We start from the raw sequence: 72,089 nt of genomic DNA, 5'->3' as shown, positions 1-72,089 counted from the left end.
TGCAATGTTGCATATGAAGAACAAAACTAATGTTCCTGACTATAATGTTAGTGGGTTTTTTGTCCAGGGTGAAAGGAGCCTAACATTGGTCCGGGAACTCAGACATGTACAAAATGTATCTTTCCACCATTGTTAAAATGATCACAGTTGTAAGCTCTGTCATCAGTCAGTGCCAGAATCCCACTGGAAGCACACTGTGGAGGTCAGCGGATTGGGGTCAGTGTTCAATTTAGTTGAATGTTGGCCACAAAACCTGGTAGGAAATCAATGCATTGAGTGCTGGTATGGACTTTCTACACTGGGAGCATTCGCCTATTGTCAAACTTTCTTGTGTCTTGTTTTTGGTGTGAAACCCTGTCAATTTGACTGTAGAGCAACACTTAGATTCTCCACAAAAAAGATGAAAATGCAGAGTAACTAAGCCCACATGTTGAATAGAATCACAGACACTGACATGACCTTTCTTGGGGAATGATATTGGCCCAGTACACTGTATTTGGCATATCTATATATCATGTTAATCTTAGTTTCAGCACATAAAAAAGAGATATTTTTAGAATTCATTTTAGATCCTCATTGAGATATTCATCTTATCGGTTTCTCAAACATGAGATCTTGCGATATTGGTGTTTCAAATGAAATTATAATCAAAATACTCTTAACTTATTTCCTGTTGAATGAAAAGTGTTTCTGCAATAAAATCTTTACTGCAAGATAGAGTTGTTTAGCACAGCCATAATTCAAGCTTTGCAAAGGCATTTTTGTGGATATCAATACTTCAAACATATAACAGCATTTAAATACTCTTAAATAAACAAACCAGGGAACATTTTTGCAGGAAAAAAAAAAAAATCAATATTTGACTTCTACTATCAATGAGCTGACTCACATCCATCAATTCTGTTATTAGATTAAAGATGTTTTACCCCAGGGCTTTTGTTTCTTTAGTGGGTCTACATTTGGATTAAAAACTGAGGCTTTAAGTACAGTTTGATCTTTACAACATACAGTACATATCACTCTTGAGATTAGAGTGAGCAGACATAGTGTAAACTCAGAATAATTGTCCACAGTTTGATTCTTGTTTCTGCCTCTTAGTTTGATGTATAATGACTTTCCGCATTGAGAAACTAAAGAAATTAAGATAAATGAGCATGGACACACAGAGTGCCTCTCTACTCTGAGAAAGATACTGCTTAATGCCACACAATGGCATCTTTTTTGGCAAGGCCTTTCGACGTGACACAGCGCCAGCGTCTCATCTCAGTGGCATGTGCAGCTCGGCAGCAGTGCAAAGCCATTATCACCTTCAGGCAGGGGGAATAGTAGCAGAGGATTACCCCTGCAACAGTCAAATATTGCTTGACTCTGAGCCATTATCCCAAAGCCCCCTTATTCACTTCTTAGCCTTGCATTCATCACCTCCAGATCCTCGAGCAGCTCTGCTGCCTCTAACTCCACACACACAGCATGCGTAGACACTGCTAGCTGGCAACCACTTCTCCCTGTGGTGTACATGCAAAGTTTGTACATCGCCCCGCTAAGGAAAGAATATCAGCAACAATGAGGACCATTGAATGTCTACTGAGGGAAGGGAATTAGACCCTTTTGTATTCTAATTTAATTTGTAATTTAATCCATTTTCTGGATGTTGTTAGAATTCTGGGAAAAGACTCAGTCCAGAAAATGTTGTGATACTGATACACTGGAACATTCAGCTCCAAAATGCATCAGTCTGGAGCACTCTCACATGAACACAGAAAAGTAAAGCAGCATATTAAACTCCTCAGCCTGAAGTCTATTCAGGCCTGCAGGGATTATAGTTTTATTGTGATGTGTTAGTGTCTGTCTGCTCACTTCTCCCCATCTGAATTTATCTGTCTCATCTTATTTCTCTTAGAAAAATAAGATACAGAGAGATACACTGTTGAGGGAAAGAAACATAACATTCCAAAGGCTATACAATAAATACAACGTTCTCCTCACTCCTAAATTCAAATACATATTTCTGCATATGTCAATGAGTGACATGACTCAGGTGAAAAAAAAATGCACTTCTTCACTGAGTCTTAACTCTGAACAGACAGGCACAATATACATTATCTTTGAAATCTTGAGGAAAAGACACTCCATATAACTGAACTTGAGAATCATTATGTTTTCAATTTAGAGTAATCCAGTGGAAGGTGTCTTTACATTTGTGGGTACACTACAAACAGGGACTTCAAATATTTTTAAGTGCCAATTTGCTAAAACTTGAAATGAAGTCAGGTTAAAAACACATGGCTCCAGTTGTAGCCCACAGCATTACTCATTAAGTCCATGGCGTCATTATATTAATAGTGTGTTCCATTCAAAATTTCATTTCTGACATCACCAATCCAAACCTCAAAATCCAAGATGGCTGCTCTACATATAAACAGAAGGGAAAGCTGTAGTAATTTAATGTTTATTAGCAGTTGTGTCTCATTAAAACAGTCAATTATAATAAACACTTTTCTTTGAAACAAACATCTCACATTAAAATTCTTTGGACATGGAAAGGTTCATATTTTTTTTAAAATCAAATTGTTGTTGCAGTCCCCAAAAAAGAGCAGTATGGGGGAATGAATCGGACAAGTCTTCACTGTCCAACTGACTAACTAGCTGGCAGACGGGAGACTCAAGAGACATTTTGTTCACAGTGATCCAACATTACATTGACTCAGGCAAAGATACTGGGCACTGCTCATAAAACGCCTTTGAAAACCCATTTTGCATTTGGAAACAATGACAAGATTAGTGTGTCAGTCTGAGCTCCACTGTCCGTCTGGATGGTCACCAGCACACGGCTCACTCATTTCCCATCTTTTGTTTGAGGACATTTGGTCATTATTATTATAGAGAACCAAGAATATATGCACTCATGCATGAGTACACAGAGACACATAAATTTGATTCCAAATATTTTCCAAATATTTGATCAAATTCAACAGGTTGGGCTCAAATACATCTTTACATTATACTGGTATGAAAGGTCAGCATCTTCTGACCTTCTGTTTTTCATTTTATTCATTTCTCCAACAAGAAGTAGCCACTTTCTGTGTTGCTATTATTGAAACATCCATTTGATGTTCATTTAAATAATAATTCAACTAACCCAAAAAAGGAATAATGTCTGGATCTCTTGGTCGTCCTGGCGATTATTTACATGTTTATTCACTTGTGTCGGAGAAGGACACCTTTATTAGTTCTAACTGTAATGGAAAATGGTCTGCGCAGTAATGAATACACATTATTAAATGCTCAAGAGAGATGCTGGCTGCTGTGTGTATACACAGCTCCCAAACGTTTTTAATGGGTCCTTGTCAAGAGGCTGAGTGCAGGAGAACGCTGCCGCATGTACTGTACATTTGTAAATTGTCTGAGTAAACAAGGGAAGATGCAGAGTTTGAGGGGTAGCCAATTGTAGTTAAAGTACACACATGCATATGGTACTCACTACACAAGCTGACACAATAATACCCTCTCCCACTTGTCCTGCTATTATTCATTCCTCATTCATTCATTCATGCTCTTTTCTATCTTTTCTTTGGAAATCTCTAGAGGGCCCCTCCCAGGACAATGCCTCTGCTTCAGTATGGGTGGAGAGAGGTTCTACAGTATTATGCTGTAATGGTTCAGGTTGGCAAGGGAGGCGGATGACTGGGTCACCACAAAACTTCATCTTTAGTGTGTCAAAACTCAAATAACCTCGTCAAATCATAATGGACAGGCAGCCTCTGGATAGTCTGGAGGAGGTGCTGGAAATGTATTAAGGTCAGGTCTGTGACCCAAGAGAGTGACCTGAGGCAGCTTAGTACTATAATAAAAATCAAGCTGAACAAAAGAGATAAATATCTGGTTGTCTCAACCTGGCTGACCCTGGCTGTTAGGTGGTGACCCACTGGTGGCAGGCTATTAATTAAATACTTTGGTGAAAATATAATAAATTGTACACTGTTCTTGTTAGGACATTTATATTATTATTATTATACTCTTTGTTTATGTTCAATAAAAGTATTTTGTTGACAATACAGGGGTACTCACACTTGGTCTGGTTACCTTGTACTATGCCTAAGCATGATGGACCCTGCTCTCCACTCCAGGCCCAGTTCAGTTATGTTTCATATTATTATTTGTTAGATTTCATAAATAAATAAATAAATAAAAGTATAGATAAATGAAGCTACTTTCATTGGTGTCTCTGTGAGGAATCCTCTCTGGGCAAAAAGGATTATATCCTGTAGCCTTGATGGTGAACCAGTGGGATAGGAGATTAGCTCAGCAGACACCATCACTACCACTAGAGATGGGTAGAGAGTGCCACCCAATTATCCTGGATATCTACTTTAAGTAGCTTTATAAACAGAATCTCTTAATAAAAGTAAGAAAATCTACTCGTACTCCATTAAGCTATCATCTTGCTAGAAATTAAGTGCATTTTTGCAGTTTTTCCTGCGGTTTTTCTAATGTTACTGTCCACTTGCCGTTGGGAGATAATGATTAAATCATTTTTAAAGTTTTTATTTTTTCTTCTTCTTTTTTTGGCTAGAGCCCTGTCCTAGTAACAAAGCTATAATAGTATTTATCCTACATTAAAACTGTGCTGCTCTGGTACAGCATGCTGCTTGTATGGAGCTGTATTTTGACATTGGCATTCTGTGAATACTGCATCTTTTCTTTGCATTAGTGTGAGATTAATGGTCACATGTAGGCTGAACATGTGTTTAACACCCACCACCATTCCCTGGGTTTACATGTCGGGACTGAAAAAAGGTGATTTATTTAATGTTACCAATAAACATGAGGTCACGGACATGAACTTGTTGCTTTCAGCTGCACTGTTTCCCACAGGCTGGCAGTGTATTTGTGGCAGCAGACTCTTTGCCTTGTCCTTCACAAATCAAATATCCTGAGAAAACAGACAAACATCACGTTCCCTTGTACAGATAAAAACACACAACTGTAGTTCTGTCTTTCAGAATTAGCTGCGTGTCTGTTTGTCTTTTGGTGGGAACAAAAGCATAAAGGTCATTACAGGAATCTATTTGAGTGGGCCACCTGAATAACTCCTATGCACAGATTTGCTGCAGCCACGGTTTACATGTGTTGGTGACAAGTGCAATAGCAACAGTAATAGCACGGTAACAGCAAGGGAGTCAAACATAAGTGAGCGTTCCCTTTTATTTGAAATGCGACACAGACTATCAATGGTACCATAGGTGAAGAAATTGCCTTCCCTGCCTCTTCCTCTGTGCATTTCTCTCTGCTGAATGTCAATGCGAGATGGTGAATGTAGAGAGAAGCCCAGCCTAACATTTAGAAATTGACTTTTTTCTCCCCCCATATCTACGTTTCTGTTCCATAGCTTTCATTATGATTACAAGTCTCCTACTTCAAAAAACAGAATGAAGAATAGACAGGGCAACAGTGGGAGAGAAAGAGAGATCAAGCTTGACAGAGATGGATAGAAAGTGAGGTAGTAAGAGAGGTTGATGAAGTGAGAGGAGAGGAGGAGCACGGCGAGGAGAGTGAATGCTATCAGTCAGTGAAATATACCCCGTGCCATCGGCACCAAAGGAAAACATCACTGTTCTGGGGTGTCAAGTTGAGATGGACGACCAGGACACTTGCTCTGTGTGAGATCCTCTCTGTCTGTGTGTGCGTGTGTCCAAGTGTGTGTGTGTGTGTGTGTATGTGTGTGGGGGCATCTGAGTATGTGTGAGGGTGTGCGCGAAAAAAGAGAGAATGAATTCCTGTTTGATACATCACAGGCACAAAAGTAATGGCTCACTGTGAGATCATTGCAAGCTGCCCACTGTGTGCACACATACACACACACACACATACACACACAGATGCACACAGAAAGTCAAGCAATCAACACCATCATGATGGTGCTGTGCTGTGGCAGGTAAAAAAAAATGAAAGCATTGCCCTGAGAGCATAGCTGCAAGAGCAGAGCTGTTATTTGCTTGCTTGGCATATAGACCTTGCAGTTGAAACAGTGCAAATAAAGCAGTGTATCATGGGTATTTCTAGCAATGATTATATATGGAATGTTTCCAGTTTTGTTAGCTTTTTCTCGTTCTGTCATGGAAGTGCATATATGTTTAGATATGTCAAGCTGGCTCAGTAAATGAGGAATATACTTGGAAACTTTCGAAACAATATGTCGGAACAAGTTTGGAGCTGTTGAGAAGACGAGAATAGAGCTTTTTCTTACAGCGTAGGTCATATGTGCGTCATTTCACAAAAGTGGTACACATGCAGTGTAAGTAGGGGAAAATACCCATCCTGATACATTTATATTGCCCTATTTCCACTATGTATTGGTGGTGAACCAGAAGTTTCAGCTAGAACAAGATCATTTTTGCAGGCCCTTCTCAACTCACGATGTGTGAAATAATAAACTCAGGATTTCACTATATTATTCCTTATATTCTAAAATTAGCTAAACATAAAGGTAAATAAACTACTGTAATTATGTTGGTCCATTTTTAGAATGGTATGTGCCTGTGGTGTATTACATTGCTGAGGCTTTAGGACCAAGTGTCAAGGTTAAAAGGTTGATGTAGTGAACTCACTTATTAAGATAGAGACTAACCAAACCAACATTAACTTGTGGCAGACGTAAACAACATCATTCGAAGTATTGGAGTAATATAATAATATTAAGAGACAGTTTCTCCAGAGCACTGGGGGACCAAATAGACTGTTGACAAAACACAAACAGCACAATATTTCTATAACTTCTTCAAAACTACAGCATTGTGACATTTTCCTCAACCTCAGCTCTACTTTATTTACTTTTTTGTGCTAATTAGAATATCATGCTAAATTAAGATGTAGAAAATGGTTGACATTATTCCTGCTTAACATCTCACATCAGCATTTGTCACTCTGAGCATGTTAGCATTCTTAGAGTAGAATTTAGCTAAAAGTACCGCTGTGTCTGAGTGCCGTTTCTCAGAGCCTTTAGCATAGGTGTAAACTCTTTACATAATTTTTGACATGTATTTCTATACAAACAGGTGATCAGCACCACATAGTTAAACTTTTAGATCCATCACTGTATAGACCTTTATACATATACACACATCTCAGCAAGAGAACACATACAAAACAAATGTTAGAAAATACTTTCCTTTTGATCAAAATGCTGCAACTTATGGATGGAAACTAACTATTTAAATATGTATAACACAATATGAAAATTGTAGTGCATTCCTATTTGGTGTGAAAAACCTTGTTCTGTAACTTCCTAAGTATAAACTTTACTGTGCTTGGTGAGAGCCTTAATTTTTTCAAAGATACTCAATTATACATTTGTTACTTTTTAGATGTATTAGAGTATTATCATTATTAAAATGGGAGGAATTTTTCATTTTCCCCCAATACTTCAACTGCATGAGACCACAAATACATATTTTAAATATGATTTGTCAAACATGACCCAGATTTCCCAAGATTTGTGTGGTTTTGCATAATTATATTTTATGACACAGTGCAGAGAAAAATGTCAGAGACGGTTTGAGGCTGGCGTCAATCCCAAGACACTGTGTTTACATGATGTTTGACTGACACACACTCTCTGAGAAACGGAATGTACAGATGCCACCGGATGGCTGCTTAGCAACAGGGATGGAGACAAAACTAAAATAAATTCAAAAATAAGAGTCCTGCCATCACAGTAATTACATGCTTTTAAAAGAGGAAAGGAAGGAGGTGCTTCCCATGTCTCTCATAAATTGTAATCTGTGATCTATACCTAAAGACACTGTCCAATTTCATGATATTGGAAGGGAAGTTGCTCTGAAGGGATAGGGACAACTCTGTAAGGAAGGAACTCACTGCTCAAGTATCACTGATCATGTGGCTACTGAGAGGTGGCGCCTCGGCCACTGGGATACCCGACAGTTGGACAAGACAGCAGTGATGGCTGGGTGATGACAGACCACAGAATGATGCAGCACTAATTAGATTAACACCTCAATGGGCAGCCTGTCCAATGAGAAGTGGTGACCGGGTGGAAGTGGTACGACAGCGTAAAAGTTGGAAGACGTGTGAATATAATATAGTAAGAGGATGAGAGGACACCTGGGCTCGGTTTAATAAATCTCATCATGTGAGAGTTTAAGCACGTGGAGGTGCATTTCTACTTCTACACTTAGCCTTAAATAGACATACCTAATATCCACTGTTAGTGTATGAATACCTCTGACAGTGACAATACCTCTGCTCCACCAGTCTTTATACCTGTTAATTAAAACACCTAAAACAAGCTGAGTTTCATCAACTCTCACCTGTCACCTTGTGTGACATGTGATCACATAGCTATAGCTAGTTATAGCACCAGGCATGTCGCTAAGTAATCTCACATGATCGCTCAATCATCATTATCATCGAATATCAGGAAGGTTCTCATTGACTGGGTTTGCAGCTCTCACTTTGAAACAAAGTTTACAGAGAATATCAATTACTCATAAGAAGAAAGAACTTATAAACATAAGAATAAATTGACAATGACTTCAATGTAAATAAAATGAAAAACAAAATTGAGCACAGGAAAGTAATGAATCAAAGTGCATAATAATGCATCTTTTTATAGATCACTGTGTAAGTATCCAGATACTTTACTAATCTAAAAGAACCAATACAACAATATACATATACTGCATTAAAAGTAAAAGTTGTGCATTAAGATTTTACTTGTGAAAAAGTACAACAAAATGTTCTTAAAATAGGCCAGTGAAACTTAAAAATGCGACTGATATCTTGATGTTAATACTAATGCATCAATGTGGATGTATTTTATTACATTACATCACGTTCATTCACTGCCAATGTTATTTTCAATGTCACTGAAAGTAACACTAACACTTTTATGTCTTTAAATGAAATCACATGAGAAGTTTAGAAGGGGAATCTGAAGCATGACAAAGGGCCTGAACTAGACACTACTTTTTAGTATTGGGCAAAAAAAGTTGGGGGCCTCTAGTTTAATCTCCAATATTTAATGACCTCATCATATTTTTGTTTTTTTGTAAAATCCTTATCTGAGAAATAAGTAGTGATTACAGGTATTAGATAAATGTAGTGGGGAAATGGTGTGTTTATCTGGCCCTGGAGAGTAAAGAAATGTCTGTATTTGTGCAGGGATGGTGGGTTGTGGAGAGACAACAGAGATCAACGTGTGGGAATTGAGAAGAGACAGAGGGAGTGGAAAGGGCATGGAGGGTATAAAAGGGGGAGGCAAAGGGTTAGGGCGAGCAGGAGGAGGAAATGAGGAGGAGGAGTGGCAAAGTGGAGGGAAGGGCAAGCCAAGTAAGCACTTTCCTGTCCATTTTTCATCAGGCAGGCTAAATTAGGCCAGGCTCGTCTCTCTCTCTCTCTCTTCTTCCTCCTACATGTGCGAGCATCTGCTCCCGCATTCCCGACACGTCTCTCCTCTCTCGGCAAACCCAGAGCACGGGGTGGCGTCGCACCAAATACCCTTCTCAGCATCCTGCCTTTTCACCGCCTCTGATTTATTAGTCGGTGGGCGCCGTCCATCACACCGTGACGCAGGGAAGCATCGTGTTTTCTCTGTGTGTATGCACTTCACCACACTACCACCCCCACCCCACTTTACCCCCCCCCTCTCCTCTCTCTCTCCTTTCTCTCCTTGTTCTCTTGTTGTGAGGGCATCTCTGTCATCTCGTTTGCTGTTTCATTCGGTGACCTGCCGACTCTTGGTTGACTTCTCCCCTCTGAAGCCTGTCATTTGTAGTCCCATAGAGTCTGCCATTTGTACTCCCTTACATGAACTGACTAGAGGCTGACATTTGGATTAAGGAGAATGCTTTGGTTTAGGTGCAACCTGTGGAGGCCAGAAAAGGTCCATTATATTTTTTAAGGCTCAAAAAAACCTGCTGAATTCTTTGATCATTGCTGGGTTTGAACACTTTTGCTGATCAAATCAGAGACTTTGTAGATGCTTTTGAACACAGTCCTTGGGAAACCTTTCACACATGCTCTCATTTTCAGATTTTTGGGATGTAACTGCTTAAAACTGTTTATCTCTATATTTTTCTGTTTGAATGAATGTTGAACCATTCACTTTCCTATCCAACATCTCACTAATTCCCCCCATCACTACTGACTACCAAGGTTCATAGTTTCCATGCCTACTAGAGGGATTTGTCAATTGAACCTTAAAGTGAGTACCATGGAGTACTACAGAGAGAGAAAGAGTGAACCTAGTGAAAGACTTTAGATCATTTGTAGAATTTCAAATAAAATGAAGAAGACACTGGTAATCCTACAGAGAGAATAAGATGGTCAGGAGGAAAATGACAGTTGAGAGAGGTTTTGAATATATAAAACCTTTTTGTCTTTTTCAACCATTATTAACCATTTTCAAGATGTGCATTGAAAGGTCAAGACCTATCACAGGGTTTAGCATCTTTGCTCCAGGAATAAAAAAACAATGGTTTAGGCCAGTGCAAAGTGATCCTTAATGCTGATCATGGATCATGTGTTGGGTTCTCCGTCCAAAGTATTTCCTCTACCCAAAACTGACCTTGCTATCCAAACTCCTGAAACATTCACAAAGCCAAGACTGCAGCACCATTTCTGCCATTATTTCTTTCTATTCTTCTTCATCTCAGCTCACTAATATCACCTGACTTTGCAAAAACACATCTGACTCACTTGACTTTCAACATGTTCAACTTGAGCCTTGATAAAAAAGAAAGTGTCTGTCACAAGCTAATCACTGAGTCACCCTCCCAAAACCTACAAGTGTCATGTGAGTAATTTTGACAAAAACAACTGTCTCTGGTTGGTTTAAATGTCACATTAAACACTTCAGACAATGAGCTTAATCATTTTTGTTTTCATGGATAAACATTTTGATTGATGATGAAGTAAAACATTACAAGGAAGAAAACAGAAACAAGTGATTTCTGTAAATGAAAGGCAAAGAGGACCTGACAACATGACAGTTTTACTTGTTTTTTTTTTCTAATTAATCCCTCAATATGACAACTTATTTAATTTGTAATCATGCTTCTCTTTTATCAGAGCCACATGTTCTGAATAGAGCTCTGATTATAGTCCTGTCATGTTCACTTCTACACAGGGACTGCCACCCCCCATCCAGTGAGAACAATACAATTAACCAAATGAATGAGAAACACCTCAACTGGCAGGTTACTCCCCTCAATTACCAACATGCTTTCCAGCTGACACCTGGGTAATAAGATAAGCAGGTAAAATGTGCTTAGACTAAGTGCTAACAACAAGGCACTCTTGGTGATGACTAAATGCTACTGCAGGCTTTGGGAAAAGGGAGGGATTGGCAGTGACTTCTGCCAATGTCGCCTGCTCGCAGCCAGCATAGGTTCTTAGTTTGAAACAAATGCAAATGGGTGGAAAAAGTAATCATACTCCCCCCACTGATATGAGGGAGATTGCCTTTTAGCAGGGGCACAATCAATCAGGAAAGCAATACAAAATTATTTTTAATAATACATGTGAGAGACCTAAGTGTTGCTATTAATAAACTTTCAAAGTGCAGGATTACATAAATGAGCGTGTGCTTTGTATTTCTACCTGCAGAAGCTTGAGTGCCCATGCAATCAGAAACAAAGGCCACCATTTCTGTTGATTTCCAAATGTTTTTGTCATTGAAAGCTGAAGTGGTTATCAGCAGTATTAATGCTTAGGTTTTGGTTCAACAGCCAAACATTGTGTCCTGTTGTGTGTCTTCTTTGAGTTAATGTTATCATATTTTTTTCATATGTGCTGGTTTCTGTATATACTGATAATGACTGAACATCCAACCCTGTCCTCAGAGCATCTAGGTCTAAGTCTCTTAAGTTAAAGTCAGACATTTCATTCTCCTAATTTGCCACCCTGACCCCCTCCCTACTCCTTTGTTGGCATATTGCTACATTTCTTGGCACTTTACCACCACTTGTAGATCAGTGGAGCAGTATGAATCTAGTGGCATGAATCTGCACCTGCACCCGCATAATAACTATCAAAATGGGGACCAACGGGTTAAAACATTGCTCCATAGTACTAGTTGTGGTCAAAAACTTCAGTGCCTTCAATGTTATGGTAAAATGAAATGTTAATAAAGCAAACATACTATCTCATGCTTCAAGTCACTGCAATGACAAAGTGATTTGATTAAAATACCCGTAATTCAACATTTCCATTAATACATTGCAAATTAAGCTACACCACAATCCAGTAATGCACTCAGTGAACTGAGTGATCAAGCACTCCCGTCATTATTTCTGTACATCTACTGCAGCCACGAACAGGAGTGTCACACATGACTCACAGGGAGCACCAAGTTCACAGCTGAAAGCACATCTCTATAGAAATGATGAGTCTTGAACATGTAACATCTTTTGAACACATAAATGTTGAAATTTCACACTTCGCCTGCTGACCCCTCACACCTTGTCTCGCCATCTAAAGTCAACAATGTAAATGATTTGAGCCTAGGGGCAGGTTTTTATGGGACCTTTACATTGATACATGAAGACGTCTTTATGAAAGAGTTGAGGTCACCGTGGTCTGACTGGCAATTAATAATATTTGTGAAGCCTCACTGGTGCACTGTGATCAATTTATGCATCAGCAAAGATATTACATTATGAACCTTTAAAGCTTTTAGAATAGAGCACATTGAATAGAAAATCTATTGTATGTCAAACACTACAGAGGTAAATATACATTTTACAGTTGCACCTCTTACACAGATTTTAATATAGGAGAAAAAACACCTGTAATTTCTAAGCTGTGACTTAAGAACTTGTTAAGCTTAACACAGGCAAAGTAAATGGTGCTGAATAAGATGAAGGGAAGTTAAAGATATGAGTGACCTATAAAAAATTTTATAGGAAGATACAGCTCTTAAAATGTTAAAAGCAGTGTGAATAAGACAGAACCTTCAAGGAACTGTGCCAAGTCTGATTAATGAACAAAACCAGCCATGAAATACAGCTGTACTTCTCTGAACAGACAAGTCCTAGATCAGTTTACTAAACCAGTTTTGTCATGGAGGCCTGGCAGCCCTGGAGCATTCCGGGGGAACTTTTCATGCCCTGTATCTCTTCATGAAACACTCCAAACATCCTTAGCTTGTGGGCTCTTTCCTTTGCACTTTCTTGATCCATTATCATTGGCTAGATGATGTGTTCTGGCCCATGGCAAGACATTTTCCTTTGGGTCAAACAGTGTGAGTGGGGGTCCATTAAGGTTTGTCATTGTGAGGTTGCTTCTGTTAGAAACAGGCAATGTAGCTCTCTTTACAGGACAAATGTTATTCATGAGGCTGAAACTCACATTCTCACATTCTGATATACTGCAGGGGGAAAGTTAATGCAGTAAAAGTGGTTTTGAGTTATCTGACTCACTGTTTGGGTTCTCTATTAAATCTCTCATTCCACTAAAAGCAGTATCTGTGCATAAACTAAATCTCCTGCACAGTCTTCTCACCTCTGCCTCTCCACTATCGGATGCTTGGACAAACTGGCCATTTTCTCTGATCTAAAACACCCATATTGTCTGAAACTGCAAACTCTCAATATTGTCTATAGCGCTTTGTAAAGACTAGAGCGTATTAATAGTTCCGGTTCTTGAGTTAGGTGACAGAGATGCAGTTTTAAAATGAGCACAATCTTGTGCTTTCAGGGCATCCTCTTACTTCTCCCCAGGAGAGTCTTTAACAATGGTCAAAACTCTCAGCCTGATTCACAAGATGCTGTGCCCTTCAAAGGGTGACAGAAAGACACACTGGAACCCATGCAGAGTGTTATATATTAGGCCAAGATCACAAATAAATTCTGGACAGTGTACCCTATCTAACAGGCCCTTGTAAAACTGTCTTTCTTGACTTTGTCTGCTTTCATTATTAGAAGCACTCTCACTCTCACTACTAGCTACCCAATGGACATCCAGTATTCTCCCAATACAGAGGACCTGAGTTCCAACCTCTGTTGCAGCTTCCAGCAGCTGTTGTTAGTTTTTGCTTGACTGACTGTAAAGGTTGTGCAGCTTTCCCTATAAATACTGTTAAATGGTTTACAGAACCTGACCATATCAATGGAGCCTGACACAGCCAACACAAGTCTATGATTCGTACAGTGCCATATTAGTAAATTAGGAAACTTTTCCTTGAGTCTCTCAGGAGAATTTCTCTCTTCCCTGTCCCATATGGCTCAATGGAAAAGCTAGCCCCCTCCCTTTTCTTTGAATATTCCAGTTTAGCTGAGAGAAAACAAGAATTAGAAGAAAAAAAAACAGTTTAGACACAGTGGTGTACATGTATATATCATAACTGATGCAAGTGTGCAAGCATCATTTTACTGTTGCTGTGAACTGTTTACTGTAGCTGCTCGAGGTGGAGCTAATTCTAATTATATCAAATACTGTTCGGTAGTTTAATACTGAAATTTGTTTCCACCTCTGCAAACACACAGGCACCTGGATTCATCCACTTACACACCTGGTACTACTCCATAGTATTCTCTGTTGCTGGTCATAGGAACTCTTCTGAGCAAAATTAAACTTCTTCTATACAAACTACAACTCCACAACTTCTTCAAAACAAGGTATATGGTATAACTTTATTTCCTAGCATCACTTCTTACCCAGTGTATTTCTCTTGGCTACTAACCAGGGATACTAATTTTGTAAATTCCTGCTGCTGTTGTTGTTGTATCAATGTAAAGTTGTTGTCCATAGGCCTGGCTATTTGTAAGTGTCATTATGTCCATTTAATCATTTTTTCCAGGAAATGTTTCTCCCTCTGGATCATAGCTGGCAACAAATTGTTTTTGTAGCTGTGTGGCTTATTAAAGTGAGGTAAACTGCCCTGCACAGGGCACAGTATATGCCATATACTTGTGTATAGGCACCATTACACCTCTGCCACTATAGGTAACAGCTCTTTCATTCTTCAGTCCACTTTGCCACTACTTAACACATTTGTTTCTTGGTAATCTTGTGCATTGCACAGCCTTTAGCTGGCTGACATGTGTTGATGCCTGAGCTTTTATGAGTAAACCTGACAAGAAAACACACACGTTTTCCCACAAAATGCCTCTCAGAATCCTTTTCACCTTCAGAAAACAAGTCTAAAACATTTGATCAGTGTACTGGTTTTAGAAGAAGCTTTAAAAGCAGACTCTCTTAATCAGCAGTGCAGAGGGCAGGAGGTAAATCAGTACATCAATGATCCTGACTTTCGAGGTATTATCTTTACAAGGAACATTCAAGGCTAGTATTTTGTCCACTTCCTCCTAACCTTGGCTTTGGGAAATGTTTCAGATGGATGTATCAATACGGGTATGGCTTTTTGCAAATATTCTGATATTGATTTTCAGCATACTTTTTTGGCTAAGGCTTTGAATCTGTTATGTTTTTGGAAGATAGTTCTAACACAGATTAATGACAAATGCAAGACAGTGTGTGAAAGCAACAGGATCTATTTGCCAGTCGGTTTGCAAAATGTCACACTCTTCCTTACTGTTCTACACACACAGAGAACTTCCTGTACATGCATGCACTCATATACTTATATAGAGTAGCCAAGGGCTGCCAACTGAATGTCAGTGATCTGAATCATGATTCAGTGAGAACCCCTCCTTCCCTCCAACAAAGACCCGATTACTATGTACATATGATGTGATCTTTTCATTTCACACAAAGACACTAAAACATGAGGCTTCAGGCAAAACGTCAAATCTTGATATGCAGGAGATTACAAGAGTTTAATATGGGGCATCTGCTGTGAAGATGTGCTGTACTGTACCATGCAAAATGTTATTGTTGTTGTTTTTTTTTTTACAATTATAGTAAGGTACACAGATGAAGAAAGATAATTATGTTGAATATCTATAAGTGTTTCTAGAAATGATATTCATATACAACTGATTACAGATAATTTCCAGCAGTATGAGAAAATGTTGTTAATTAATGTCAATCAAGCGAGCCTCAAAACTGTTGATACTGAACTTATCAGGAAAATGTTCACTGACAATGACTTTTGGTTATTGGTTGGTTACCAACACCTTACAATACAGTACACACTCGCAGTGACTACCCCACCATGAACCCTCCAACAAACTCCCTTTAATTATATTTCATCATTTTAGTCTAATCCTTAATAATATTACATCATAACATAAATACACATATGGAGCAGGTTGCACTGACTGTCAACATACAGTGCAATAATTCTACCCCTTTAAGCTCCAGACACACAAGGACTTAAAATGGTGAAAATTCACACAAAAATCAATTCATATTGATGGAGTCGTGGCGAAGGATCTGCTCAAGGATGCAAAATGAATCCACATGAATGTTCCACATAAGAGTTCAGCAGTGGTGAACTCTGACACATGGATTCACATCATTGACCGCTAGCCAGCTTTTGCCCGCTGGGGGGGATGGAGAGCCAGAGAGTTCAAAGTAGAGGAGACTATCGTAGCTTATTAGCTGTACTGTCCCATCCACTTTTATTTCACCTCCTCTTTTGGAGTATTAACTGATGAATAGTTTACAGACAGTTTTGGAATAAGAGATAATGGTACAGATCTGTCTTTTGAATAAACTGTTTGAACTTTGTTCCATTAGCAACTGAGCAAAGCTGATGAGCTAAAAAAAATGCTAACAGGGCGTTAGCAAGCTTATCAACTGAGAGAACTTTAACCAACTTTATAGTGAACAAAATGCCAGGGGGGGAGTGCACAGAATTGTAGAGAGAAAAAAGAGTGCAGCTCTGAAAGCTATAGTGACAAGACTAGTGGAGTGAACTGTCATTACCTGCCTGACCTGGCACTTGAACATGTAAACATTACTTAATTGGCACCGTCACACATTACTGTATATCCCATCTGTCTTATATGTTGTACAGATGGGATCTAATTACTACATATTAATTACAGTACAACATGTCTCATGTAGAAGTGAGGGCAAGCAAAATGTCCTCACTGAGCGTCAAGAGCAGAACAAAAGAAATATATATACAGAAACACATACTACCGTTTGCATACAAAGCAGGAATTGTTCTACACCTTGACTATTTTAAAACTTCCAGGTGTACTCCTGACACTGCCAGATGGAAGCTCTTGAAACGTCATACTGCTACACACACAGTACAAGGAGTCAGCTAAAGTCGCATCTGCACTCTGAAGGCAAAAGGCCAAATTAAAATGAGCGTTGAACTACACTTCATATGTCAATAATACCTGACAAAACCTTGAGGAAGGTGCATTCAAAGCAACCAGCATCCAATGTAAATGACAAAAGCTAACTAGCTCCAAGCTTACTCAGTGAATCTTCATTATCTAATGCCTGAGCTGCTGGGCTTTTAGGCTTATTACTATAGGCAAATGGGGACAAAAGCTCTCTGTAATTACTCCGCTACCCCAGTGGGTGATGGTGGCATTCTCAGGGAGCTTAGCTGTGGCTTCCCATGAAGCTCTCGCCACAAATCAGCTGGGGAGATACAACACATGCTGTTCTTAGTTCTCTTTCCCCCTGCCACCTCCTTTTTTTCCCTACCTCTCTTTCTCCAATTTTCCTGCTTGTTTTCTGTCTCTACTCTGTCCTCCTCAGAGTCTCTTTGCAATTTGCATCACTGGTGTGCCAACATTTCTCAGTAACAATAAGATGAAAAGAATGAGAAACAGATGAGAACACAGAAAAGGAATGACCTTTCACCATTTGTACACCCTTTGGCCATGACATTTGATCATTTATATACATATAAAAAACTGCAATATTGTGATAAAATTGAAATTATTCCTCTGGTTAGTTGTTTACAAAGTTTAGAGATATAAACATGTAGGTTTTTAACAGACAGAAATAAAAAGTGAAAACAACATTTTTAGCAGGTACAAAAATGTTCTAATTAACATAATAGTATAATTAAGGCTTAATTGTCTTGATTGTGCAATTATATCTGTGGTTCTGTAAAGGAACACATGCACTCAGTTTTTATGTAATATTAATAAAGCAATATATTTAAAAGTTTCACATTTGTGAACAAAGGAACAAAAAGTTTTAGTTATACTGTATATGTATGTATAGTTGTGTAAAGTTGTAATCATAGAGAATATAGATTGATTTTTATCCCTTCCTCCTCACTGCAAATAACAATGGCAAGACTACAATGCTATATACAGTATTCTGTATACAGTATATACAATATAGTAGGATGTGTGTATCAAAGAAACTGAAACTGTAATACACACATCCACAATCTTCAGCATCAGCGCTAAGACAGAGAAAACAACATCACTACCAAAGTAAGTCCAAGGTATCATAAAACTGGACATTAGACCTCAAGGTACTGCTATCAAACTGCAGGTATCAGATCTCAGACATCAAACCTCAAGTCTCATACCTCAGGTATCAAGACTCAGACCTGTAACTGATACATTCTATTATAGGACTGTTATTACTGATGGATCAGTGTGTGAGTAGTATCTCAGTGTCATAGTTGGGAGAGGTGGAGCTAGTTTTAACTGGGGGAAATATTGCATAATTTTACCTATTTCAGCTTTGATCAGTTACTGCAATGAAACCATCTGAGAAGTTTAGAATGGAAATATATTTTTGGTGCAACTGTTAACAAATGTGACAATGGGTCACATCAAGTCACTGCTTTAGGCCAAAAAGGCTGAAAACCACTGCTTTGATATTCAATTTTATGTGCTTATCATGTAAAATAGTAGTGAAAAGTAGTAAAACTATAGCTGTCAGATAAATGTAGTGGAGTACAAGTACAAGTGAGAAGCAAAAGGAAATACTGAAGATACAGGACTTGAGTAAATGCACATGGTTACTTTCCACTGCTTAAAGTTTCTAAATGATTTCTGTAGGGAACAAAATCAATATCAACTATATAGTCATTTAGTCCACCAATGCAGTAGTCTGTTGAAATCCCCACATAAACAAACAGCTTCTACATGAGACAGACAATATATCTGTGCTAACAAGTAACTAAAAACAAGAAAGAGAGCCAATTGCTCTTGTGGGTCTCTCTAGAGATAAACAGCAAGTGAAGACCACGAAGCAATTCCCAGACAACATATTTTTAAATTGCAAAGCCAATATTCTGATTTGGCCATAAGACTGACTTTACGCATCTGAAACATTTTGTTTTTCAGCATAAACCAATTCCCCCAAGGTTGCTACTACTGAATACTTACATAAAACTACCTTACATAGAGGCTACTTTACTCATTTTATTCCATATGTGTTGCATATGGTAGAAACACATTCGGTATGCACTGCATATAAGGGGACTGACCTTTTTTTTCTTTACTGAGCGATAGATGTGTGACTTGGTTTTCAACACAGTTTTATAATCTTTGTGGATTTTCATAAGAGAGAACTGTGAATTTCCCGTGTGGATTAATAAAGTATCTATCCATCTATCTCTATCTATCTATGTTAAGCTTTTGTTAAAAGAGAAAGCTGTTCACCTTTGCTGTAAGACTCTATTGCCTTGTTTAACCCTCTTATGCCAACATTTGGTGTTCAAACATGATCCCACATGCTCATGCTGCTGTGAATTCAGACACAATCACAACATCCTCACCATGTCTTGGCAACACAAATGCCAAATATGTTTCTTTTCTCTTGACTGGGAAAGTTATTCTGCAATTCAAACACTAAGCCGATCACAGCCAGAGAATATTCTTGTGTCATTGTTGGGGTGGTGTAAAGTGATTCACCTGTGCACCTGGATTTCAAAAGTCGGTTCATTCTAACTTGTGGGATTTCTCTGTGTACGCAAGCGATGGATACAAATAACCCTGGCTGGCTGGGTAATAACGAGGACTTACAGTACGTGGAGTAAAGCCACCGTGACGACTCTCCAGTCTGGAGGAACCTTCAAACCTCCACCGTCTGTGTCTATTCTCTTCGTGAGCTGTAGTTTCATCTGTGAAATGAGAATGCAAATCATATTTAGTAGTGTGTGAGTGTGAACTGGCAAGGCAGAACATTCAATTCAGTCTGATATTACCAACAAGGAAAGGGAGCAGGAAAAGTAAAGCCCTATGCTGTGCGCTTGTGACAAGTCCAATAGTACAATGCCTGTAATACAGAATGTGAAAAAGGTTTATTCCACTGATTTCCACACTCATTTTTTTCCCCATGAAATCATGTTGAACAAAATAATGTACAACTCTATTTGGGACTACTTTACATGGTAATACAGTATTCACACTTTTAGAATAGGACCATTTTGGAGCCATTTATTCTACACCCAAAGAGCACAAAAGTCTGAGCAGTCAGCACAGAAAGACAATTGGTTCCTATTTAGACATAAATTTTGGGCAAAGTTAGATGAGTTTTGGTTATTTCCCAAGAGAGATTTCTGTATTTGTGATTTTGCCATTGCTTTTCTCATTGGTTTGAAGTGGGACCAATCAAAGTTAAGCAACGGCTTAACCTTTAATTCTTGCTTATTTAGTCTTGAATATTTAATGTTATGGAGAAGCTCTGCAGCTGAGTTTTCAGGGACTTTAAAATGAGAATTGCAGAGGAGGTGCCATGTCATTAGATAAACACAAATGACAGATCAGCTTCAGAGTCCTAACCCTAACATGCAGAGAAAGCTACTGAATTCATGTACTGAACATGCTATGATAATGTGGATTATAGGAAGAATGTTGTTTTCAATACTGTTTTACAAGAAGTTTTCTTTGATGCTTGACTGTATACCCATATATACTGAGGCAGTATGGCACTGGCTAGACAAGCAACATCCAGAATCTGTGCCATGTGAGAGGCATTAGCTGGGCACAAGCTGTTTAAGCTTCCTCACTGCCACTGCTTATTCTTACCATGTGTTCAGACAAAGCTAATTATAGAGGTGGTGCGATTAGATGTGAATTCGCCCAGGGCCTAATGTGGGACCTAATATGGAAGTTCTTTTTTAATGTGTTTATTTTTAGTTTCATCACCTCACAAAAATGCAGGCAAGTCACTACCTTGATGTTTCCTAAAGAGCTGAAGAGTCTGATTATCAATGAATATGGAGCTTAAGGAAACACAGGTTTCCTGTAATCCTGCAGATAAACTAGAATTTAATTTATTGACCAAATTTCATCCCAGATTTAGACTGTCCTCTTCAGTTTTCCAAATTGGATAGCATTAGTGCCATCATGAGCAGATTTCCACTTGGTAGCAATCTGCCACATGGCCAGAGCTATTGAATTTTGAGGTCTAAGAAAACACCAATGTGTGACTTCTATATTTTTGTCTCTGGTACTGTACTTGCGGATTGGAACTATCAAAGCTAATAAGGTCTGAATGAAACAGGTGTCTTAATGGACCTCTGTGGTGTGTAATTGGTCCAATATTAGAATGGGGACATTTGAGACATACTTGAAGGTTGTGAAAAGCTCAAATGCTCACACGTTTAAAAGGTACTTTACAGCCTGTTCACTCTCAACTCAAGATTTCAAAAGTACACATTTACACACATTCATCTACTGATCGTTCGCTGCAGCCACTTCACCCACATCACACGATGGAACTAAGTCAGTTTTGATTGCTACCTGTATTCAGGTATTTTCTTGTTACCTTTCTGAGCTTTTCTTGGCCACCAGGGACGATAAAAAAGGCTTCCAGTTTAAAGCAGCATGACTTGATGTCAGTCACCAGAATAAACTTTGATTTGACTTTCACCCACAGGTCATTGAAGCTGTGAATTGTTACCTGTCAGTCTGTGTGAGTTATGTTTACAACACTTGGTTAGCATGAAATACAACGGTGTGAACCCTAAGTGGACTTGAACTAAAGAGGCAACAGTGGATTTATTTTTGTTCCAGAAAAAAAAGACTGAGCTGCAGGTGGGAACATTTAAAATGATGGAGTATTTGTGGGGATTCAGCTATGGAAATCATAGCCTAATTACGTTGCAGATAAACTGATGACTCACATGTGAGTTAGTCCCCTGGCCTACAGTCACTGTACCCGGTTCTCCATCCTTTTTTCTGTATAAAATCACACTCCATGTATTTAAAAATCCCCATATGCAAGCAGAGTTGACCTCCCATCTTGCCCTGCTTTTGACCAGCTCCCTGTATGCTGGTCCTTGTCCCTAAAAAGGTAAGATTTATGGCTATGACCTCCAGAATCATCATCTCTGTCCATGTGTCGCCTATCGCTTGTATGGCGTCTTCCTTTGTAGGCAGCCGACATCCATCAGCCTGTGTGTCTTGACCTCCTGGCTTTAACCTTTCACAGAGACCTACTTAAATATCTTGACAGCCAAAATAAACCTGCACCCTTGGCCTGCTGTAGCTGCTTTCACACAGGACTGATGTACATTCAGTAACCTTTTAAAAGGGCCTCTTACACACTGTAATACCACCTTTACATGGAGCGAGCTATCACAAGCTTGGACTCAATAAAATCTTTCCCATTTCCAACTAGAGTTGAGTGGGAATGGATGAAAATGTCTCTTTCTATGGCACTCTGGCACATAACTAATTCATCCTGTATAAAAATGCCACAGTGCAGTAGAAGCCAAGATCATCTATTTACAGAGTGACACCACTACATCAGCTATAAGATCAGATGGTACAATGTTCAAAGGAAGGACATACTTCAAGTCCATCTCATAAAAAAAGCTATACTTCTCATCCATATCTCTGCTGGATGTAAGGTTTCACAGACAAGAGGATTTTTATTGATCTGATAATCTAGCGAATAGAAAGGACATTCCCTTTTGTTTTGAAACAGACCTTTTCACTGTTGGATGCCACATTGGAAATACTCACGGACTCAAATATCAGACCAATCACTGAATATAGTGATATATCAAGACAACACTGATGTCCCTTTGAATTATTAGACACCCTCACTTTATGATCAAATGCATGTCTTCAGGCTTTCATTTATTTCTGTAAAGATATCTTCAATACTGCTGAGAGGATAAATCCTCTTTTTTAGCAATCCTCTGACTTTTTCTCTATCTCAATCAAGAAGGTGACATTTGTAGTTTAGAGTACAATGTGTCAAAAACTATTGAATCTACTGCTATTGTACTGCTATTGTATATTGTACTAACATTCATGCTTTCTCTGGGATGCAACCTACTAACTTTGGTGACTTCCAACTTCAGCTCCCTTCTAGTTCCACAATAAGGTTGAATTTTTTTTTCCTCTTGTGTCAAGTTAACAACTATTGGATAAGTTCTCATGAAATCTGGTACAGACTGATTTTCCCTCTCTGAGGCTGACATTTGTTGTGTGACAGTCGTCAACAACTATTGGATGGATTTACAAGAAATTTGATAGAAACATTAATGCCCCCTCAGGATGAACCATAATTATTCTGTTAATCCTTTAACCTTTAATCTAGTGTTATTTCCAGGTCATAACAGTTGGTCAATGATTGAATACAAATTAGTGACATTCTCATTGGACTCAGCTCTAAATTTAAGAATAATCATTATAACCTCTAAACATGAGCATGTTAACATTGTCATTGTGAGCATGGCATTTAGCTCAAGGCTACCAAGGCTGTAAACCTCAACTACTGCCTTTATTTGATATATCACAGTGAAGAGGGACAGGAAATGAGGGAAAGAGAATAGGGGACATGCAGTCAATGGTCCGTGCCGGTCGGCAGTCGAACTGGGAACCTGTTGGTCAAGGCATACACACTTTATCCATTAAATGCTCATGAGGTCACTCCAGAGGGTGTATTCTAACTACTCACTAACCACACTTGGTGGCGGAAATGACTTAAAAAATAGCCCCCTTTAAGAATATACCGTAAATTCACTGAGTTGCAAATACCCTCCGCACTGATGCATCCACCCTTTGTCCATGTGTAATTTTCCATGTACCTGTCAAGTTCAATTTTGTCCGCCCATGAAACACAAGTAGCTATCTATGCTGTCTGCCACAGTATGGTTTTACAAGGTAATGGGTCTCCAGTGATTTAACCAGAGATGGTGGGGAGGCTTTCAATAAGAGGCTAGACAGAACTGTTCTGTGGTTAACATACCTTTAATTTGGAAACACTAAGCAGCTGATGTTTCGATGCAGGTTTTGTTTTTAATGAAAGAATGAGCTGAATTTTAGAATTTGAAAATGGCTTTACTAATCAGTAGTCATGTGCTGCTTTGGGTTACTCACAGACTGGAAGTAAGAAGTCATTTGTAACACTTCATTAATACTATTTGTGCAAATTGTATCTGAGTGTGTTTGATAGTTGCTAGACCTCTGGAGAATCCATTAGCAATCACAATCACAGACCAGAAAAGCTGATAAACCAGTGCCTCAAGCAGACGATTTTTCCATGCCCCGTTTGCACAAATGTGACTACACATTACAGCAGCGAGAGACAAAACGAGTCGCAACAGCATAAAATTAACCAAATGAACTGAGATTCAACTCATGCCATTGTGACTCCATGACAATAACTGCACCAGCTGGCTGAGTCATTTGAATTCCTCCTCATATTTCCAGCAGAACATAAAACACAAGCTCCACTAAAGATACGAGGGATGAGTAAGCATATAACTCAACAGAATACAAAAGGAGGAGAGGGGGAATACGTCATGCGGACGGCCTGTGGTTTGTTATTGAAACTGTGCCACTGGCAGAAGGCTCCTTGCAAATTCATACAGACATACAGTATGGTTAGGGGGAAACTGGGGTATCGCTGCATGTGGGCGTGTGAGTACATCTGCTGGGGGGGTTCCAATGGGGAAGGTATAATGTTTGCATGGCTCAGTTTAACCTGTTACCAGAAAGGAAATCTAAAAACAGATCCCACATGCTTTGTGTAAAATTATGACTGGCAAGACTGTTGTTCTGTCACGTGCTTTAGTGGTTAGTGGAACTAGGATGCTGTCAGTCGTGTGTTTATGTTTAGAGCAGCTTTTTTTATTATGTTATACTATTTTAAGTAATTTATACTAAAAAAGAAGCGTGCGTATGTCTCTCCTGTATGAGCCTCTGCATTAGTGCTGGTTCAGGGCTTATGTGAATGTGCATTAAAGGGGCACTCCACAGATTTCACACATCAAGATCAGTTCACTCATACATCTAAAAACTGGTATGATACAGCAGAATTTCAAATTGTTTGTAACCATGAATTTGACTATTTACACTGTATCAGCTTGTGTCAACTACATAATTGTTGTAACGCTAAAGGTAAAATGCTGCTGCTTGACAGCATCTTGAAAAGTCTGAAGTCTTTAAGCACAACAATGAAGAGAGTTTCCAAAAGAGCCTGCTGACAACTAAAAACAGTGGCTATGAATAGCTGAGGGACCATAACATGTAGTGGTCTCACAACGTGTTTACGCGCGTGCGACTGAGTGTAGATGTGTTTTATAGGGTTGCTGCTGCAACCCTCTCTGTCAGCCCTGTCTCGACTCTCTGTATTAAACTGTAAAGGCACCGCAGGGTGCTGACGGAGCTCAAACCTTTTAGCTGACTCGATGTTTCACAGCCAGACCCACTTTGCCAAACGCCAGACAGATGTATCCTCTCTCCCCTGCCCGGTTTGTTATGACCTGACCAAAGCAAAACTGCACCCGGACCCATAAAATCCACAGAACGATAACAGAGAGAGCGATGGCTGGGACTTATTTTACAAGTGATGTTTCTACTGTGGAGCTGTTCAAACGGGAAGCAGAAATATTTGAATCTGTCTGCAGATGCATTTCATGGTACCATCTGTTGTTTATGGCGATACAAAATGAACTACCTTAGCCTATGTCATAGGTTGTTAATTAATCTAGGTTGCATAGGCAAAAACAGAACATTAAAATTGTAATTATATAGCTTGTGAATAAATACTGAGAAGCTACAAGTCAGTTCAATCCAATCACATTGTTTTACAGTACTAAGCAGTGTTCCTTCTTGTATGTATTGTGAACAACTTCATACACAATGGTTATGTTGCCATGGGCTGAGGAGATAATCTCAACTGAAAATATAGCTCAACCATCCAATTTATATTTCAACAACACGTTCTGTTAACTTATCAAGTCCCCTCATTAATAGGGAAGAAGGTATGAATTCTGTACTTTCGCCCTGTATTTGAAGTAAACTGCAACAATGAATGAAGAAATGCAAAATTTACCAAAGGGTACTTTTGAAATGAATATAAGCATTTCTAAATATAAATGAAATCATTTAAAGTACCAGTGTGGATATCAAGTTAAGGGACAGCTGTGAAAAGAAAAGTGAGCACCTGCCTGGATGTGAGGGCACAGGGAGGTTTGAAGAGATAATGTAAAAATGAGCAAGAGACATCAGTCATTTTTGTAATATAATATGGCGTCTGTGTAGGGCACGTGTACGTAAGATAACAGCGTTTTCCCCTAGGGTCACTTCAGTTTCTGTTAATTAGTAGGAACAACCAGTTTCCATAGCAACCAACATGTCACAGTTATAAGAAAACATTAATAAAATATTGCTAAACTAATCTGAACAACCCAAGCTCTTAACATCTCTATAATAATCTAATAATACTGCAGCCTTAATGATATTGCTATTAGTATCAAATCATTATTGAATCAAATTAAACATTGTATATCTAGTTTAATACAGTACATGTTGAACACATTTACTTTTTTAATAATATATTTATCCTGTATATGCATATTTTATTAGCTTTTGAAGCATCCAAGGAAGTACAACCTGAGAGGAAATCAATTGTCTTCAGTGTCACAGTCATCTGAGACCAGACTGAAGCTAGTACTCTGAACTGCAGGAAAAATAGAACCAGAATTGTGTCACTTTATAGTTACAATAGATTTCCTAGATTAATTCAGGCATATACACCACTACACCAAATCACTTGTGCATAGAGTTGAAAAAAGTCTCTGAAATGCTTCACATTAATGTGTTTTGTCATTAGTGTGCTGTAAGGAAAAAGAAATTCTTCTGTTTTATGCAGGTTTCAGTCTCGTTGTGAAATCTGGATGTGTAAGAGATTCAGTTAAAGCACTGGAAGTTTAAATGATTAAATATGTATAGCTGCACACAGGAGATACAGACATTCAGTCCTGGTGGTTGTTTTCACTAATTTACAATGATATAGTGGGAGAAAATAGACAAGTGAACCTCTTTCTTCTACTGATTTAATTCTCTCATCTTTAACATCAACTAGCTGGTCATAAAATGATTCACCAGCTATTTTTTTTTCCCTCTATAAAAAAGGTTTATAAAGCAAAAAAGCTTAAACTCCAGTCCATTACAGCACACATTAGCAGTAAAAAGCAGCAGCAAATTGCCAACAAGTTACCTCTCAAGATCTACATATGGGTAAATGTAATAACAGTAATTAAATTAAATTTCTCCTGGCTGCCTTTTGGTGTGAATTTTCCCTCTGCTCTGTTGTTATCTGTAGTTTCTGTGTGGTCAGTGGCAGGGACTGAAAAGTTTTCATCTCTCCTCCAGCGCACCCTCATCACACTCCCAAACCTTTGCTGGCCTGTTTGTGGACTTGATGGGAATCATTTCTGCCTATTGATTGATGACACTGAACGAAGGCCAGATTAGCACTAAAGGCCAAAAGCCACCGGGGGTTTCAAATCTAACTCCTGGCTAAATGCTGTGTCCTCATCCTTCAGTGACTTTTCCTAAAAACCTTGCTTTTGCTAGAATTGATATTTTATCCACAAAAGGAAAGAAAGGAATTTAATAATGTTGACAGTTTCCCTCACTGGAAATACTCTCATTAGCACAACAATGAGCCAAAGGAGAAAGTGTGAATTTCAGTTCTGTAAATACAAACAGACCTATGACATTCATATGTGAAGATAGTGACAACTATCAAAGTGATCAAATGCATTTTCACACATGTGTAATTGCTTTCATGCCCTAAGAGGATGTGAATAATGAAGTAAGGTGAGTGATTTATTTATTTTTTTCTTTTTGAAGTTGAAAAGTCATGGAGACGGCAGCACAGTTTATTGCTAACATGCAGGAAAATCACAGGAATAAATTTGTTTATTGTAAACAGCGCAACATTGTCCGATATACTATCTTGAATGCTGAATCCTGAATGCTTATTACACAAATGGGGCCATAATGGGGAAGAAATATCTCTTCTTCAGTGGCTTATGTTTTTCCTGATTGTCATTTTTGTGTTTTATTCTATCAACATAAAATCACTGTTTTTACTGATGTGCACAGTTAAAACTGAATATGTAATAATTCTGTCAGGTCAGTCCATGTTAGTTTTTCTTATATTCTGTCAACTTCAGCCTTTTTACTTGTAGTTTTCATTGTCAAAAACTCTGAACATTTTAGTCTCTTCTTAGTCAAAGAAAGGTGCTAGTATTTTAGTTTAAAATATTCAAAAATTAATTAAAATCATCAACAGAATGCAACAGAATTGTCTTGTAAACATAACAATAGCTGAAGCTCCTGGTAAGTAAACAGCTGTTAATACTAACGTTGGCTACTTAGTGATAACGTACACATAGCACCTTTAAGAAATTCTATTTACTGCCATAGATAAAAACAGCTAATTGTCAACAGCAGACAATATTTGGCATATTTGCATGAAAAATGGCTGAAATTATTAATGGATTATCAAAAAAGTTCCAGACCAATTTTCTGTCGATCGATCTGACTGACTAACCAATTGTTGCAGCTTTTGGTTAAAACATTGCCACATTCTGACAGGTCTCCGGAAAAAAACACAGGAAATCTCTGAAGTAAAGAAAATGTTTATCAGGGCTGATAAATATTAACATGTGGGCCATACAAATGCTGATCTACCCAAACCTTTCTCAAATCAGCTTACTCTGAGAACCTGCTGGAAGGCCTATATGATGTGTGAGGATTGCCTCTGGATTAGATTACCAATGCCAACGAAACACTGGCGTTATTCTGCATCTTGTCTTAACCTGGGCTGAGTCTCTGGCTTTGAATTCCATATTGAAATTTAACTCCTGCATTAAGATGGCATTTCCCACATCATCAGCCCAGATGCCAGAGGACCTGCAAAGCATCTAAACATGTGGGATGAGATGGGAGATGGTGATGATATTAACCAGAGGGTGTCATTACCTATTCCAAAAGTAAAACCTCTAAACCTCAACATCTGCTGTTGACTATTAGAAAACTGTAACATTGGGTGAACTTTACACAGCGGGATTAAATGGGATGGGCAAATTATTCACAGTGAGCCAGAGGGCAGCGTGTTCATACACAGTGCTGAAATGCTTAATTTGAGTGGAAGAGCTGCTTCTTCAGGTAAAATTTATTCACAAAGAGAAAGAGCTCATAAGCTGAAGCACTAAAAGCTGCAATCTTCACAAATTATACTGATTTGACTCTGCTTTTTTCTGCAGCTTTTTCATTCTTTCTGCTTTCTTAGCCTTGTTCATTCACGTACAAGATCCTAAAAGTCTACTTTACTTGCTCCCTTCTGTCCTTTTCATGCAAATAACGTATGCTCACAAGTATAATTTGTTGTCCAAGAATAAAATTGTCAAACTGAATGTCTCAGTGCGTTTTTTGTGGATTCTGCATCTTATTTATTGGTTTTAAAATACATCTGGCTCAGATGGGTGTGCAAAAGGAAAAATTTGGAATTCATTCACTGCCACATTCATCACCAACACACACACACACACACACACACACACCGTCGACACATATCAGTAATTACCGAATATATTAGAAAGATCAGACGGCTCTCCATGATCCTCGGTGAGACGGGGCCAGCTGTTTGCGCTCCGAGCATTCTTTGGTCTGCATCAGAGCATTTTTGCATAGGCGGCTGCTGAGGCTGCACTTCCTGTGATGAGGAGGCAGGAGGTGAGGATTTTTTTCTTTTCTTTTTTTTAATGATTGTTGTTTTTTTTTCTCCTCTTTGTCTTCTTCTTTTAAGCTTGCCTGCACTCCGCACCCCGAGGTGAAGTGGTTATTAGTTGGGATGTGGCAGGAGTTCAGAAATACTGCCAGCCACCGTCTATAGAATATAAAAAGCTGGGGCTACAATTTTTCCAGCTCCAAAAATGAACATCTGACATTTCATCTAAAAAGGAGATAAGGCTACAGCGGCGTGGTTGGAGATGGACTGCATCTCCAGCAAGGCTGCGATGTAAGATAGGAATGAAACGGCACTTAATTATCCTTAACTTGAAGAGAATCTACAGATATTACACTTAGGTTTTAGACAGGATGGGGATTTCTCTAAAGGATTGCATTATCAAAAACCATAAGAACAATTTATTAGAAAGTGGTGCAAAGATACGGGTAGACCTTATTCTTTATTATTGCCGCTCTAACAAATGGATCAAAGCCCTGGCTCAGAAGGCTCAGTATGTTTACAGCACAGGATTAAGAACCTTATTTGACTTTGAAACTGTAACTACACAGCCAGATCATCTCCTTTGTCAACCACATGCCAAAGAAGTCATATAAGTGTCTATTTTTGGGGAGAGTGGAATTGAGTGATGGGGCTGTTTAGGCTGTTTTTGAAACGGGGCAATTGAAATACTGTGGGATGAACAGCTTGGATGGAGGGCTGTGCTGCAGAATTATCGGTGCTATTATAGAGCTCATAGTCAGTAATGGCTATTCTCACTGTAATGGCTCAGATGGTTGATAGGGTAAGAGTAAAAATGACCAGCATTTGATACGGTGCATCAAAGGGTGTCATCATCATTAGGTTTTTATAGCAACTGCATGTCAGAATAACTCTGTGATGTTGACTATATTTTCAAATATATAATGTTCTTTTTTTTTTATCAAATACTCTCAACAAAGTACCTTCAACTATTGACTCAAAATGTACAAAATGCACTGTCCATAACTGCCATATTTGTGTCAATGTGAATGCTATATCTAGTTTTTTTTTCCCCTAGGAATATTTAGGTTACTCTAGGAAATAACATGTTACTATTCAATTTGTCATACACACTTTCCAAATGAGTAGCAAAATCCAGGGACAAAAACCCTCCAGACTGTTGATTTGTATTATTTTTGTGACTGAAGCTACATCTCGATTTCAACAGCCAACTATAAGAGAAGATGTTTAAAGAAGAAGATACTGTTTACAGAGATTTTAGAGAGTGACTCTAACTGAAACTATAAAAGTGAAGTAAAAGAAAGAATTTTTAAAATGTGAGTTGGACATGCCCCCAGCATCCGCAGTGGAGATTACACCCTTGCAAAGGGCAAAAAACTCCATTAAGCTCTGTTTACTAGTTGTAAACCATGTAGCAGGGAACACAAAGTAATAACTAAAAGCAGGGCAAGAGCCTTGTTTTTAGAAATAAAATAAGAGTTCCTCTAACGCACTAACCCATAACTGCAACTTACATATATTACTTTAACTTAAAGTAACTTGAGGAAAATAGTTTTGATCATGTAAGTAATATGTTCCTTTTAATTCGAAATAATTTAACAGAAGCCTAACTATTTCTAGTCTGTATAATGACCTAACAGTAGTGGGGTGATCTCACTCTTCACACTGGGAGGTAGTGAAACGGCATCCTGGGATATCATGACCTCCACACGAAGTGATGCAGAAGGTGATGGCAGCTCCTTGAAGCCGGTACGAGAGCCATTTCTCCACTGACTCTTTGACTAAGCCCCATTAAGCACTCACACACATAAGCAAGTACATGCACACACTCGTATCACTAACTGCTCGAGCATTTGGAGTACCATCCCCTCTTTTTTTTTCCACCTTTCCCTCTATTTTTTTCACAGTTAGCACCCATTCTTTTCCCCTTGTGCCCTTCCACAGCTTGAGTTCAGCTCATTTATGTCCCCTGTGATGAATGTGTCACACCGGCAACACTTAAGCGGAAACACACATAAACACACACGCGCGCGCGCGTGAAGACGCATAAACACATCCACCCACACACAATGTGTGCACACTCCATTCCCCGTGTCAGCTAGCCACAGTGTGATCTGATAAATGGTTTTTGGTGCAGGTGCTTTTTTCATTAATACACCCTCACAAACCTAGACTCATAGTACCCTACAGCTATCCAGCATATTACAAAAAAATAGACAGAAGCGGAAAAGAAAGAGTGAAGTAGAAAGAAAGAGTGGGATAGAATCAAAAGAAGAAGTCTTTTTTCCCTTGGAGAACCTCAGGTGTTTCTGTATACAAAGCCATTATTTTGGATAATTTTTTCCTTTTACCTCAAAGTTAATGGTTTTCTTTTTTTCATTGGGTATATTGATTTCCCGATAGGGAATATCTGTATTGAGCAATGTGTCACTTAAAATGATGCATGGAAGGATCATAGGTCCCCAGTTTGCCATACTGCACCTCTATCCATTTGTTTTGCTCCTCTTTCAAATATAAGTATTGGCATTTAGAATGAAACAGACTCAGGGAAGTGTCAGCTGTTCTTTAGTGTTCATCACTTTGTTGTTCATTGCCACAATTTAGAGAGGAAGTGGCACCGGCAGAGAGCAGGGATTAGGGAATTAGTGTTTCATTATCAGCCTTAAATAGGTGGGAAGAAACATCATATCAGACATATTATGAAGGAGTCAGGGCTATAGAACCACAATTGGATCCTGCACAGGTGTAGCTAAAAAAGATACTGATATAACTTTCCCCATCCATCCATTTACAAACAACTTAACCAAGATCAGGGAGACTGGATAGCGAGCAGCCCCTAAACATGTATAAAATAATGAGACCACTCACCCCTTAAACCTAAATTTCTTATTTTAACTGGAGTTGGTGCAGCAGTTCAGACATCATATGCATTATTGCTGCCATTTGGGAGATGGGTTTGTGATTTACTCATCCATCTCAATGCCACTTTTTGTGTATGGATATTTCTCACAAGTAATCGTACTACAGCATAAGAATAGGGTGAATCTACAACTTTTCACAGAAAACTGAGACCTTAATGCCACTATATGATTCAACTATGACAGGCCGATTTGTTTATGTTTGACAATTTACATCAGCAACACACTGTTGTGGTACAATTACAAAACCTTTAATCTATCTAATTGGACGTGCTGTCATTTTCTGTATGTCTGGGTTGTTAAATAGTTCCCTTCCCTTTTCTTTCTTAAAATTATATGTCAGTGTTACAAAGAGTCATATAATCATAGCCTTTTCATGTTGTTTGTACTGCCATCCTTAAAATTTCTTTGCTTTTCTACGTCAAATTACATCTTGCTGTGTTAAATGCAAGCGTTATGTCGAGAACTTTGATATGTTTATCTTTAGTGGGGCTGGGGGGAGCAGTAGGTTAATGATAACTCTGCATGTATCTGTAAACATAAGTTTACTGGATGATGGCTGACTGGTCCACCACTTTGGTCCAGACCTTCAGCAACTATCAGATGTATCACCATGAAATTTTGTACAGGCATTTGTGATCCCCAGAGGATGAATCCCGGTGGCTTTGGCAATCTTATAACTGCTTCTCTCATGCCATCATGAAGTTAACATTTTTGAAATATCTTGTCAACTACTGGGTGGATAACCTTGGTATTTTGCCATTCACAGTCCCCAGAGGATGAACACCTGTCACCTGTCTTTCCTTCTACATGACCATGAGGTTGACATTTGTGTTTTCAAACAAAATGTCTCAACAACAATTAAATCAGGTACAAATACCTGATTAAGAATGAATTATCACGACTTTCACAATCCCATAACTTTCAAAGGTCAAAGGTCAAAATTTCAAATCTGCTGTTTGTTGTCATCTTTGCCCTGCATTGTCAGTTATCTTTTATTGTTCTAATACTATGTGGTGAAGCCAACATGGCCATAAAAGGTCCTGAATAACTAATCACTAATTGTATTAATTCATGATAGCATCTCAACACAGCATTTATGATCTTGTAATAAGCTGAAAATCTACAGTATTGACTATAGGCAAGCACGCTCAGATGAAAAAAAAAAACTTTCTTGATTCCACCCATCAAGGTTTCAAGTAAGTAAGGGATGCTCCACCTCCAGAGCAGCTCTGCCTCTCATGTTTGTATAACTAACACTTCAGTCTGTTGCATAAGGTACTTAGAAATCCAAGGGTGTTCTTTGATGAGAATCAATGCTGCCTTGGATCAGGGGCAGCCAGTTGACATGTTATGCATTTCTGCCCCACGAGGAGTTTGCAGCAAGAGTAGCTGACATGTCCCATTGGGTGCAGCACCCGAGGCCAATCCAGGACTTTTCAGGGATTACAATGTCTCTCTGCTGGCCTGAGGATGGCGGGAACTCCCCCAGGAGGAGCCGGGAAAGGGGACATGTGGCCTGCTCTTTAAACCTGCTGCCACAGTGACCCTCCCAAAAGGAGTGTGGAAAAAAAATGGCTAGTGGACCAGATGTTGTCAGCTCTGCTCTGAAAGGGAAAATAAAAGCAGCTCCCACAATGATGCCAAAAAGGAGAATGGTAATGGATTTTCCTGGGGAAAAAGGTAAATAAATAATTTTTCTAAATAATTCAGATTTTCTGATATAAAGAGTTTACTTTTCCCCCCTAAAGTTTGTAACCAGTGTCTCTTGCTCTAAAATAAAGGTTTAAGTTAATCAGTTCAGTTGGGGTCTCGAGGGTTGCCTTTTTCCCACATTCCTCTCAACTTGCAAGCACTTTCTTCCTCATCTTTAGTATCTGAAATCCACCAGCCTTAAGTGTAGCTGCTGCATTTGCCCAGTCTTTTGTTTTTAGCACACTGCTTCTCTGTGGTCTTAGAGTTCAAAAAAAGAGATGTGATATAAAGCAAGACACTAGGCGATCTAAAGCTTTTAAGCTGTCGTCCATCCATCCGCAAGTGCTTTTTGGATGACTGATGCAGTATTTAGCGTGAACACCTTTTATCTCCAATATGAGACAATGTGAGGAAAGTTGACTGTGATTACAGATGTCATTCCCGCTAAGAAGCTTTCTCTTCATTTCAGACATTTGTCTTCTTTTCAGTCAGAAGTTGCATCTTCAAGAAATGGGCCGCTTATTAGATGATTTCAAAAAGGCTGCTTTTATTGCCTTAGTATTCTTGTTTTTTTCAGGTGCTTGATAAATGAAGCAGTAGACAGTTAGTAGAGCCAGTTAGTTTTCTGAGACCAGTTTATTCTAGTACTTAATGATGATGTCCATACTTTGATAAGTCAGTTGGTGCAATATCTGTGGGCACAGACATATTGTTCATGAATTGCTTCAATTCTAACCAAAAAGGCAGTCAACCACTTAGATGAGGGCTAATGTTAGCTGTTGCTGTTGTGTTTATGTCATGTGGGAGGGAAGGTAATGTTTGGAAAAAATTCCCACGTTTAAGAGCTGAGTGTGAGTCTGAGTGTGAGAGTGAGTGTTCATGCTGGCATACTTATTACTGAGGATTCCAGCTATCCAAAACAATACAAAACAAAGTAGAGACACATACACTTTAGCTACATTTCCTCACAAACTTCCTAACTAGCAAAAACTGGCAATTGTCGGCTTAACAGTGTAACATTCTCCCTGTAGTGCACACCTGCTAGCAATGCCCACTCAGATGTCAGTCAGCTGCTGCCACAGGAGACGTCCTCAACGGGACTTTAAGCCTAGATGCTGTCTACACTAATATGTCTCGAGACACCTTTAACCTCTTTTCAAAAATGGAAAAAAATGCACAATAGTTACAGTGTCATTACACTTCAAAGATTCAAATTCCAGTTTGACTTTAAGGATGCAAATGAGTCTGTAACCTTGGTTGTAATTTTCTAAACCTTACTTTAAGGGATACATTTGATCCTCTTTACATTTCAGTATCTGAAATAAACCAAGTTTGGGATCCAACAATAGCCTTGAGCCAGCATTAAAGCTTGTGTTAACACATTACTTAAGATTGACAGAGCTCTTGGCTAGATTGTACTGTTATATAACCTCTGATTGGCAGAGCTCAAAACCATGTCTTGATTCACGACGAGTATCTAAAATGTGACCAATGTGACAGGAGTGGGCTACAGGAGAAAGGCTGCAAAGGCACATAACTGGTGAGGAAAACTGGCTTCAGGCTACAGTGTAGGACGGAACAAAATAGGTCTCCTTTCTATCAATGCTTATATCAAATTCTACATTTTTAACATCTAATTCTTATTCTCCAAATGGTTTTTATTTAAGGCAACAACAAGTGGGAATAGTTTCTGGAATGAGATTCATTCGAGCTGCTTAGTAGTATCACAGACCTGCACTGCTGTCGAATAAGCCGTTCTGCTGCAACAATAGAGGGGCGGTGAAGCTCAAGGACATGCGTCTTGTAGTTAGAGGGCAGAGTACTTTATATTAATTTTTTTTTTCAATACAGTTTTCCAAAACTGATGTGCATATTCAAAGTAGTTACCTTCAAGTGACAAGCTCCCTTATCAGCACTGCAAAGAATGGAACCATTGTGCATCAGCCATGACAAATTAATTGTGCATTAAAATATTATCAGCACTTTGTCATAGGACTGAATGACTATGGTCTATCAACGTTCTGTCTGCACTGAATGAGAATGTCAAAAATGTTCATTATGTGGAATTAGTATTTTTAAAAATCAGAAAGAGGATTGATAAAAATGTTCATCTAATAACTTCTAGGAAATGGTATAGTGTGTTTCTTTTCTTGGAAGAGGTACTGCTTGTATGGTCGTTGTGGTCTGTCTGTATAAAATACAAAAAATCAGACACGCACTGGGGCTGTTGCTTTTACGAAAAATCAAGTGTGACTATGAGCCTGTGTAGTCTCATCCTCAACTACAACACAGAACTAACATGGTTCTATGGAAGACTCTCAGGAGACCATGCATCCGTGCATGTAGCATGTAACACAACTCTACAGTAGAGTGAAAAACACTGCTAGATTTTCATCCTAACGTATAGCAACATTTATCTTAATTTCAAGATAACTGGAAAAGGAAAATCCTAATTAATGTGTTCCAACTGCTTTAAAAGGAAATGTTAGTAAATCCATCATGAACTGCTCAAATCATTACAAACATGTGGAGTGTTCAAAGAGCTATTTTATTCTGAAAAGTCAAAAACTAAAATGTAGTATATTAATTTTAACCTTTAGATCGGTCTCTTGACTTACTTACTACTTACTTAAGTGTCTTTTTTCCAGAGAGTTTTGCCTCTAATAGCAACACAATTAGCCCTCATTCTTCCCTCATTCACAGAGGGAAGAAAAACACATTAAAAACCAATCATCTCTCAGCATTAAAATACTCACACTTACTCATTTTAGCCCTTAAAACACCATATATTTAAGCTTTAAATCTATGCAACGTATATACAATGTCAGAGAATGTGTATAGATCTACAGTGAGAGAACTAGGGCAACAGTGGTGGTGTTACTATATTTACGGGATTATAAGAACATTCTTTTGGGAATAAAATGACTGCATCTTATTTGCATCTGACATTTGTCTCTATACTGATGAATACACAAGTGTATATAATGGATGAGCATCGCAAGAATCACGCACAGGCTTGCTTACTGTTTTCCCAACCCTACAACTGAAACCAAGCTCCATTTTATAGCAGGATGTAAATGTAACACAATTGCCTGTGAATCCCACTTTGTTCCCCCTTTCAACCAAATAAATGCAACGTATTCTACAAAACAACCTGAGGGAGAAATGAACCAGCAGGATGCCTACTTAATCTGTTTAAAACAAGAGATATACACAAAGCATCAGTCTGAAGTGATTGTGTTGCATGACTGGAGAGAGCTGCCAGCGACTGCTCAATAAAGCATTCCTAGATTCCCCTTGTGAAATCCTAAATTCAGCCGACACCATGGGCCGAAGATGGGGGATTAAGACCCAGAAATGTAATCCACCTCTGAAACAAGCTTTAAAAAACTACGCTCGCATTGGCTCCAAATATGGGAGTAGAAAGCAATGCACTGGGTAAGGCACTTATTAATACAGCTGTGCTTGTATTTCCTTTTTTTTAATACACATTAAAGATCAAATATGAATGATTACATGAAAACATAGGCAACCTTTAACTGTGAATATGCATGTTAGATGGATACTATTTAAATATGTGGATTTCAAATATCAAATTAAACAAAAACCTGATCGCAAAATAAAACAAATATTAAAAATAAAAATATCAGACCCTATTCAATACTTGAAATCTGACATAATTATTTATTTTGTCTATTTTAATTATATCACAACGCCTAAGAGCCATTATTGCACCTCCTGGCATCTCTCTGCCGATTCTCTCGGAGTATTGATCTATGAGTCAATGCACCACGTTCCAGAGAAAGTAAAATATTTATATGAAGTTGTTTATTATATTGTGATTGACAGATCAACTCTGATTTTCTAGCCTGGCCTGTAGGGTATTATATGACTGTGTGAGGGAAATATACATTTGCAACAAGTCCCATGTACCTGTTGATGCTGTATATAATAATGCAGTTTCTGGCACTGCGCAAAAGGTGTGAATGGTGAATTAATATGCCTACACATTGCTTAATATCATCAGCCACACATTTAAATGCATTTTGTTATGTGAATGTACTGTATTAGTATGAATACAGCATCCATGTCCAAAGGGCAAGGATTAGAGTGATCAGCCAGCACTTATCTACACACAGACTGGGTGGTATAGGACTGCCTGCAGCTGGTTGTGTTTTCATGAGCGAGCCAGTAACCGGGCAGGAGGAGGAGCTTAAAGTTGCTGCTGAATGGGAAATGACTCGGCTCAGACAGGATTTGGTCTGCCACATTCACAGACTTGACCTTGATTTTATTTTATTTTTTCTTTGAGTTTTTTTTTTCCTACATCCCACCTGTTGCACTAATCACCACTGTTGTTCCCACAACAGCTTCTAGCTCTTTCTTTTGATGGCTGTTTCCATACCAACAGAGCACACAGGAGCTTAAAAAGTGTACCAAATGTAGTAACAAATTTAGTTCACACCAGTGGCATGGACAGGCTAAGGTTTCACACCTGCAGTTCATCTGAACAGAGTAATAAATTACACATTCGCCAGTTAGCCTAGGTCTGTTCATTTAGCCCACACAAAAGTTCAATGGACACAAATGGACAAACACACACTAAAAAGCAGAGGTGAAAAAGGGACACCTCACCCAAGCCAAAGATTAATATTCATTTTTTCTCTAAGTGAACCACTCGAGCACTTGAGGAGCTCTTAGGCTGACCAGAAGGGCAAAACTCAGAGGAGACCACCAAAGAGGCACTTGGAGGGCACTTGGACGGTCAAGCACCTTTCTGATGTGACATTAGAGCAAATGCTAACCACTGAATAAATAACTCTTTCAGAGTTTTGAAAAAGTACAAAAAAACCCCCCAAAAAAACCTGAAAACCATAAACCCAAACTTTTTATTTGCGGGTATTTAATTGCTTGCTCAAATTTGACAAAATTCTACCTTTCACATCATGACTGCTTTCATTTTGTACAAAGTTGCAGACAAACATGACTTGGTAATTTACAGATCAAAAGTATGACAACTAAAATTTGTGCTGCACGTTCTCACTAATGTCTTCAAGCTTTCAAAACTGTTTCTTTCAGCTCTAATATCTCAGTTTGATCAGCTGAGCTGCCTTTAATTAAAAGCCCTCCTGCTTTCCCCTAATTCTTTTTATGGACATCTCCGTGTGACGATTTCCTTGAACACCTTCATTACAGGGATCATCAATCAAAAATCATTTTGAAATATCATGCGGTGACAGCACGGCTTAACACTGTGATTACACGCCACTAATGAGAAAATAAATGTTGGCCTGTGACTGGATGAAAAATCAAGGCCTGACTGTGGCTGGGCAGCCGGGACAGCGCTCTTCTCCGAGCTGACATTTATAATCAAAGGCTGACATCTGTCATCGCTCCCTGAGGGGCCTTGTCTGTTGTGATTATAGTTCAGATGAAGCATATTTGCATAGTAAGTGCAGTTGACTAAATGACAGTTTTTTATTTTTGGACTTTTTCTCTTTGTATTTTTGTTTAGAATAAGTGTTCGATGCTATATATGCACCTTAAATTGAAACATTTGAAAGATTTCTCCCTTCTAATAATTGATCAGAGAGAAATACATGGCACTTTTCATGCCACATGTCTGATTATAGCGATTCCTGAAAACCTATCACAGTGCTACGAGGCTGACTCGTGGTTATTGGCATGTTGATATGCCTGGAAAATGAGAGAAAATTATAGGGGGAACAACCAGTGCCTTGTCCTCTGGTATTTTCTAAATACCAAGAGGTCACCGTAATTTCACACCGTCCCCATCGCCAAATGAGGTGTGAGAGAGAAAAGTAGGTACATGTTCAGCAAACGCATATGCCACATACACTGACACATGGCGTCAGCAAGACAGAGAGCGAGAGTGTCCATAACACAAACGTAGATGATACACTGTACTGACCTATAAGCTATGTATTGTTGGAGATTCTACTCTTTTCAAATGTGGTAAACATTATAGAGCTTAAACAGTGAACTGAGTAGTTGATCAACAGAAACTTATCTTAATAGATGAAAAATATATTTGACAGACTAAACAAGTATGATTAATTAAAAAAATAATGAGCTATAAACCTTTATTCTTGCTAACATCAACATGTTTTAGTATTGTTCGTATGAGAATGTTAGCATGCTGACAGTAGCATTTAGCTCAAAGTGCTGCTTTGATTAAGTAAAGCCACACAGAGCCATAAGCCCTCCACTAGGATTATCATCCCATATATTGGCTACAGTTGGGCGGCCTGTTTGCTATTGTGCTGCATTTCAGTACAGTAATACTTCTCATTGCTATTCATGGTGTTTGAGATTTCAGGGAATGTTTCCTTTATATTAAGCCAAACAATATTTTCCTCCTCAAAAAATATCATTTCTATACTTCCATGATATTGATGGCATCTTTATGCTGTACTGTGTTGCTATATTTCAAATGCACTTCAAAGCCTTGGCCAGGTAACAAATAGCTGTAATACCCCCCCTGTCCCTGGCTAAGCTTTGTGAAGGCACAGCAACATTTCCATGCTGAGCACCACTGGGTTGGTTCCCCCTCATCAAATATATTACCCCTGCATCCCTCCTCCTTAGCACCACACTGCGCTACTGGCTATTTATAGCACAAACATATTGATCACTCTCTGCACCACCCTCTATCACTCTGTCCAGAGTGAGAGAGGGAAAGAGAGTGAGAGCGCTTTATGACCCTCCATGTGAGCGTGTGTGTGCGTGCGCGCGCACTTATCTGTATGTGTGCGTTAGTGGGCTGGGGAGGTGGATGGGAGGATTGTCAGTGTTTGTGCGTATATACAATATGTGTGTATGTGTGGGCTCAGGGAGAAGGACTGCCCTGTAATTCAGTTCCAGACAGAGTTAACTCTGATTAAACAGCCTCATGGGGCTATAAAATCCATGGATATAAAAATAGGCAAAGCACTTCACCAGTGTGACCACTTTAAAGCTGCGATATGGAAATCAGCCTCCAACATCCAATAGTGCGTTTCGGTCGCTTTAAAGGCATCACAAAAACAGAAGAACGGCCCTATTAATTTATCACATAGGCTTCATTTTCACAGTGGCCGCATAAATAAAGAGAGACACATCAATAAAACTCATGATACGCCTTCAGGGAAAATATGTCACATCATGTTGCCATGGGAAAATGCAATTGTAATAATGATAAATACAACTTTATGCCTCTAACAGATGAGCTATGCTTCACTATATATGCTATGACTTTACATTCAGTACATCATCAAAATGTATAAATTCGTTTATACAAGCAGCTACGCATTATTTTTAGCAAATGCGTCACAAGAGGACATGATCATGATTGACACTTCCCCTCAAGCAACCGTGTAAATCCTTTAGATTTTGCCAGGTTTGCACCATTTGATTTCACACGTTCTCCTGCCTCCACTCGCAGGTTTGCATCATATGAGTCAGAGAGGCTGTCACCGCCTGCCAATCAGAGCCGGGTATTATAGCTCTCCAGTATGTTTTGATGTCAGGTTCAGTTAGGATTAAATGACCATTAACCTGTTCAGGGTTTAGTATTTTGTCTGGTTTATTTTTACGCTTTTTCAGTCTTCTGATTGAAAAAACATCCCTATATTTGATTATGTTACAAAAAAAACTATTATTGTGTAATTATAATCATCATAGACCTCTTTGGTGTGTAAGGAAGGCAAAGCCTCACATTCAGTACCTGGACCGTGCTTAACATTCAGCTCAGGACTCATCATTACCTCTTTTTCCCACGATCTTTACTGTCAACTGTCAAATAAAGTGCAAACTGCCTGATAAACAACCTTTACAGCTATCAGATATCAATACCATGTTTGGTTCTTCCTATCTCCAAATTGTTCAGATTAGACCATAGCAAACGCCTGAATCTACCAGAATCCTGCAGAATATATAGTAATCCCTGCTGTTTGCTCCCACACCAGTAGCTGTCTCATCAGATTTGATAATCAGAAAATGACAGCAGGCCTCACACTCCTATCTTCTTGGCAAATATGTTTCTCGGAGGCCGTGTGGAGATTGTGATTGCAGAAAAGCTCGAAAATCTGCTTGGGGTTTCGGGGGCTACAACAAAAGGGTTTGTGGGTGTTTATCGAGCTGTCCAAAAGCCACAGCGTGGACTGAAAGCCAGCGTCTGTCCTTATATTTGGCTTGAGTGGGTTCAACATGGCAGCTGTCTGGCCACAGGGATTTCCATTATGATGCAGTTGTGAGGGAATATATTGAGAGGAAAAGCTGGTAAAACCAGAATAAGTGATATTTTTGCATACAAAAAACAAAGAGATGTGAAAAAATGCATGTTTGCTTTTATATAACAGCTATCCATCATTTGATATGCGACCCTAACAACTGACTGGTGGGTAGTTCCAGGCATTTAACCTTTTCTGGGGTCGTTAACACCGTGAGAGTTGTTGACCCACCAGGCCATCATGTGAGTCAGACAAGTCTAGGTGTAAATGGGTGTTAAGCTGCCTGGGGAGGGATTTCAAGACTGCACTGTCAGTGGCTGGTACATGATGGTCATTTCTGGTTGGACGTGGATGGTTTCTTTCAATCGTCTTTCAAACCATTGGTCCAAACATGTAAAACATGTACATTGCAAAAAAGTGATGTTTGATAAAAAACTACAGTATCCAGCTGCTTTGGGGAATTATGTAGCCTTTTATAAAAATGAAACTACATGTTTACTACATGAGACACATTTTTCTAAGATTGATTCCTTCAGCATTAACCGGTGGATTTCAGGACCGACAGCCACACAGCTAGGTCAGAAAGTATTGCTGGATTTTGCCTCTCCATTAGATTTGTTGAATAAAAAAAATGTCCAGTGACACCAGACTTAATGTTAAGTTACAAAAGTAACCAAAGACCACTACAAAAGACTATGATTAACAACCATCATGGTCTGCTACAGAGCTTTATCATCTTGCCTAAATTCTAATAAGGAAAGTAATCTTTACAGTGTTTATGCACAGTGTTATTTTGGAACTCTTGCTTCCACTGACACACACACACACCTTTGAAAGACAGAGACAAAAAAATGTCATTAGGTCTGGCCAAATCTATTTGGGTAAACAGATTCTATTTGTGGCAAACACTGCTAAACATAGTAGTTTTGGAAGACAGGACACAGGATAGCAATAATAATTATTATCATTATCTTTATCGTATTAAAGGATTAAAGGGGAAACTATTGTTGCAATAAGTAACTGGGAAAAATGAGTTGAAAGACCAGGTAGAATACATACTGGGAGTTTAAAATAAATCACGAAAGGTAAATAAGATAATCAAGTATGCAGTGCACAGGACAGTGGTGCACATAATATATGACGAACCAATGTTTTGGCCGGAGGGAGGTATTTGGCCCACAGTGTTGCCTTCAGTGCTTCCGCTTTAATCCCATAGGAACAACTTGTTGCCAGGAAACATTTTAAAAGATTTCTGACCATGTGACCACTTTTGTTGCCTGTGGTCGGGAGCTTTGCCAATCTATGTTACCAAAAAATTGGATGAGTGAGTCAGTACCCTTGGTATGTCCCTGTGTGCACGCAGGCGGTTGTCTGGCCAGCAGCCAGTGTCTCAGGCCAAATGTGCAGGTTATGAAATTATTCTGGAAGGATGTTGATAGAGCTAAGGTGAGAACTTGTTGGCCAGGGGAAGCTTATGGAAGAAAAATGTAATGCTAAAATTGTTCAAGTATTTTAAAATCTGTTTTAAATTGGTTTTACTCCCAGTTTGTTGCCCCTGTAATGTGCAGAGTGAGTCGGCTCTGTTCAGCTGTTTGGTTTTGCTATCATTTGTTGGTATGTTATCTCTTTCTGGCCTTATCTGCTGTTTGTTTCTGTGTTTCCGTTGCCCCTTTGTCATGTCTGTCTGCGTCTTTATGTTAATCCCCAACGGCTGTCTATCAATATGAAGTGTTTGTTCATAATGTGACTCCCTGGTTTAACCCCTCGATACACAAGCACTCAAATGGAAGCAGCACTGAATTCTAATGCACTGCTCTGTGCAGAGGAACATGCTCGTGCAAGAGAATAATGGGATGTGTTTTCGTATCCAGAGCTCTGGTACCATGCTGCATGTATACTATTGGTAGTTATACAGTATGTGGCTCAGGTTTCTATTTTACTTAAATCTGAACTAATCAATATTTTCATATGAAAAATGGATCAAATGACTTGACATAAGGAGAGAGGGGCCTTTGTAGTGATAGACTTATCACCTGACTTTGCAGTGTCCCTCAGCTCTCTTGGGCATTTTAGCACCTTGTAGCTCATTGTTTTGGTTTTTACAACATGCAAATTTACCTGTTTCAGTGTGGCTGCCATTGATTTTGTTTCCAGCCGTAGCAGACAGCTGTTTTCTGAGAAAACGCTTTGATACCACTGTACATCACCCACCTAGCACTGAATGACACACAGACAAAGGTAGCAACCAGCTGGTGAACATAGCGGAGCATCTAGAGAGATTTCTTGAGAGTTTGTAGAGACAAAAAGCTAAAGGGAGAGTTAATACTGGAATATCATTTAACAGATGGCTGGAATTACAGCAAAACAAATGAATGCTAATGTTGCCCCAACAGCTATTTGCCAATTAGTTTATATGGTTAAATTGTGAGTACTTTGGTTTCTATCCACAGGTGGAGCAAATTTCAACCATATTTACAGAGAAAACGTGAAAGAAAATGTGAATTAATGCTACTGTCATGGGAATTTTAGGAGTTGGGCTCATTGAGATAAACAGCATGTGGTGCAATGAGATGATGATTAAATGAGCACCAGTGAAATGATGAATGGTGGAAAACAATATAGGAAAACATGATGGAAATGTGATATTGATGCTTATTTCATGTATTAATTGAAGGAACATTATAGTTTACTCATTGCTCCACACAGGTCTGATACTTCAATAGACATTTTAGTCATATGCTTTATATCAGTCATGATTTAATCTGCCAAACCTGCTTACGATTCACTTAACGTAAAAACATTCTAACTTTATTTTTGCATGTCCATTCAGGTTTATAATTTAAAATTTGAATAACAGATTGATGGAGGGAAAAAAAGGGGTAAAAAAAAGGGTAATGGGGAAACTGGCAGGTGGGTAGGTGGGTGTGGGGATCTGGTGGTGATTAGAGGCAGGAACACAGTGGGGATATCTGCTGGACAGAGAGGGAACAGCAGGATCTAAAACTACAGAGTTGGCGGTTGGCGAATTTTAAATGCTGAAAATATGAAACGATAAAGGAGAAAAACCAAAGAAAAGAGGGAGCATACTTTTTGTTTTGGCCATGCAATTACATCACCAAATCTTTTCCTTGTTTCTATATTTGTCACTACCTCAAGAATATGATTAAAGGCTTGGGGCGTGTGGTGTGCATGTTTTTTTGTGTGCAGTATGTTTGATCTGCCATGCAACATACTGATCTACCACCTACACTGTATTCTGTTTTCTCACAATACCTCTAATACACTCACCCCTCCTCTTGCTATCTCCCCATTGAAAATGACTGCGTGAAAAAAAAAAAATTAACAACATTACATTAATTAGCACCAGAGTTACATAAATTTGTTCTATTTAGAGAGGATTCAAGTGTTCCTGCCATTTGCCATCACTGGCAAACACACACACACACACACACACAGCCTTAGTGTAGACACACTAAACGCTTGTCTCATCTTAGTGTTGTCGCTGTTGAGACGTCCATTAAGGTTTCCCTAATCACAGTGTGGAATGATAATGCGTCCCACACTCACTCACTCACTTTCACACACATACACACACATACACACACACACAGCCCTGCTCCTGAGCTGTCACTTACACAACGACAAAGCTACGTGAGAGTGTTAACTAAAGAGCTTGGCTGAGATAGGTGGTCACGTAATTGATCAAGGTTGGCAAACTGAGTTGTGGAGCTAATGAATCAAGACAATGGGCAACGGGTTTAATTATGGCTGCAAGGAGGGAATCATTAGAGGAGTTCATCTGAGGGAGGTGAACTCTCTCCCTATAGTTCCCAGCTGGGTCATATGATAAGGACCTTTATCGCACAGGTTTAATCTCACACCATTACTTATGCACTGGAGCTCTTGGGTTAGCCCTCTCTCGAGCACCCTGTGTGGCCTGAACTTCCTCATAGGTTAGCCGCTATCAGGCAGATTAGCGCTTCAGCATGCAGTGTCTTGTTTGACTGATGAGAGCAGCGCTAAAGTAAGACTCTACACATGGGCGGAGGAGTTCTCGAGGGGCAGCCTCCTCTGAAGCTCCTGCACCTCAGGTTTCCTCACTGCGATTAGGTCGTATTATCGCCCCGTTAGCCTGGGCTGCCGGAAGATTAGGTTGAGTTTAGTGCAACCTAATCATCCGTAAATTGATGTCACCGGGAAGCCCAGCTTGGATTGCTAGGGTGAGGCTGTTTACATCATGGTTGATTTATTATGTCCATTCTCAGGCCATTAAGCAAGGGGTAATACTTCTACAGAGTGGCTTCAATTTTAAACAACTCCATTTTGGTTTAAAGGGCTTGGGAATTACTTCATTTTGACAATGGAGATAAATACTCTTTAAGTCTAAGTCCTAACCTGTTTGGCACTTTGCTAACTATTTTTGTACTTTTGCAGACAGGACATGGCCACCAGGAAGCAACTAACAAAGTAAAGGACTACCCAGTCCAGCTATAAGTACATTCACATAAACACAGAGTTAAGGCATTTTCATTAACAGCAGAAACTTTTTCACAGTCTTGGCTCATAGTTCCAAAAAGACCCTGTTCTGAAGTTAGTTCGTGCTAAAAGGTCAAGAACTATAAGGTGGATTTTTCACATTAAGTCCTAAAAATTAATAAACAGTGTTCACACCCTCTAGAACAACTATTGGCAGGATTTCTATATTGCTGTTGAAAGACAGATTTATTTTATGATGTGGCAGTTAAAGCACAAAAACATGGTTCGGGTTAAACAAATTTGACAACTGTTAAGGTTAAGGCACCTTTATAGTTGTCATGGTTGCAATAGTGATAATAATGACAATGCTAAGGAATCACTGTGGTCATGATTTTAAAAAGTCACTGAAAATCTTTGTTCCTTGTACCAGACCCTGGTTGGGAAGCACTTTTGAGTTCTGCTCCAAGACAGAAGTTGTCGCTAACTTCATTGCTAACCCTACTTCTCTTTAATCAACAAGTGCCAAGCAAGACACGAGAACTTGACTTCGGCCTTGAGGAGAGGTGTAGCATTTGTTCAGTGGCAAATAGCCACTGCACACACACACTGCACTGCTAGCTTCTCACTCTCTGCTCCAGTCACCTGCTCATTGAGACAACAAAGATTCTCTGGTCACTGTCTCTTGTCACACTCTCTCTCTCTGAGTTGCTCACTACACACGCAACCTACACACCAAGCTATCCCTTGAAGGAGCTATGCCTCTTGTGTAAAACATGCTTGGACACTCTCTCTTCCTTCTACTTTCCTCTGTCCCCTGGGAAATGCAGTTTATTTAGGGTCATTATATGAAGCTCCTACAGAGCATCATTAGGAGAAGTCCCAGTGCACAAGAAAAAGCAACTGTGCCCCAAAGAGTAAAATCAAACCCTGACTTCCTCCTTTACTTTTGTCATAAATACTACTGCTGTTAGAGGAATCTGCCACTTGAACATAAACATATATATATATTTGGGGCACTCTTTTTGCAGAAATGAATGTCAGGGCAACCTTTAGTAACCCAGATATTAATGTACTTTAAAGAAAGGATTTGTAGACAAATTCCCCAAATGTCTAAAAACTTTACGTCATATGTTAGCTATTGCAATGAGGTTAGGTTCTAAAGCAGAAAACTAAACAAAAAACATTTAGAAGATCATTGGATATTTTTCATCTTTCTTTGCAACTCTGCACATTCTTTCCAACATCCAGACAATCCCCAAACAGCTCGATGTCTTGTTGCTTGTAAAAATGATATCTTATCAGTCTAATTTCCCTAATCTTGGCAGTTCTTGACATGTGCCAACTCAACATGCATGTTAATGAGTTAAAGGAACTTTTAATTCATGATTTAGTCCCTGGAAAAAAATGATTCATAGGTCCCATTACACACATATCATCAATTTTGACCCAATTGGGAAAATAGGTTATGTAATTTTATTGCTTACAAAGAAAAACAGGCAGAACTCCAGCTGTGACAAGTAACAAAGTTGCTGCTACTTCATAAACAGGGAGCATCACTGGAGGAAAAGTACACATGGTGTAAATGTAAGTACATGCTCTTATCACTGCTTTTAAACCACAGAGGGCATCCTTTATGTTGTCTTGTCACATTGAGGCTATGGAGCTTCACTATTCACAAAGTCTGCACAACTTGCCTGAGGGCACTGATGGGAATACGGGGCCTGTATGCATTGCATCAGATGACACTTGGGAATCCTATGAAAGAGGTAAGCCTACTTAATATGCAGCAACATATTAAACTCATATCAAATGCTACCTACCCTTCCCCTCCCCATCTGACAGGTGTTATTTTATACTAGAGTGGGCAAATAGCTTGAAAATGCTACTAACATTTATTTTTAGCGGGTAAAATAAATCACCATGTGATGCAAAGTGGCTCCTTCACTTCCCAAAGACCATTATCTTGTAAGACTGTCTCGCTGTTTGTAAGTATCCACTTGTTCTTGTTCAGAGTTCTTTTTTATCATTTGCAAACTCACAACTTCTAAATTTGTATTACTAGCTCAAGGGTGATTTTGTGATGTTTAAAAGCAGGAAGCAAAAGTCATGCTAATATTGAGTAGTGTATTTCATTAGTAAATGTGCTTGTTTGTATTTTTTTCTATGTAAGCCTCTTGTAGTTGTCAGTCAGATTGGTGTTTTTAATTAATTATTTGTTTGATCTAAATATTAATTTCATGCCCAGAGTCCATTTCTTGCTCTTTTTGTAGCTTCAGCACAAAGTAGGTCTGTGGAGCTTCACTAAAAAGATACAATAAACTATTCTAGTTTAAGATTTCAGACACTATTTACAACCAAATTCAACTGAATGCATGACACAGTATTCGTATAACCGTTAGATATGAAAGAAGAGCATATGGAGGCAGCGTTACACACTGATCAGCCATAACATTAAAACCACTGAGAGATGAAGTGAATAACACTGTGAGCACTCCCAAATGGGGAGACTGCTGTTGCCCTTGGGGAGTTGGGGGTGGGAGGTGTGCTTGGTCTGCAACAGTGTTTAGGTGGGTGGTACATGTCAAGTAACATCCAGATGAATGTCAGGACCAAAGGTTTGCCAGTGGAACATAGCATTGTAACAATGTTGTGACTGATCAGTGTATATCAACCATTATGGATTCTACCCTTTTTTCTCAGCGTACAAGCAGTTTAGATTGAATTGCATGTTCACATGAATTACCAATGCATATCAGGTGGAAAATACAAAGGTATTGTAAAATTGCAAAAGGAAAATGTGAATTATAATGTGTTTATATCCCTGTAGAGAAAGTAAAAGTACAATTTCAGCTTCAGTGCAGCGCTGCTGGAGGTGGTTAGATATTCAGCAGGGTGTATATTTACAGCAGCCACAGAGTTTAAACATCTGGTTAAACACTTTAGATGCTGTGCTGTTCCAGTGTGTCACCTTGTGTGCTTGTATGTGAACCAAGATGGTGAGTTGTAAAGCTGAAGATATCAGTCTGAAGGTGACTGCTGTTTCTGATTCACAGACCGCACATCTACTCTTTTGATTCCTCTGTACACGCTCCTTTGCTGTCTGACCCTGGGGGCAGACATATGAAATGTGTCTCTGCATAAAGAGTGTGCTGTACGACTTCCTAAGCAGTGAGGGAGAACAGCTCCATCCTGTGATTTGGTGAGTTTTTAACTTGCTGGAGTGACTAAGAATGAATGTACTGATCAGATCAGATTTTCAACAATTATGTCAGACAATTACTGTTGTACAGTACTGCCAGAACTGATTGGATTATATCAGTGTTTGGGAGCATGCTGCTTACTACAATTTGAAGACAATAAAAACTCTACAAGAGTCTCTTTGGAACATTTTTTTCCCTGGATAATGACTGGCTAATGAGCCCTTTCCTCGGCTCTCTTCACTGAACTCTCTTGGAGAGAACCACACATCTCAAATCTAATTTAATGCTCTCCCAGGCCTTCGCTGCAGCCACCTTCATCTCGTGCCTGTTTCTCAGTCCATCTGCCTAGTAAGTCTGCTCTTCAGCAAGTGGAAAGCAGCTCAATCAGGCTGAGATCAGGTGATCCACTCGGTCAGTCAAGGATATCTCACCTCCTCTGCTTTGGCTGAATGCTTAGAACCATTGTCCTGCTGAATGGTGAAATGGTGAAAGACCTGAGCACACATAATGCTCCTGTTTTTGAGGTTTACCAGGTTTTTCTTGTGGTGAATCCTCAGAGGTTATAGTCAAGCCTGATTGTTGAAAAGAAAATACTTAGGCCCACAGAGGTTTTCCAGTCATCTACAAGTCCTGTGCTCTTGGAATGTACCCAACTGTTGATTTCAGAAACCTCATAGTCCCCTTCACTTGCATGGTTGCCTTATTGCTCTTCATACTGACAGATGACTCCACCTCAGTCTAAATGGAAACGCTCACCTCTCAGTCAACCCCGATGTTCATATGAACTACCTTTGAAAACAACACAGCTGCAAGAAACATTTAATCACTAAGTGCTCGTGTACTTCTGAGCCCTTTTGGGCACTATGTGTTAAAAGGGCTATATCTCATTCGCAGCTCTTTCTATAGTGACGTAACACTACTCAAATTAAGGCTGAGACTTGACACTTTAATGCAGCATCTGTTCATTTATCCTTTACAACGACTCCTGACAACTCTTTGGTGTCTGACAACTAGGATATTTCACACAAGTCCGTTATCTTGCCTAAGCTAAGGATGGTTTCATTCACCTCATTCTCCAGACATGCAACGCTGGCATACAGGCCAAATGCTATTTTGTAACCATGTCTAGTTTTCAAATTTAATTGACAGAATCTACTGAAGTCACACCATTAACTCAAAGTATCGAAGAAATGGATGAATCTGTTGTTGAGTTCCCTGCAAAGTCTTCAATCCAGTCAATACAGCCTCATACTTACTTTGACATGAAATAAATCTACCAGCATGTAGTCAACTGTGTCGTGCTACGCATCAGTAACAATGCCAGGAGTGTGGTCCAGGCCCTGTGTAATAAAATCTGTTGAATTGTATCTAATGTAACCAGCTTTGAATGGAAAGACTTAAAAAGCAGCAGCAATCTTCCACTGTCACTTGTATTTTTCCTATTGTCCTCAAAAGGCTCTAAAGAATCCAAGGTGAGTTTGCTCTTGTGACCATGACAGACTGTAATTATGCCTGTTCTCGCACATACATGTGTTTGTGTGTCTCTGTAAGTGTATGGGTGTGTTAAGCTTGTATTCATGCTTTCCTGCATGCTTGTCTTTAAGTGTCCTTGACTACTGACCTTCTTTCTCAAGAAAATCCCTCCTCTGCCTATGAGGTCTGCTCTCATACACTGTGCACAACACTCAGACATACTCCTTTGTAGATGCAAACACATTTTCTAAAGGTGAACAGTGGACTTTGGCGAATGCTCTCAGCCACTGTTAATCTCTTTGTTTGATCTCTGTTTGTCATCCAACTATTGTCCCCAGCTGATAAAGAACAGATTTCTGGCTCCCTGAAAAAATGGCAGCTATTTTATATTTTGGAAAAGGAAAACATTTACTTGACACAACACACCGAAAAAGAGTTTAAAAACAGAACCCTGCACACACCAGGATGCACTTTTTCTCCAAACACTGTGAGAGGTGTTGCTGTAATTTTACCTTCGGTGGGCATAAAAGACGTGGTTTGTAAGTTCCCGTTATTTATTAAATTGCTGCATTTTCATGGAATCAAAATGCCTCTATGAGTGCTGAACATTTTTAGTTTACAGTTTCTTAGAAATAAAAATAGAAAGGGTAACACCAGTATTTTTGAACCTGGGCCCTATTTCCCATGCTTTTGGGTGTACATGATTGATAGGGACAAAACTCAGAAACACCCCTGTATATTGCTACCAGACTGCACTGACAAAAGCAGTAATTTTACCTCACAGAATAAGGGAGCCGCTGGAGTACTGCTGCCTCGATCAGTTAGTTTGTTTGTGTTGATGTGACACTTTCAGTGATGGATGAAGTATTCATATGCTTTACATGTGTAAAATTAACACACAAACAAATTAACTGATTGAGGCAGCGGTATGCCAGCGGCTCCCTAGATTTGCTCTGTATAATTACTGTTTATGTCAGTGCAGTCTTGTGGCAATATATAGTGATGTTTCTTTAAGAAAAATATCTACCTTTGTAGGAATCCTCTCCATAATGTTGTCAGTCACTTCCAAGATTTTTACTCCTATGAATCATTCACACCATGTGAAAATAAGGCCCAAGTCCAAGTTTTTCCTTTAAAATGTGACTACGTCATAGTGCGTGTCAGAGCCACACTCCACCAGTCCACCACTTTGGTCCAGACTGAACTGATCTCAACAACTCCTAGATGGTTTGCTATGGGTTTTTTTTTTCTTACACACAGGATGACACTTTGGTGATAATCATGACAAAATTTCAATTTTATGATACTTGGTGGTGGTACTCCTACTCTGAAGAAATTTATAGTTTAACCAACATGATCAGATTCATGTTTCATTGCTTACCTAAACTGGATGATTTAAATAATTACGCTCTATTTTACTGTCCATTTTTATGTATGGCATATAAATACCAATTTCTAGGTCAGATGCCTTTGTCTAAATGGTAAAGTGTAACATGTAGAACAGACTAACCACAGTCTGAGACTAATTATCTTCAGAGAAATTAAATGAAAAAGGAAAATATGTTCCCGCCTGCAATGCTACACTACAGTATTTAAATCCATGGCTCTAAAGTCACTTTGCCCCTGAGAAGTTTGTTTCCTTACAGCCTCTTCCCACCCCAGCTGTCTCTGTTTGGACACTCGAGGTGGGAACGGATGAGGCTGGGGGTGCGTGTCGCTCACACTGACGCTGCATCTCTCGCACAGAAACACATACTCAAGAGGCAATCCAGGTGAGAAGGATAAGGTCACTGGAGACACACACTCTGTGGACTCCAGTAAGGTGTTGAGGTCTGTGGACTTGCACAGTGTCAAAATAGGAAGCAAAAAAAGGAAGCTATATATGATTGTTTAACTTATTGCACAAGCCTGCCACACTGTGATGCTAAGTATAAAATCATGACTCGCATTAATTGGATTCTGCACATGTAAAAATAAATAACATGAGAAAAATAGTGATAATAACAAAGCATATGTAGCATGACATACAGAAAATAAATACAATAAGCAGTGTTATTCTGTATACTGTGGTAATAATGTAACTGGCAAATGTCACCATATTAAGTATAATGGTGACAATTACAACAGCTTAGAATTACTGCACCACCAGCAATACTGTAAACTGTCACACTCATAATACTGTATGTCTTCACATGTACATAGTAATTAGAAAATAAAACTAATTAAGTGTTTTGCATTATATAAATCTGCAGTCCATAAAAAGTATCAACTTGACTGCAACGTTGTTTTTCTGTGTTATAGTATCGCAGTGGGATACAGAGTTCAGATTTAGATTGAGATTATATTTACCCATCAGCAAATCCTTCCCTTAGAGAGTCTATTTGTGCTTCCCAAAATTAATGCAGGATTTAGAAAATACAGGATTTAAGCTGTTTACACAGATGCACCGAGGGCAACAAAAGGGCTGAAAAAGTATCACAGAGCTGGCTTGTATACTGCCACTGTATACAGCCAGGATGCTATTTGGAACAATTTGTGCCTCCGAAGCCAGTGAGGCCTGATTACTTCTCACTGGTTTGGACACTGGCTCAGAAATGCTGGTTTGAGAGCAAAAACTGCAAAACTCTCTTTTGCTTCCTTATGTTTCCAGAATGTGCTCCTTTACCCCCATCAGAACAGTTTTTTTTCCACGCCATTTTCTCATATAGACATTTGCCAAAATACTTTTGAAACTGGGCCTTATTTTCCCAACTACTGGGTATAAATGGTTGACAGGGACAAATATTTTTGGAATCTGTGCAGTATTGAGCAAGAATGGTGTACCTGACGACCACGAACAGCCTATGTATTGAGATCCAATGGGCACAGCAAAGTACAAACACTAACTGCTTGTTTTTGCCACTGCTATACATTGCTACCAGACTCCATTGACAGAAACAGTAATTTCACCTAGCAGAACATAAGGGCTGCTAGTTTGTTGTTTCTTGGTTATGTGTGTGTTAGCCTACATGTTGGTTTTTACACCGTATTTATTTTAAATTAGCAAATTTATTAAATTAGTCTTTTTTGCCACCATATTTGTAAATAGGTCAATAGGGCAGCAATAAATCAAGCCCTCAATGAATTTTATGGGCGTCCTGCACAAGTCAAGGTCTGATGTGCTTTTAGGCAGTAAATTTAAAATTTGAACAGGTCACTACAGTTTCAATATTTCCCTACATAATAACTTCCCCACATTTCAACAAATGTTCAAATAAGTTCACACATTTTATTCAAAAATATATATATATATATATTTTTGTACCATTAACTCTTGCCTCATAATTTCAAACCATTACAGTTGAATGTCCATGGATGGTGAAACTCAGCTAAAAAGCTAATTACCTTCCTCCCTAAGTTTCTGTGACCCTGGTGATTCTATTATTATAAACTGATTTCACCATGAATTTTACTGTTGGTGTGACAGGGCCTTTATCTTGTCATCCTACAAACTAAATGTTAAAATCTGACATTTACTCATAAGTAATGGTCCACTTACAGCAGTTAATAGCCCAAAAGTCAACATTTGGCTAAAACCAGTGAAAATTTGATGTCCATTAAAATATAAACTGAATTTCAGTACTGCTACAACAGCATGGAGGCAAAAATGCAGATGATGATTGACAGTATCATCTGGGGCATTGTTCCAATTTTTATATAAATTGTAGTTTAATCTAGTTTAACATAAGTCTCTGCTTTATGGAAGAGCTGGTCTGTCTGATATTTTTCAACAAGCCACACACAACCAAAAGAACTGAGGACAAAGAAAGCCAATGGTATCTCTTGAATTCCTTCTAAGGCCCTCCCTCCTTCAATCCTGATTGGACAAAGCATTTGTCCTTTAAGATGGCAACGGACATCAAACAGAAACATCATAAAAATTGAAGATTATGTCAATGAAACTCCAAAAATAATATTAGATAATGAACTGTGAATATATTGAGTGCTGTAATTGCCTTATTTACTTTAGCGTCCAAATGAGTGGACAGTCAACATTTTTTATTGGCTTTACAACTCGGCCAGTTGACACAGTTCCACTTCTGGCGCTTTTTCAGTAATTCACATAATCGTCTTTTAGTGGGTGAATTTTTGGAAAGCCGTTTCACAGACATCTGCTTGACTAATGACGTGATGAGATGCACAACATGTTAGTTGTCTGAGTAGGAGCAGGAGAAAGGGGGCGAGAGAAAGCCTCAGACAGACAGACTGAGGAACAGACAGACATAAATTGGTTATTATCGACACTGCATTGGCTTCTTTGACAGACCACATTTGTACTCTCAGCCTCAGGGAGAAGCATAATGCACTAAAAGATAGAGGAGAGGGTGAGAGACAGTTTTAACACATACAAGTGGAACTATATGGGGAAAAAGCAAGTGGGCTACACACCAATTCACTATCTGTATATTCCCCTCCACAGGGAGCCAATCTAAACTGTAAAGTGACAATTGCAAAAATAATGGGAAATGCTTAGATATAGTACAACAGCAGCACAACTACAAAAGAATCATAAAATCTATTTGCTAACATTAGCTAACATATCAGACCAAATAAGGCTGTAAAAGCAAAATCTGAGTGCCTTCAATTTCTCTCATTCTACCCTACTTGAAGCTTAACAGAGAAGTGAATACAATAGTAGTAGTTGAAGTAAATACACACTGATATTTAGTGTAAGTCTGATATAAATATAGTAATCTAAAAACACCTATAGGAACTGAGCACAAAGATATATCAAACGATATAAATACAATGTATGCTAACTAGGACTGGGATTTAAATGCATCAGTAGATGTAGAGGACCTGGTAGTTTTAGGACCAAATGAGAGAAAAAAATATTCTCATAATATAATACAGATAAAAGAAATAAAAAACAGCATCTAAATTTCTTGGATGTATACATATTTCTTGGTTACCGCAGCGTTTGAGGATGAAAACAATAGGCATCACCGGACAGTGTTGTATAGGTACAGCTACTATATGTATACATGTAGTTGTAACACGTAGGTGTAACAGTGATGAGGGATGTTGGGATGTCTAAAACAGAGCCCAGTGGAAGCTTATATAGGTTCTGTGATTAGTAACCTCAAGGGTCAGAATGTAGCTCTGGTTCCACTGTAGTCCATAAGTACTGGTGTCAAAGTTGTAATTATCAAGGCACTTATGTTCCTTGTGAAGTCAGCTTTGTAAGGCAAAGCCTACTGAGCGTGCCTACACCTTGGTCACCACAGTCACTGAGAGTCCCTATCAGTACTACTGTTAAAGGTGTAATTACGAGGGAATATGTAATCATAATTGCATATATTCGCCTATATTCCTGTTGAAATAAAGAATGGTACTTCATGAATGCCCTTTGAAAAGCTGCAGCGTCCCCTGTAATGTCATATTTCCCTTTGCATTCTGTAATTACATGATACTTGCTAGCTCTACAGTGTAGACAAAAACAGTGTGGCTTACCATGTGTGACACTGGGAGAGGACTCTGTAGCTGCAAGTAGGAGAAGTTATGAAAAGTTAGCTTTAAGTTTTTTATATTAAAATCAAAGTGTTACATGCTAACTGATGCTGTGTGGTTGTGCCCACCTCATCTTGGACTTCCTCCTCCGCCAGCTCTTCTGTTAAGGACTCCTCATCGGATTCACTTCCACCTATTTGCTCCAAGACCTCCGGTGTCACCTCTGTATCCTCCTCCCTCAGATCCTCAGGTGCGATGGCAGGTTGAGGTTCAGCTGATCAATCACTGCCTCCGCTGCAACATTAAAAAAAAAGGCGGACTCTGAAGAAACTGGCTGCAATGACAGCAATGGTGGTGAAGACAACAACTCCCACGATGTCACACTAATTTGCGACATCATTAAAATATGTTTTTTTTTTTTTACTGTTTTGACTGAGAGACCTCTAGTGGCAGAAATGACATACTGCATGTTTAAGAGGCAAACCAATGCAAAATCTGACCCTGAGTGTTGACCCTATATTTGAGGTGGTCCAAGGGATCAAAATGATCGACTGTGTCAAAGGCAGCAGAATTAAAATTGCATGATTTCTAGAGTGTAAAGACACCAATAAATCATTTGTCACCCTGAGGAGAGTTGACTCAGTGGTGTAGTGCATCCTGAAACCTGACTGGAATACGTCCAGAATGTTGTCGTGGTCTAAAAACTGAGAAGCTGTGAAAAGACAGCATGTTTTTTTTTCCACCAAGAGAACCTTACATAAAAACCACAACTCTGAGATTAGCCAGGGGGTATGTGGGAAGTGAGTGCCCCCCCTCCCCTTTTTTTCTTTTATACTCATCGTCATGTATGTGCACTATGTCCCTCCCGGTGTTTCTGGAAGGGTAGAACTTCATGTGGCAGTTGTTCATGCACTCACAAAAAGGTCAGAGGTTTTCCGTTATCATTTTAGAGGTTTTCAGATGTTTTTTTCAAGTGTCTCTGAAAATGACTAAAATAACCAAAGCGAAAACAGGTCAGTTTTGACCAATTTATGTTCCATCTCTGTTTATTCCGACAGCCAGGGCCCTGATGAAAGAGAGTTCAGAGTTCAGTCCAGCCAGACAGAGTCCCTAATGAGCAAGAGTGGAAGTCTACAATCTTCATAAGGTAATGTTATCATTAATTACTGTCACTGTGGAGTAATCACAAAGGCTATAAGCCATTTTTACAGTAGATTTAAGATGTGGTATATTTATTTATACTTCTTTATTATAACAATTGAGTGCTTACCCTAAATAAGAAATGCAAGATATTATTAAGTGCAGCTCTTAGGGTTAATTCAGGGGAAGAGGGTGGGCTGTGTAGAGTGATATGAGATGTTATAATGTCGGTCCTGTGTAGAAAAAAAATCATTTAAGTTTCAGGAGTTGCCTTAGGACAGGCAGTGAAGCTGCACACTGCACTGCAGTATTCACTGCATTAAATAAAACTTTGAGTCTATTGGAGTTTCTTGATGTGGGAGAAATCAAAACAGAAGGATTTCAGAGAGAGTGAGATATATTTATTCTCTTAAGGCTTTAACAATAACAAGTTTAAGGCTGGGGGGCACAGTTCTTTGGGGGGGCAAATCTCTGATGTGATGACGAAGAATGGGGTGACTTAGGCCTGACCTGTCCTGCTAAATTCCTGTATTAGAGACTATTTAATCACAGCAAAAAATGAAATAAAACAAAGCTGTGTGCACTTGTGGATAGAGAATAAATTCATTTTGAGAGGTGATCACAAGGGCTGGCTTTCTATTTCCAAATAAAGAAGGCATAACAGGAGATGGGTCTATTTCTGGGAATTTTCTCCATCAAGGAGGCCTGCTGCTGAGAGCTTTAAACAGAAAGGAGGAGTGAATAAGGTGCGTTAATTATGGCGTTAATGTAGATCAAACCACCATTTCATAATTAGTAATTGCACTGATATATTAGCTCTGTAAGGCCAGCAAGAAAACATGACACACAGTCAACATTTGGTTCATAAAGCATTAATTACATCAGCAATAGAGCAGGCTTGTCCTTTATGCTAAATTAGACAGAGCAGCTCCAAAAGGCAGAAACCAAACTTCAGCATCTCTTTTCTCACACAGAAAGTTACAGCTGAGAAAAACCTAAAATATTTTTGCTCACCTATATTGCCTCAGTTCAATGCCTCAACATTAATAATAAACTCCAAACAACAAACTATATAAAAGTTGAGTTCTGTGTGTAATCCTAGGAATTTGTGGGGACTCCTGATGTCTAATTTTCCAAACCAATATTAATGCAAGTTTAATCGAACAGACCATTAGTCCTGGTGCTGAAGTTGACAGGGTCAGGGGGCTTATTTAGATGAATATTTCATTCTTCTTGGCTTTGTTTTTCCACTATTGAGTTTTTGTTTTACCAATTTATTGCAAAAAAAAAAAAGAATGTTAAGATCACAAATAAAATAGTATTACTTGAGATGGAATGGCATTAAGTAGTTTTCATTTCTATGGTTACTTCTGGGTTTAAACTCACCCCTCATACTGTTATATTTAAGTCGATTTTCATCTTCAAAGTCAATGCTACAGATGAAGTTATGCTTGACATTACTTTTGAGTGGGCGAGTAAGAAGCTGTAGTTGAACTCAGGCCTGTTGTCAAGATTGTTTTTCCGGTGATGGATGGCAGCGGGCGCAGCTTGGAACTGACATTCATAGTCTGGTACGGTCCATAGAGAGATGGCTTCCACCGGGGCATAAATCACAACTGTTGCAGAGACACATGGCTAAGGCCTCTTCAGAGGGCCATTTCAGAAGCAGGCAGGCATTTGTGTGCTTGCAAGGTGAGAAAGAGAGAGAGCAGGAAAGAGAGAGAGCGAGAGGTGTGGGCTGACAGTTTGCACAAATGAAATTGTGCACGGACAATAGCAAAAGGCTCCTAAGCTGTTCGACATGCCCGACAAACTTCCCTTTGCCATTCAGAGTTGCAGAGAAGGGCAGTGTACCATTCAATGTTATTATGATTTGGTTTATGGGGCAATAGTGTGATATTATCCTTAGAATGAGAACAATACAGGCATAAGAGACTGTTAGCCTTAGCACTCTGTTACACCCACAGTACAATAAACTATTCACATTTGGCATTAAAGTGTTTATCTAAGAAAACCAGATACAAATGACACCAAGATACGGTAAGGACAGATTAAAACATGTCTCCTTTGGTGTGGGCAAACTCCTCATTCCATGTTTTTCTTTGGTTTGAGGGGTCGTGTTGACATTTTTAAAATTCTCTTCACTCTCAGTATTTAATTCTTACTCTTCCCAGGAGCATCTGAAACCCTTCCTCTAGTGGTAAATCTGGTGGGAGGTGTGTGAGAAGCTTTTTCCAACTCTCCAAAACAGATAATCCAAGTTTTCGTCATTCATCACGCAACTACTTTCATCACTTTTCATTTGAACAACCGAGTGCAACACCATGAATTCCTTTGCAGAGGGTCAAGAGTTCACTGTCTTCCACAAATGTGCGATTTCTCATGTTACACCTCCCCCAAGAATGATAAACCTTCACCTTCTGTTTGCATTTGCACCGCCTTTCGGACATCCAATGGTTCGTACAGCAACCTCAAAATCGTGTTGTATTTCCACTGTTGCATATATGCTTAATAAAGCTTTAACTTCACTATCAGTCCAATTGTCCAAGGTTTGTTCCTTGTTTTTTTGAGAGAGAGAGAGAGTTATGAGCCATTACATTACGTTTTACATGAGTCTTTTCTGCGGCATCAATGATGTTCCCGATGGCTTTCTTCAGTTCAAAGAAAAATCCATTGTTGGTCAAGAGATCAAGCACTTGTAAGGTCTTAAGCCACTTTGCAACAGTTGCAATGGCTAGTGACTTAAAACCCCCATCGATGCACAATGACACATTATCAGAGGGCGAGAGGCCATTATTTACCAGTGAGAGCTCATTGAGAGCTGCTGGGCTACAACGTGGGAGCCAGGTCCCTGCGGAACATTTGCACTCTGAGTTGAGTCAACTCTCTTGTGTTCAACTCTCCCCCCCACCCCCGCTCCCCTTCCCAATATGACACACTTTCTCATCGCAAAATGTCAGCAATGTCTCAAGAGGAGGAGAAGAAGAGGAGGGAGGCAGTTGTTCCTCTTCTTCTTCTAAAGATTAGTTTGGTTAAGTTCAGCCTGTCTCAAAGGCAGGCTGCTCAGACTCAGGGTCTACAGGGAGTAAGAGGGCGAAGAAGCAGAGCGAGAAAGAAAGAAAGGAACAGAAATGAGGGGAGGGCGGGTAAAGCAGAGAGACAGAGAATGAGCAAATAGCCCAAGCAAAGCTGGCCTAGGGAGCCCAATATGTGCTTGAGAGGCTTGCTAATAGGTCATTGTTCTTTATTGCCAAGATGAAAGCAGCTTGAGAAAGCAGTGAATGTCAGGCCCACTTGTTCATTTGCATAGTTGACTATGTATTGTCTGTAAGCGTATATCTGTGAGAATTAAGATGTTAATGTTAGGCTGAGATGCTAAAACACACACATACACACACTCATTCAGTTGTCTATAAGCCTCCGGAGCTCCATACAAAAATCAAACGCACACATAATCATGTCCATTCAGACACTTGCTGCCTACCTTACACAATGTATACGCTACACACACGCATGCAGTAATGCGTTCCCATACACACACAGACATTTAGGGTGCTAATGTAAGCCTGAGTGTTCTCTCAGCTTAAATGGTGTCAGCGATGGCTCCCACCGTGAGACACAAATCTGGTGGCGCTCATCATCTGGTGCGCCCATCTGTCAGCCTGAGTGTGCCTGTGTGAGATAACATAGAGCGTGCGAGTGTGTGTGTGTGTGTGTGTGTGTCAAGGTTACACATAAGACAATATACTATACAGTGCATGTGTGTTGTATTTTTGCGTAATAGATACCAAGAAAGGAAGATTTTGTGGGAACGGGCTTGTATTCAGGGGAGGATAACAAGATTGTGTGGATTTGTGTGTATGTGTGTGAAAGAGTGTGTGTTTGTGTTTCCCTTTCGCCACTCTCCCTTTGGCCAAACCGACGTGCAAGCAGATCTGATATATAATTCAGCACTTTACATAATGCGGCCTGCCCCAGTTTAGAGAAATAAAGACTGATAACCCTTTAATTCTTTAACACGCAGACACACACACAAGTGCACACACGCTCGAGCAGACACACAGTGACCCACAAAAGCACACACATGCACACAAGATTGAGCAGGTGGGCCAAAATCATGCCCGTGGACTTTTACTGTTGTTAGTCCAAAGTCCATAGTGGTGGTCAGAGGCAAGTGTACCTCTGAAAAGTAGTATTTTAAGATCAAAATAACTTTGTCGTATTTTTATACATTATATAATTAGATATTACATAATTACAGTACACAAATGAGATCATTGCTGTGAAGACTCGCTGCCTGCACATACCTCTCCATGCCATGCCATGCCACGGCACAGAGTTAGACTTAACGGGAAACCTGATGGATTTACTTGCAGCAGAGCTAAAGTAACAAGGTTTGCAGGGAATTTCAAATGATAGGAGGAACAGAGGTAGAAACACCTAAGGAATGAGGCTAAAAATGATTTACATTTTCTTATTGTCAACAAATGCCACAAAAGGTATTAAAAAGGGCAATTAATTGATCCTACAATTAAGTACTGTCTGTGTAGCCAAAGCCTGATAACACTTATTCCTAGACTTCCATCGCTCTCAAAAGGCTATTTAAAACATACATGAGCCACTGAGTTGCACTGGCTTTACATGACATTGATAGCACTTGAGTGTTGATACCCAATGGTGGACAAAGTACTTCCATCTCCATCAACTACAAAATACTTAAAATAGAATTTTAGTTAAAATACCAAAACACATGAATGCATCATAAACTTGTTTTTTTTCTATATGCTTACTGTTGTTTATTTAAGTACATTCTGCTAATAATATAGCTATTTCTTAGTAAAGGATCAAAATACTTTTAGACACACTAGCTCTAACAGTAACTCTGGTGTGTGACACAGCCCCTTGTCTCTACCATGGTCATATTTAATTACAGTGATTATCTCAAGGTATGAATTAATTTCACAATGACATGATTTTCCCTGCTATTATAAGACTTAAGTACAGTGCTAATGAAGTGGAATAACCTATACTGAGAGTTCTATACTGTGAGAGAAAGGATATCATGTTGTCCTTAAAATGATACTTTTTTTTTTTGTTATTTCTGGAAATCAGATTTGAGGGTGAGACCACTGTGCTTTCATTACATTAGATATTCTTTTTGAATGGAGACAGTACAAGTATAAGTAGAATCTGTTTAGTGTTAAATTCTGTCTTGTTTATAGCCTTAACGTTCACTTGCTAGGCAAGGAAGTGTTTCCAAGCCTGCCAATAGTGTGTCTGTCAAGAAAACGCTTTATAGTTTTTAGTCTAATAAAACCCCACCACAGCACCTAAACCCTCCACAAATCAACGAAAAAATCCTGAATGATGCTTATTCTTTAATGAAAAATTACACAGTGGTTACATCACTAATCAAAATCCACTAAAAAACATCATATGACATGTAGAATAGTGCAGGTTGAGACTTTTCCACTCAGTCTAAGACAGACACTTTTCAACTGTGTCTATTCATCTTTAAATTAGATTGCCTCTTAACTCACAGCAGTGCAACTCAAGGACTGCTGAAGTGTACATGTGCGGATGTATGAACATGTGAGAGTATGTTATTGAGACCTTGATGATTACTCAGTCTGCAAATTGCAATAAGACATTGCGAATAAAATTAGTTTTATATTGTGAGGAAAGAGCTGTGCCTTTTTTTGACTGCTGAAAATGTCCCATTCTCTCTTTAACTACAGGCAGGTTAGTTTAATTAAACTGAACTTAGGGCTGTAAAATTTTGATTGACATTTCTTTTGAAGCTTAGGCACTCCACTTGGGGCTTGTTTCCAAGGTAACCTGTAAACCAGTTTCTGTTACTTCCTCTTTACCATAAATTAATATGCACTGAATCAGAAAAATAAGCACTGACATCATAGTATATTACAGCAAAAACATGATAAAATCTGTTTCCTCAAAGCAGCTCTGCAGTGTTGCTTCTTTTTCTGTCCTGCTGTGGAGTCACTTGTACATTTTGGGCACGCACAGTATGTCTGCATGGTGTGCATATGTAACAAGATGTTTGCCTGTGTGTGTGTGTGTTCATGTATTTTGTGAGAGAAAAGAAGAGTTTGTGTCAACATGAAACACATGAAAAAGTCACAGTAGTGGGCACACACACAGCGATGCAGCAGAAATTCTTCAGCAATGGATGCTCAGTAGCAAAGATACCCACAAAAGCCTAACCACTGAGCAGGTCTCACTTAAATTATTACGACCTTAACCCAAACCTTTATTTGGGCTAAGGTAATTGTTGTGATACATGGCCAATGAAGCTTGTAGAGACTAAAATGTTGTAAATAAAGAAATATACCAGCAGTGTGCTAGACTTTTATTCATTTTTATAGCAGGAGGAGTCCTATGAGCAGTGACTTTGGATGTTTCACACCATCTGCTTTATCTGTTTCCTGAAGTCGTGCCATTTCCATACTTATGTTTAATCCCATATTTTAAGAAGATATTACAGAGCTCTGATCATCTGTATCAGGGCTCTGAGGTGACATTTGTTTTTAAGAGCACTGGAAACATGAACATTTAAGGCACAGGAAAGAACATTAATGCACCTCTTTTTAAACATTAAACACACAGTATGAGAGACACAGGGGCAAACTGACTTATCTGGGAGACAACTGATAAGTCAGTAATTTCCTCAGTTTGAAACACAACATGAACTTGAGACCTAACAATACAGAATATTGTCTACTGATTCATTAAGCTTTTGTAAATGGGTTTAGATTTGATAACATTTTATCCAATCTGAAACCAGTATGGATGGAATTAACATCAGTTAGTGACAACTGATACGACCTGCCGTTTACATTTTAACCACTGAAAGAATTGATTGGTGCCGGCTAAGACTAAAAAGTTACACTCTGAACGCCGTGTACACTTAACCTTGCTAAGAAGAGTTTTTAATCTACTACTTTTATCAATACTCATTGATCGGGAGGATCGGGAGAAATCCTGGTGGGGCAGTCCCTCTATGGGCCCATTATAGCCAATAATACAAAGGCAACATGCATCATTGGCCCACTTTAATTATGCACACATGTCTACATCCTCCTCTTTCACCCCATCCACCCCCACCCACAAAATCCTAATACTAAAACAACAGGTCGGTCAAAATGGCTAAAAATCTGAGCAAAAACAGGAAATATGGCTCTGTAAAGATTAGATTGGAAAAAAAATCAAGTCACTCCAAGCTGATGCAACAATGTGCAAGAAGATTAGAAATATGTTTCTTATTGCGAGTACTAGTAGCAGCAGCACTGCTTACGCTAACGTCAGGGACAAGGTCGACAACACTGCTGAGACCCAGAGACAGAGTGAGGCTGACGATGGTAGTCAGCCTTGTTGTAGGCAGGATAAGGCTACAAGTACAACAGCACAGTAGGGACATCGAACAGGTTTATTAGCTCATGATAAGACATGGCTACAAACTGCAATTCTGTATGTGTTTTCACATTAGCTACTTGCATAGCTAATGACACTATAGAGTGACTAGTGGTGACTCTGTTAAGTATATTTGGTTATATTTTAGTAGGAAGCCTGTTTTTATCTGCTCCCATTTGCCCTGTTGAAGTTACTGCATTATGCTGTCAATGCAAACACTTCCTCTATCCATGTCAAATTAAAGGCCATCTAGCATTTTAGTGGACAGAAACCCTTCATTTCTAAACAAAGCTTTTATTGTGAAACATCTGCAGGAATGTGTTGTGGAGAACTCTTACTGTGAATATGATATGAAAAAAGGTTTTCTTGGATCAAAGTCAGCCCTAGTATGTTAGACCTTTTATTGATTTGTGTGCTTTCATGTCCAAGCCCAGTCCAGCAGCTGCAGAGGAAAGAGTTAGAGAGAGCTAGGAGGAAGCCTTCCCCTCTCTTTGATTATTTTACACCAAAAGTGAGAGAACTTGAGAATGTTTCCATCCACAATCAGAAAACACAGTTTTCTTTTACAAAGATGGCACCAATCGAAAGTGGCTCACATACAGTGAAGAATATCAAATTCTGTTCAGCTTGTGTGGTATTTGCAAAGCCTGCTGACAGTACTGCTTTCATCATTTGCTTGAAAGACTGCAAACATATGTACAAATGTATACAGGAGCGTGAAAAGTGCCATGCACACGAATTGTGCTGCAACATAACTTTTTAAGGGCCTCTAAAGCAGGCATAGAGAGTTTGTGAAGAGGCAGTCAGATGTCAGCTCACAGAGAGCAGGAGCTGGAGCGTGTTGTAGATGTAGGTAAAGTCATTAGCAAAAGGGGGCTTAGCACAAAGGGAGCAGTCTGAAGATACCTACACTTTGGGTGACACCAGTATTGATCATGGCAGTTTTTATGGAGATGATTATTCTACTGATCTTCTTTAAATAACATCTGTCAGAATGCACCAAAAAAAGCAGCGTCATCAGGCTGGGGCCAAAAGCAGAGGTGCTTTCATCACACCACTCCCAAAAAAATGCAGTCCATGCAGTCATTACTACAATGCAATGCTTTCTGCAGTAAACAAATTCAGGTGAAGCTGAAAACTTCTCAAGACCAGTGCTCAGCAGCTGACAGCCCATTGCTTAGGCCTGGCAGGGGGTCAACTTATGCCCAGTGGGGCAGTGGGCTTGCAATATGCTGTGGGAAACCCTGGCCTAACAAGCTTCCTATCTTTAACACATACCAGTGCTGGATGGGTGATTGCAGGCAAGGCAGAAAATATCACTCTTCTGATTTTTTTTTTTTTTGTATTGACTTTAAACCCACTGAGGTTTCACACCACATACAGTAAAGAACACAGTTTTTGTCAACTTGAGTAGTATGTTTCACTACGCCTGATGTTATGTCCTCTCCGTGGCCTCTCTGCCCTGCTGTCTGCTCTGTGGGTGGAGGAGCTGAGCTGAGCCCTCAGTCAAACACCGACACAGAGAACAGAGCAGAAACAGACAGAGGGGAGAACCCGCTCGAACCAGAAACACCAACATCACATTTTCTGATTCGCTAATCTCACTCACTGGTATCTTCAAGTACCAAAAAGCAACTTTAGAACTGTTTTAGGCACCTAGCAACAGCGCACCCAAACAATTTTACACATTTTATTTTCACTTACATATGCAAGCCATGGTCTTGCACTCTATTCCTGTAAGATATGGTGTACCACAAGGTTCAATCTTGGGCCCCATCTTCTTTTCATCATCTCTTTCCATTGATACAGAGATGATGCCATTTAAAAATATAGATAAATATATTTAATAAATAATTACAAATGAAAATTAATTAGTTAAAATTTAAGCTTGTTTTTTTTGTACTTTCTTTCATCTCAGCATTAGTATAAGTGTAATTGTATATGTTACACATCAGTTATTATGGTACCTGCAGACTCTGGAGTCTAACAGGTGTAAAAGGTGAGTTTGCTCAGGATAAATAGAAAAATGAGGCAGTATGTTCTACTAACATCAACACTAAGATTGATACAAGGTGAATAAAGACAATGAAAGTGTTTTTCACCATTTTCTGACATTTCATGGACACACAACTAATTGATCTATCAAGAACGTAACCCACAGATTAATGATAATGGAAACAATCCTGTTCTGCTGATGCTTTGCTATACATGATCAACAACAAATCTCTGCCGACTCTACATCATGAAAATAATGCACCTTAGGTGAAATTTTCTGTTAGCTTATAGCATGCTAAAACACTGTATCATTTACTAGATTGCATGGCATATTTATTTATATTTTTCTCTAGACAGACTCCAGATCCTTGTTCAGCATAATCTAATCCACAACAGTGATGTTTTTCAGCACATCACCGTATCCATCCAGGCTAAAATAATCAATACAATCACATTTCATCTGACCAGAGGTTTGTGTCCAACCACTGAGTAAAAGCAGCTATGTTGTTTTAATTTTGGGTAAAAAGGTTTGGTCTAGTTTTATTCATATTTTGCTTCAAAGAGATGAACTGTGTAGGACCAGTCTTAGATAAGCAGGAGTACAGCACAACATAGAGGAGAGAGCTGTCCTCTGTTTATTTAATGTGAAAGTGGAATAAAAACATTTCATCCCTAAGTTGATGTATGATTGTGAAAAATAATCCTGATAGTCATGCAGCCCTAGTGTTCAGCCACATGGAGATGCCTCTACACATGATGTAATCAACAAGGTCTATTTATCACAGTGACTCACTCACATGAAAATATACATGCTTGCATACAGTCCAGCAGCAGTTCAGCAGCCCGTCACCCACAGTAGAGAGCGTACACAGCCCATGCTCCTTTTATGAGCTCTGTATGGTATATGCATACTGCACAGCATGTGCACATGTAACCGCCAAACAAACAAATATGTGCATCCATGTGCATTCACAGGAACAAAATTGTTCACCCTCAACATATCAAGTACATGCACAGAGTGAAAACAAGCCTACACAAAGTCAAGCATAAATTATTTAGGCATCTGACAACAGTCAGTTAATACATTTACTTTTGGTATAAATGGTTTGCAATTGTTTTTGATTGATTTTCAGTGTGGAATGTGTTTGTTTAAATTTAAGCACACATTTGCAATAATAATCACCTGTAATGTGTTGTTTGTTTAATTGACTCATTCCTACATGTGCTACTGCCTGTGCAAAACAAAGACACTCACATCCCTCCCCCACAAATCCGCATTCATGCTCTCTAATACTGTACATGTGTGTAAACATGCCCCACATCCTCTCACAGACACACATAGACACACAGTACGCACACACAAGTTTGGCTACTTTGGGCCAAATCCACATATGGGCCTATAATCTGGTCTCTCAAGGTGTTTGGACTTATCTTTAATTCAGCGGGGGAACAGGTCTGCCAGCTCCTTGATTGCTTAAACCACATTATCCCTCTACTCTGCATCCTAATGAATGTCCACCAGGCAAAGAGATGTGTGCATGTGTGTGTAGCAGGCAGTGGCGAAGGTATGTGGACATTTATATGTGTGTGCGTGCATGCCCCGTATCTGGAGTGCATGTGTTCCCTTTGCTCGTGCGTGTATTTGGACACACATCACTGCGTTCCCTGGCACGCCTTGAATCTTCATTATGTTTAGCTGCGGGGCACAAAAACAATTTGTAACTTCACAAGGTGATGTAGCCACTAAATGGAATCTTTTGGGGGCGACGGCTTGTCTGCCATACCTGCTCCCATCTACCTCGCAATGCTAAATGGTTTATCATAAAGACAGGATGGTAAAATGCCCTCCGAGCGGGTTTCCTCACACTGCAATGATTTTGTATACAAAACAAGCTCATCTAGATATAGCCAGGCGAGTCTACAATCAGCTCCCAGCTAGTTATTTGCTTGAACTTGTCAGTGTTATTAAAAAAATAAAAATGCGTGCCTCTGAGAGCTGTATCTCTGATGCAGCTTGGCATGACATTGAAGTCAGAGGTAATGCATCAGTTACACAGCAGGGACAGTCGTATAAATCTGAAGGGCCACTGATAAATTAAACTTTATTAAACTAAATGAAGCAGAGGGTTTTGTTATGTTGCATTACATGGTGAGGAACTGTTTCTACATTACTTGCAATAGAAATACATGAATACAAAGCATACAAACACTTTAGAGGTGAGCTCATATTGCAAAAGGGACTAATTAAGAGACAGACTCTGAGCAGAATTAAAGGTTCCATATGCAAGTTTCTGCAACTGCTACATAGCCACAGTTAGCATTAATACCTCTTTAGAGCTTAAACCACTGCTGCTCCTGTCATGTTGGACTGAGAGTGAACTGGACACTACAGTGACTCAATATCGCAAAGTGGTATTACAAGACAAGATGGGCCACGGCTGGATAGAATGCTAATTTCAGTGAAAGAAAAGATGTGATATAAATAGAAACAAAATGAGTCAACACTGGCATTGCTTTCCACCACTGGAGACAGCTCTTGGCGATCAAAAGAATAAAGTGTGATGTTGAACTCCCAACATTTTTTCAAGACTTATGAGAAAACAGCTGTTAATGCTAATGCTGGCTATGTAGCAATAGCAGAAGCTTACATAGAGCACCTTTAAACAACCACACCATTTGTTTTTCATGTTTAAGCCAGTTAAACTTATACCTGCTGAGCAGAATACTCAGGATACACAAAGACACTTTAAACAGCAAGTTAAAAAGATCCTAAACTAAAATGTGACACAGTGACTTTAAAATACAGTGGCTATAAGTAGTTTTGATTGGACAAACTCTGCTCCCCAAAGTACACTACATTCCTGATCAGAAGATTGTAGCTACAAAGGTTGCACAGCTTTGTCCACTTCACTGTGTAAGTGTATGTACAGTCACAGCATTGCTGCCTTGATCCTCTAGCAGTGCTTTCAAAATGGGCCTTTCATGGCAATAAGAAACACTCCTGTGGATAGTTTAGTCACGTGGTATAACAACTACACCACCAGCCGCCAAGTGTTGGTTCCAGAATCGGGCATTCTGGTTGACCTGATGATGTGGCAGCAACATCCATTCTTCTTGCCATTTCCCTGTCTTGCTGTGCTCACCTCAGCACCATTTCCACCACGGTATACTCTGGCTAGAACCCACACCCTTTCTAGAGACCGTTCAAAACAAATGACTCAAAATTTTCATTACATCAATGTCTGGCAATTATTTGTATTCTCTGTTTGTGGTTACCAAGCATCATAGCCTATGAATGCAACACTATGTGGCAGCTAAATGGCAAAGCTCTGTCACCAGACCTTCAACTTCATCATATGAATGCATCACCAGAAATTATTTGCAATTTTAACACCATTAAAACCGGTTTAACAAAAACCAGCACAGACGTGTTTCATTATGATTCAAGTCTCTGTGAGTTGATTTTGCTAGCGTACTTCAATGAACTGAAACCAATGGGCCCCTGGAAGGTAGGGAAAAACCCATTAAAAAAATTACAGCACCACTTGCATGAATTGGGAAATGGTTGTCAGTAATGTAAGTTGTAAGCCCATAGGATTTACTGGCTGATGGTCCTGTAATACTTTCAGCTGACACCACGTCACATTTGGAGGCTGCATCGACTTCATTTTAGAGATATTAAGCACCAAGCTTCAGGTAATGATCTGTTTTCCAGCACAAACATCCAGCATTTTGAAAATGAACTGTTCATCCATTACTACGTAGTTAGTGATCATTAACTGTACCCTCTTCCATTCCAACATTTACTAAATTCTAATTTCATGCTTTCAAGAACAAGCCTTAATTTCCCCCAAGTCGTCAACCACAGCCACCCCCTGGAGAGACATGTTCAACATTAATGCAATTATTACGCAGGCATATGCTGCAGTTGTTATTTTGGCACTGTGAGGCCCTGTGGGCTAATAGGCCTGTCTGTTGCCCAGATGCTCATAGGAAAGGTTTTGCCTTTGCGTATGCATATGTGTGTGTGTGTGTGTGTGTGTGAGAGAGAGAGAGAGAGAGAGGAACCAGACGAAAGCAGGACGCCGGACAGGATTGTCTGCCTGTACCAGGTGTGATTGTGTGGTGCATTCAGGGGCCAAGTAACTTTAAACCCCTTTGAATTACTTCCCCCCTTTGGGAATCAATTTGAA

The 72,089-nt window shown here is 39.2% G+C and overlaps 1 long non-coding RNA gene across 1 annotated transcript; it reads right to left on the bottom strand.

The window, feature by feature from the left end:
• Positions 1-19,862: 19,862 nt before the first annotated feature.
• LOC108891876 (uncharacterized) lies at positions 19,863-57,681 on the bottom strand. The gene is made up of 3 exons (XR_001962383.2): positions 57,459-57,681; positions 57,334-57,363; positions 19,863-19,981 (listed from the first exon to the last, which is right to left on the bottom strand). It is a non-coding gene; the product is annotated as an uncharacterized LOC108891876 (long non-coding RNA).
• Between the last annotated feature and the right edge of the window lie 14,408 nt (positions 57,682-72,089).

The sequence above is a fragment of the Lates calcarifer genome, linkage group LG7_2 (assembly GCF_001640805.2).
Source record: "Lates calcarifer isolate ASB-BC8 linkage group LG7_2, TLL_Latcal_v3, whole genome shotgun sequence".
NCBI classification, from domain to species: Eukaryota; Metazoa; Chordata; class Actinopteri; family Centropomidae; genus Lates; species Lates calcarifer.
This window is presented reverse-complemented; position numbering and strand designations above follow the sequence as displayed.